The 66,106-nt window shown below is 45.8% G+C and overlaps 1 protein-coding gene across 1 annotated transcript; it reads right to left on the minus strand.

Annotated features, from left to right (window-relative positions):
- Positions 1-8,936: 8,936 nt before the first annotated feature.
- TAS1R1 (taste 1 receptor member 1) lies at positions 8,937-39,425 on the minus strand. Its single transcript, XM_063941793.1, has 6 exons — positions 39,140-39,425; positions 33,166-33,449; positions 27,956-28,696; positions 13,877-14,086; positions 10,172-10,292; positions 8,937-9,871 (listed from the first exon to the last, which is right to left on the minus strand). Exons 1-6 carry the CDS (start codon positions 39,423-39,425, stop codon positions 8,937-8,939), a joined length of 2,577 nt encoding a protein of 858 aa, XP_063797863.1.
- Positions 39,426-66,106: the final 26,681 nt, after the last annotated feature.

A 66,106-nucleotide genomic window follows, 5' to 3' on the forward strand; every position in this document is an offset into this window, starting at 1 on the left:
TTGTTGTATTGCCCTTTCAGTGTGTTTTAAGATCACACGGGGTCAAGCAAGCTGTATTCTATTCTGCTGGGGGAGCAAATCACTGTTCTTCCACAGAAATTCCTTGGTGGTCCCCTCGCTAATAGTGAAGAATCCCAAAAAATCAGGGGATTTGATTTATAATGCAGGGAAGCGGGAGACTAGAGCTTGAAACAGGAATCTCCTGCAGGATTTGGGAGCGTATTCACTTATGTAGTAGATGCATAACCTCATGCAGGGATGTTTACTTAGTAGATATTATAAAACTGTAACTCATAGTAGATGTATAATATAGAGTCATATGTTGTTGTTCCGATATCTGTTTATCATGGTGTTCCAAGACCCAAAGTTAGAGTGCATCTATACAAAAATGTACACTTGTCATCAGGATAACCTACCCAGCATAACCAGGGACATTGTCTCTCAGGCCCCCACCTTGGCCAAAGCGGCACACTGCTGCACTGTGTAGTGTTAGAGATGCACTCTGCACTACCTGTGTTACTGCACAGCAGCTACTGGGCACTAGGACTGCGACCTATGACATGTGCATCTGTGCATGCCCCACACCCTGACTCTTCTTTGCCTCCTCTTTGTCCGGCATATACGGCCCCTGAATAGTCCCACAAGTGTGGGAGCCCCATGAGAACCCAATATTCACGATGCCACCACCACATACTATATATATATACTTCCCACTGCACCTAAGCTGCATATAGCAGATCACAGTATAGGACACTGGTGCACTACCAGAGGCGGATTGGCCTTAGGGTTTACAGGGAAGTTTCCTGGTGAGCCGACGCACCCGTGGGGCCTGTTTTGTTTGAGGACATGTGGTCCTTTTTATAGACATAATGAATATGATGCAAAATAATTTGCATATATGAAAATGACTTTGCCACTTAGCCTGTGATTGCAGATGATCTAGTGCAGGCCTGGCCAACCTGTGGCTCCCCAGCTGTTGTAAAACTACAAGTCCCATCATGCTTTGCCACAGTTTTGCTATTAAGGAATGGTAAAACTGTGGCAGGGCATGCTGGGATGTGTAGTTTCACAACATCTGGAGAGCCACAGGTTGGCCAGGCCTGATCTAGTGTATGCTCTGTCTGCCTGCTTGGCTGACATATAAGATTGAGTGAATAGTGATTGGGATATGGTTGGTGTAATAAGCAAGAAAATATATCTTTCTAAAGAATTATATAGTTTCCTAAATTCTAAAGGTGTATCATATAATGTGCTCATAACATTTAATTTTATTTATTTTTAACTTCCCCCTTGATGCTGGACATGCCCACTATCTGGAAAGTCTTGGGGGGAGGGTGCTGCTGCCATGGCCCATGGCTAGACCTTACACCTCTGGTGCTGCCCATGTGGGGCCACTAGTACAAATTTTTCCAGGGCCGCTTTTTGTTCCCAATCCGTCCCTGTGCACTACAAAGCCCATGCTCCTGGCTTTAACTGTACCTGCTGCACCCTGTGTTATCCTGCTGCCTCTTTCTACTTGGTTAATAAACCAATTCTCGAGTTAAGTCATCTGCCATGTAGACTAGCCAGCTAGCCACCATTTGTACACTGCAGCCACCTACCATCGTAAAGTCTGACAATATGCAGCCTGTGCATTTTCTAAGGGACGGACGACAAGTGGGCGCGGGCTGGATGATACGTGGGGGCGAGGCTGTGAAATGTGGAAGGTTTGGAGGACTGGGTGCGGGCCTCCTTGTCTTAAGAGATCTGCCCCCCCCTTCCATAATCCCCCCACCAGTGGCGTAAGTTCGTCCCAGTTGCCCAGAGGTAAGATAAATATTGGTGCCCCCCCCCTAAATTTAGATATTATATTTTATAATATCTAATTTTAGATAATATCTATCTATCTATCTATCTATCTATCTATCTATCTGTATATATATACATATATATATATATATATATATATATATATGTATATATAGTATACGGGTTGTTCTGAAATAAAAATGTATATACTGTATATATATATATATATATATATATATATATATACAAATGGATGTGCGGCACTCCAGACGACTTGAAGTAACGAGACTCAGGCAGTAAATGAAAGCTTTTCAATGTTTAACACATCGTCTTCAGGCTTAACAAACACACATAAAAAGACACTCACCTAAATAGTGATCTCACCCCTGTGACTGGCGCCATTGATCCGGAGGCGGGATTGCAGCCCGCTCAGGTGCGCGAACGTAAGCGTCACTGACATCATCATAGTGCTCCCATCACCAAGGCAACATGACAACAAGCATAAGCTACATAGAAAAACATGTATCATAACATAAGCCTACTTACAATTAGCAATTACACAGGTACAGGCCTATCATAACTAATCATCGTACTGATGGCCCAAGTTTTAAATTCATGTGTTAAAACCTATCTAGGTGCATATAATACATATCTATAACTACATTATGCATAGTGTTAGATGGCAGACTCGTACTAGATACCCCAGGATCCTAAACCAAACAGCTCAAACCCAGATGTTCATTTAGTCCACGAGGTGCCATAGTATCTAGCCGCTGGATCCATTGGACCTCTAGTTGCAATAATTTTAACCCTCTATTCCCCCCTCGAAGAGAGGGCTGAACCTGATCGATCATCCTGTACTTCAAGGAGGTCAATGTATGTCGGGCTTTGGCAAAATGCCGAGCCACAGGCTGATCGCTTTTACCAGAAGTTATGGCAGCTTTAATGGCTGACCTGTGGGCTGTCATACGCTCCTTAAATGCCCTCTCCGTTTTGCCTATGTATGACAGGCCACAGGGGCACAAAAGTTGATAAACGACAAACCTGGAACTACATGTCAAACGGTGTCTGATCTGGTACGTCCTACCAGTATGCGGATGCTGGAAGGTACTACCAGAAATCAGATACTGGCAAGTGGTACAGGTACACTTGTAACACCCTTTTCTACCCGCTAATGCCATGGTTTGTTGTGCTGGATCATAAATATCCGATTTCACTAATATATCCCGTAGGTTTCTGGGTCGTTGGTAACATGGCATTAGTTTAATATGTGTAAGCGGCAAATCTGGATCCGATTGGATCAAGTGCCAATGTTTTTTAGCTGACCTCTTAATGGAATTGCTGGCTGAATGAAAACCATTAACCCAGGGTAGAATGCTGTCATTATCCTTATCTTTATGATGATTTAATAGCTGTTGGCGGTCTAATGCCATAACTTTAGTTTTAGCCTGATTTAATAACAGGGGGTCATACCTTCGCTCCAGAAATTTTTGGGACATATTGTCAATATGATGTATAGCTAATTCTGGATCAGAAGTGATCCGTTTAGCCCGCAAGAATTGGGAATAAGGTAGCCCCCGTTTCAGAGGCAATGGATGGCTACTTGAAAAGTGAAGGTAATTGTTGCGGTCAGTGGGCTTAGAGTACAATGATGTAGTGATTTTACCTTTATCTATAGTCAGTTGAACATCCAAAAATTGAATGGTATTAGAATCAATAGAATATGTAAATTTAATAGGATGCTCTTTGGAATTTTGGTCATCTATAATGGCAATCAAAGATTCTTTAGAACCCTGCCAGATGACCAACAGGTCATCTATATACCTGCAAAAAAATAGGATCTTATTGGATATTTCTGCATTAATAAAAAATATTTCATCCTCTATCCCAAACATATAGATATTGGAGTACGACGGGGCCACGCTGGACCCCATCGCACACCCACGACGCTGCAGGTAATATTTACCGTCATACAAAAAGTAATTTTTCAATAAGGTCATCTCCAATAGTCTAAGGCACAGGGAGATGTCTGGCCCCTCGTAATCTGATAGGGAATGCAAAAATGCATCAACTGCTGCTAAGCCCCCTTCATGAGGGATGACTGTATACAGGCTCTGCACGTCAATAGTGCAGAGCACTGTATCCATAGGTAACAATGGTAGAGCCTCAAGACGTCTCAATAGCGTACTCGTGTCCAGTAAATATCTGGGCATCTTTTGAATATATGGCTGGAAGATTTCATCTAAAAAAATAGACACCGGTTGAAATAACGACCCCCTAGCCGATATAATGGGTCGACCAGGGGGTTTATCCAACCGTTTGTGTATTTTGGGCGTGGTATACAATAATGGCACCACAGGGTGCTGAGGAATGAGGGCATCTTTTACATCAGAGGAAATCTGACCAGCTGTAACAGCAGAATTAAGACATTCAGTAAGATCCTTTGTGAATTGTCCCGTAGGGTCACCTATTAGGCGACAATAGGTCTCACTGTCACTAAGCTGAGATGAAATCTCTTCTTTGTAATCCTTAAGATTTTGGATAACTAAGGCACCCCCCTTGTCCGCAGGTCTAAATACAAGATCTTTATTTGCTGCCAACTTTGCCAATGCCTCTCTCTGGCCTCTAGTAAGATTGTCCCGAATAGGGAGGGGCTTGTTAACCAATGGATCACATTCCTGCTCCACCAACCGCATATACGTACGGATAGAGGCATTTGTTGATTGTGGGTCAAATGTAGATTTCGGTAACAGTTTTTTCAATTTATTTGGTATCCATGCTACCGGCTCTTGTGTAACAGGTGTAGGTACAGCGGATTGCTTAGCAAAAAACTCTTTCAACTTCAAAGTTCTATTCAACCTGTATTTTTCAACCTTCCACTGTAATGGTTGTGGTTTAGACACAGGGGCAAAGGACAAGCCTTTGTTCAGAACTTGTTTTTCTGTGTCATCAAGTTCATAGTCCGAAAGATTGATTATCGCGCTGTTTTCCCCTTCGGGGGTTTGTTGCCCCTGCCCCTGCCTCTGCCTTTGCCTCTTCCATTGTCTCCCGCATCTGGTGTACGCTCGCCATCTGGATCTCCGTTCTCTTTGGCCCTGGTAGTCACCCCTAAAGGGCCCCTTGCTTGGGATGACTGGGCTTGGGAGTCCGATTCACTGGCCGTAGACGTATACTCATTGGATGACTCCTGGAAATGTCGATTGTCTCGACGACGACGGAAAAAAGGTTTGCGGTTGACATTGGTACGCTGATTATCATTCCAACGGTAGACATTGTTGTTGTCATAGTCCAAGTCTACCTTAGCTTTCTTTTCGGCTTTAAATTTAATCAGATCTCTCTTATAGACCTGTAACTGGTTGTTTAATTTTTCGTACCAATTATTAGCAGTGTCTGTTTCCAAAGCTACCTTATGAATGGCCTCAAAAGCCGTGATTTTCTCTTTGATAAGATTCATCTCTTTAGTACTCTGTTCTATAATCAGAAGCATTAGATCCATGGAGCATCTATTCATGATTCCGACCCATTTTCTACAAAAGATTGGGTCATGCCTCCCTATAGTGGGAGAATTGGTCATCCTCAGGCCACGTGGAATCTTTTTGGATCTATAATACTCACTTAGCGACAGGCAATGATAGAGATAATCCGTCTCTTTCCGTTTGTATTTGAGTAAATTCCGGTACACACTCTCCATTGAGCATGCCTCCGCTTGATCTTCTAGTACTGCTTTGTACAGAATTTCCTCAGCCTCTGATTCAGAATACATATGCAGAACCCCCAATGGGCTCACTCGAGGCATAAAGCCACTGGTAGTCTCCTCGGTGATGTTAGCGGCTGTCATTTTAATAAGTGGCTGTTACTTAGTAGATCCAATTTGCATATGGTTGTTGCTTGGCAATGTAAATTCAAAAGTGCAAGTGCAAACATAAAATCACCTTCAGCTGTAAATCACGGCTTTTGGCTCCAAAAAGACACCTGGATGCGGTATCCACTAGATAATGAATGCCTGGAAAATTACTATAACAAAAGAGCTGGGGAGCCTTGTAAATTAGTCCCACCAGCTGCCACTGGTGAGACTGAGAGATAAAAACAGAAAGTACCGGCTCTCCCATCAGCTGTACACCCGCGCCGGGTGCCCGCAAGATAAAGTTCAATAGACACAAATGGATGTGCGGCACTCCAGACGACTTGAAGCTTTCATTTACTGCCTGAGTCTCGTTACTTCAAGTCGTCTGGAGTGCCGCATATCCATTTGTGTCTATTGAACTTTATCTTGCGGGCACCCGGCGCGGGTGTACAGCTGATGGGAGAGCCGGTACTTTCTGTTTTTATATATATATATATATATATATATATACATTTCATTGTCTTTTATTTTAAATCACACATATCTTAGCAGTCATACCCAGGATTAGAAGCCATGACCTGTTACACTAACAGCAGACACTTTACTGATGGAGTTATTTGCTCCTGTAGAGGAAGCATGAGAATTCTAACTATATGAAGTTACGTGTAATTGTCAGAGAAGTATCTTCATATAGTTAGAATTCTCATATTTCCTATACAGGAGCAAATATCTCCATAAGTAAGGTGCCTGCTTCCAGTGTAATAGGGCATGGGTTCTAATCCTGGGTATGACACTTGTAAAATGTGTATCCATAATAAAAAGGGTGTGACATGTAAGGTGCAGGGACCAGTGAGGAAGTTGGCCACTGAAGAGATAGCGGTGGCTATCAATTAACTTAATTGTATGGTGTCACAGAATAGGAGGAGAGGTGCCCCCCTTCAGAGCAGGAGCCCGGCGGCAGATGACTCCGTTGCTTCCCAGAGTTACGCCTCTGCCCCCCACCCCAAAGGCTTAATCCGTACCTCTGGGCTGGTGTTAAAAAAAAAAAAAAAAACACATTGAAACTGCTTCACAGTGCTTTTATTTATTTTAACCATCTGCCAACATTTTCTTCAGAACTTCGCCATCACAGAAGCAATTCAACAAAGATGGATTAATTACAGACAGATTTTGTTGGCCTACGTTGCATTTCCCAGACAGAACAAACAAACCTGTGCACACATAGACAATAATATGTGCCAGGTTTCTTCTGCTTAATCAGTTCCCTCTCCAGGAGGGATGGTGGGAGATAACTTCTGGGTTGCTATGAACAGCACAGTATGGAGATGATGTATATGTCTGAATAAGTAGGGCACCTATACAAGTACTAGATGATTATGAGTAGATGCAGAGACCGTGGCATGAGCTAATATGAGAACTAGATACAGATGTTTATTAAGTATGGCTAAAAACAATCACTTTATATTTGTTTTTTAAAGCAGCCAGACAGTGTACAGTTCGGTAAACCAACGTACAGAAATCAGGGACTAGGCCAGACATGCATTCATCTGTTTATTTGCTTTGTGAACACAGCAACCTGTAATATAAAGGGGGCTTCAGTCATCTGCAGAATATCCTGCTGATTACGACTTGTGGTTCTTTCATTTGATATAAGTATTGAGTCTGTTCCAAGTCAGTGGTTTACCAGTCTGCATAAAGGTAAATAATGCCACTGTTCCTTCCATAGCCATTAGACTGCGGCTACCTGCTCTGAAATGGCCATCAGAAACCAATGGTTGGCAACCATTGATGTTCCCAATTCAATGGAAATGCTTTTCCAATCTGATGTTGGAATTGTGATGGTTTCCACCAGTGGCCGATTTTACCTAGGTGATGCCACCCCCAGTGAGACAGTGAGTCTTCCCTGGTAGTGGCTTCCTATTAGGAGAGCTATTTGTTGAGCACAGCCAGACAGGCAGTCCCAGGGAAGGTGTATTCTCCACCTGGGACTGGCAGTCCAGACCGCAATTAGCCAAGAGAGTGCTTCCAATGAGAAGCCACTGCTCTGCCTTTCCATCAGCCTTACTCGGCTACTAGGGGCTGCAGCTGAAGCAGTCCCTAGAAGCCGCTGTTTGTGTTCATGTGCTGGTCACGGGCTCTGCCAGATGCATTATGCAGATTCAGGGCTGCTGATCGCAGCTCCCCTCACATAAAAGGGAAGAACCTGCCACTAGTTGCCACCATTGCATACTTGATTCCAATGGTTTCTCCAATGGGTAATTATGTCCTTTGAACTGCAGGCACCCTAGAGCAGTGCCTGCAGCGGTGCCCACAGCTCCATTGTGCGGAGTTCCAGGTTCCACTGCTCATGCACACTAAATAACCACCGATGGGTACAGAACCGTCTTAACAGCAGTGTAGGCCCCTGGGCACAGCAATGCTCTGGGGCCCCTACAAATCCTCCAGTAGTAAGGGTGGTGGGTGCTGGCAGCGGCAGCTTTGATGTCCCGCGGGCGGTAGGGGCCGTTCTATCTGTCGCTCAGCATGTAGGACCTGGAGAAATAATTTCTGCTAATTACTCCTTTACTGCACAGATGGGGCAGGAAGGAGAACACTAAACTGTAGAAGGGGACATTGGGCTGAATGAAAGGGCCCTGGTACATGACTTCCAGGGTAGTAGGGTATGTTTAATACGTAGGGGAGGGGTCGATAGTAAAGTGGGCTTAATATTCATAATTTTCTGGTGGGAGGGCAGCTTGCTTGACTGCAGATATCTCAAGTTCCTGAAAATAGATTTCTTAGCTTTGAATGGGATAAAAATCTAGAGAGTCCCACCTTTCAGTAGGTGCTGGGGACTTGGGGATCAGAGTTCAGGAGCCAGAGTAATCCACCAATGAAAATAATTTAAAACTGCATATTGGGCATGTGGAGCTGGAGCAGGGACCAGCTGCTGGAAGGCTGATATCTCTGGTTCTGGGCATAGTATAGACAAGCTGCCAGTGTGCAACGAAAGGGGAGAGTCCCAGCTTTTGGAATATACCCTCATAAAAACTCTAAGTCAGACAGAACCCGAGATATCTGGCTGGGAAGAACAATTATCAGGCTAGGATGGGGACCACTGCTTTGAAGTCGGATATCTCTGGTTCCCCAGGGCCGATTTTCAAAAATCTGGTACCCCTGAAAAGAGGGGACCCTCAGCTATCAGCCTATGGCCCTTTTACTCCTGGGGCCCTTGGGCAAGAGCCCATTGAGCCTATATGGAAAGACGGCCCTGGATGGGTAACCTTGTGATGCCCATCCCTACTCTGACATGACAATGGGTGTCCTACTCCTGAGAAGATTGCTTTTTGGTATAGTTCTGAATGGCTATCTGGAAATGCTCCGTAGTGTTTAGCTCTGGCCTAAAGAGAATAATGTAACATTTAGGGGTGAAATAGCCAACAAGAATGCCCATAACACTGATCAGCACAGTGCAGACATTGACGGCTGCTATGTATTTCCCCTGGTAGATAATGAAAGTTGTGAAGAATGCGATCCATGAGAAGAAGTATGCCAGGAAACTGAATGAAATACACTTGGCCTCATTGTAGTTATCTGGCAAATCTTTCCCCATATAGCAGAAGACGAAGCACAGCATGCTGAGGAAGCCAATGTAACTAATCTCAGCAATGGACCCTAGCGAGGCCGACTCCGAACATTTCAATATGATCTGATCGGAGAACGTGGAGTAGTCTGCCATTGGCTTAGGTGGCTTCACAACCAACCAGATGACAGAGATCAGGACCTGACCGGCCAAACTGATCACAATGAAGAGATCGGAGCCATTTTTCTTGACCCAGATCTCGTACAGTTTGGGCATGTGTGTGGCCATCTTGAAGATGCAGACAATCTGAAATGAATGGACCACAAGGCAGGAGAAGCAGATGGTGAAGCTCACAGCAAAGATGGGCTGCCTCACCATACACGTGGCAAGCCGTGGCTCCCCAAAATAACAATACAAGGTGCAGCAAGAACAGGCCAAAGACAATAACATCCCCAAACACATCTTTCCCCCGGCAGATTTAACTACTGGGGTATTTAAATGAACAATAAATATAACGGCAATTGCCACAGTCAGTAAAAGCAACACTGTAGCGACAGTAAGAAGAACGAGTGATAATGGATCAGTCCACATGAGATATTCTATGGTCCTGTTGTAACAGATCTCACTTCTGACCGGTGACCACTGATTAAGTCCGCACAGCTGGCAGGTGTAGAGATCTGCAAAACACAAGTATTACATACGTAACTTACTATGATTATATGGGTTAGATTTGTTTATAGGAATAATGTTTACTGTGTTTATAGGGATAGCTGAAACGTTGCTTAAGGCTGGTGATGTTTGCGGTCACATCGTCAGTAGCACTGGGACCCTTATGTTGGCAGTACAAAGGACTTTGATGGTGACAGCAATGGGCTTGTGGCTTACACTCGCCTGCTTGACCCTCTGTATATAATAAGCATTTATTTTTCATGCACATATGTAATTGCATATATTAAAGAAACGTAATGCCATCTTACCGCTACTGTTAAGGAAACTCATTTTTGGGCAAGAAATACAATCAAAACAGCACGAATGGGATCCCGTCAGAACCCGTCTCTCTCCTTTTCCACATTCTTTAGAACAAATTGATTCAGGAATCTGGATAGTAATAGGACACAATGGTCATCTGTGATTCAATGCAGAAGATTCTACAAAAAAGCTGCAAAGGGCAGAGGTATTAATTATTAATAGCCTCTGCTAAAGGGTAATGCCAATCAGTGCCACCATCAGGGAGGGGACTGCCAGGACTCCAATCCTGTGCCCAGACCGCGTGGGTGCTTGCATGGCAGCGGTGTGAATTGAAGCGCATTGCAGGCTGCCATAGAAGGGCAGCGCCAGTGGCATTTTGAATTTGGAGGCAATCAGGAAATACCGCTGGCGCTGTCCCTCTATGGTGTCCTGCTCCCTGTGCTGTTGGTGTAGTCCCGGCTTGCCGTAGTCGTACCTAGGTGCGCCACCTGATCTCCTGCGGCCTTTTCCTGGGACAAGCAATTGGTTGCCAGTACGGTAAGTTGTGGGGGCTGTGCCGCACAATCTGAAACCAGAACCAGATCCGATCTGGTAGGAACCCCCACAGCACTGCTGTTGATATATTAGGAAATATATTATCGGTGCCATATTGCCAAATAAATTGCTGGAAATTTGGCGCAGGTGTCTGTGAATACAGAATACAGAGAGGGGTTCCAGATAAAAAAAACTTGCACATGGACACCCTCATTTTTAAAATCCACCTGTGTGGAAGCTATCACCAGTTCGGGCCTATGAATCTTACTGCCAGTGGTAGTACTGTTATCATTGTCGGTGATACCTTCATGTATAGCAGGGCTGGCCAAACCGGTCCTCGAGATCTACCAACAGTTCATGTTTTCCAGGCCTGCTGGAGACCTGAAAGAATTGTCAGTTAGGAATGAATGCAGCACATCTTAATTAGTAATGACTACACCTGTGCACCAGCTAGGTGGTCTGGAAAATGTGAATTGTTGGTAGATCTCGAGGACTGGTTTGGCCAGCCCTGATGTATAGGGTGAAGCCCTATTCCTGTTGAAAAAACCCTGAGATAAGGTGGAATCACACTGTAATTTCAGCAGAAGTAAGGGGATTCGGACTATTGGTCGACATAAATCAGGTCAACAGTCAGGTTGACCCCATATGGTCGACAGACACAAGGTTGACATGGACAAAGGGTTGACATATGAACTGTCAACACTGGAAAAAATTGACAAATTCAAAAGGTTCACATGACAATGGTTGACATATTTTGGTGTTTGTTTTTTTTCATGTTTTTTACTTTTTCCTTCCTTGACTCTCCATTGTCACAAATCATAACCTTCAGTAACCCTGTAGTGAGCGAAGTGAGACACAGCACACAAAGCGAGCCCACGTGAGGATGCGTTTCAACAATTGGTGGTCCCAGATGCCTAAACTATCCACACTGACCCCAAAAATGCAAAAAAAATACAGTGTCAACCAGCGGCGTTTCTAGAGAGGAGGGAACCCGTGTGCAGACTCCGTGTGTGGGCCACCTCCTCTCCTGTAGCCGTCACCGCCGCTGCTAGCGCACTGAGTGCTAGAGACTCTGACACAGTGCCAGAGTCTACAGTGCATGCGCAGGACTCCTAAAAATGGCCGCCGCGCACTGAGTGCTAAAGACTCTGGCATAGTGCCAGAGTCTACAGCGCATGCGCAGGACTCCGAAAAATTGCTGCTGCGCCATTTTTCGGAGTCCTGCGCATGCTCTGTAGACCCTGGCACTGTGCCAGAGTCTCTAGCACTCAGTGTGCTATAGATACGCCAGTGGTGTCAACCATTTTTGTGTCGACCATTATCATGTCGACCTTTTGACCCTGTGAACCTTTTCCAAGGTTGACCTTTTGTCCACGTCGACCTTTTGTCCATTGATCATATGGGGTTGACCTAAATGCATGTAGATCTTCTATACCACACCTGCTTTAAAGCTGCAGTCCCATAGAAGACTATAGCTGCCTGCACTTAATGAAAAGGGCTACATCAACGCAATTAATTGTGAAACACATTCATTATAATACAATAATATAGGGACCTAAGGGGAAAGCTATCCATCAGTGACAAGGCATTACACACGGGGAGGTGGGAAACAAGGGGCCTGGGGCCTAATTCAGATCTGATTGCAAAAGCAAAATCTTTCTCTAATGGGCAAAACCATGTGCACTGCAGGTGGGGCAGATGTAACATGTGCAGAGAAAGTTAGATTTGGGTGGGTTATATTGTTTCTGTGTAGGGTAAATACTGGCTGCTTTATTTTTACACTGCAATTTAGATTTCAGTTTGAACACACCCCACCCAAATCTAACTCTCTCTGCACATGTTACATCGGCCCCACCTGCAGTGCACATGGTTTTGCCCATTAGAGAAAAATGTTGCTGTTGCGAGCAGGTCTGAATTAGGCCCCTTATTCAGTATGGACCGCGCATACTGAATTATTTATGCCCAGCGAGCACGCGCAGGAGCCATACTGCGTGTGTGCACACAGGGGCTAATTTAGGTTGGATGGCAAATAGCGTTCTTGGCATGCGCCCGCATTTACTGCGGGGGGCTGCAACACTCCATTTCCAAGACAAAGACAGAGAGTTGTGGGGGCGCCGCTTAAAAACGGCGGTGGCGGTGGTCTAACAGAGGGGCATGGCGTGGGTTTGATCGGGACGGCTGCATGACGTCACATGCAGCCACTGTGATCGCAAAAATGGTAGTTGGTCTCATGCGGGCGCCGGTAGGAGGCTACCTTATTTTTATCGACCATGCTGAAATTCGGTGCGACCGCAATTTCAGCATGCTCAAGGGGGGGAGGCAGTGGTCGGCATGCTGTGCGGTCTTGACCTGCGATGGGCGGCCCCCGCATGCGAACAAAAGGACTGCGAATTCTGCTACTTAGCAGAATTTGCAATCCTTACTGAATCAGGTCCACAGTGAGATGCGATCGCATCTCACTTATGCGAACACCTCTGCCTGATTTGACAGGCAGAAGTGTTCACGTGGCGGTAACGTGGCATTATGGGGGCATGCCATTAGAAACAGGGAGTCCGTGTGACTCCACACTCGGCCGCTGCGACTGGAAACATGGCGGCGGAAGGACTGCCTTCGCAGCCAGACTGCGGAGGCAGAAGGGCTACCCTAAATCAGCAATGTGATCGCAACTGTATTTGTAATCACAATGCCAGCGGCCATTAGCATGCTGGGCGGCCTTGCACTGTGCTGGGCGGCCCCCAGTATGCGATCACAAGCAGTTGCAGTTTTGCTATATTAACAAAACTGCAACTGAAGCTAAATAAGGTCCAGAGAGAACAATTTTTGTCTATTTTGAGCAAATCCACTGCTGGAGTCTGATCTTTGTACTTTTAATACAACACATTTTGGATCATCACGTCCACACTTGGAGAGAGATAAAGTGGAGAAGTTCTCCACAGTAACCAATCAGCTGCTGTCATTTCCAAGACTGTTCTAGATAAATTACAGAAGCTGATCGGTTTATTTGGACAACTTCTCCACTTTATCTGTCTCCAAGGCTTGATACATCTCCCCAGTGACACCTTCCATCAGCTTTCATCTACCATCTCCTTCAACAAATGCCATTCAATGAAAGAATTACTAGATGAGCCATGGACACGAGTACAGGGGTAGACACAGCGGCTATACTCAGGGTCACTCACTGCATTATCCTTGGTGTGCCATTTCAGCCCATCATTCAGCTTCAGGTTGCCCATACTTTTATTGTACGAGCCGATGACGTTAAAGGATGCGCTGTCCCCGTTCCACGCCCACATCACTAGGTCATAGCCAGTAGCTGGGTCTCCATTGCTGTCAAAATAAATGGGCTGATTGTAGAGAGTGAAGTTCACCTTCTTCACGTGTTCCAAGAGCTAGGAGGCAACGAGAGGAGTGACGCATTACATAGTGCAGGTCGGATTCCTCCTGAGAGGGTGGCAGCTGTATGCATAGGGGCACGCCAGGCAAGTGTGTACACCATGCATGTGTATGTTTGTGTGTAAAGCTATGGTGTGCAGCAATGTCGGTCACCTGTGAGCTAAACTGGGGTAGTCTTATACACAGAGCACATTGCTAACTTCTGGTGATTCTCTACTACAGCCATGTGCCTTCTCTTGTACTTTGGGGGTCATTCCGAGTTGATCGCTCACTAGTTTTTAGCAGACGTGCAAACGCATTGTCGCCGCCCACTGGGGAGTGTATTTTCGCTTTGCAGAAGTGCGAACGCCTGTGCAGCAGAGCGCCTGCAAAAACTTTTTGTGCAAAACAAGACCAGCCCTGTAGTTACTCTTCGTGTGCGTTGATTCTAACGATGGAGGGACGGCTTTTGACGTCATACACCTGCCCAGCGAACGCCCAGCCACGCCTGCATTTTTTCTGCCACGTCTGCGTTTTTCTAAGCACTCCCTGAAAACGGTCAGTTGACACCCAAAAATGCCCTCTTCATGTCAATCTTCCTGCGTTTGGCCGTGCGACAGGAAAGTTCGTTAGACTCTGTGCAAACCCACGATGCTCATTGTACCTGTACGACGCGCCTGCGCATTGCGGTGCATACGCATGCGCAGAAATGCCGATTTTTAGCCTGATCGCTGCGCTGCGAACAACGGCAGCTAGCGATCAACTCGGAATGACCCACTTTATTATATATGTTATGTTACATATGTGAAAGCCTGTACTTGCACATTCTTTTCCCCCTGCCACATCCATATAACCCTAGTGCCCCTTTACCCCAGAGCCGGCCCTAACCAATATTGATGCCCTAGGCAAGATTTTGGCTGGTGCCCCCTAGCACCACCGCTAGTTCCGCCTCTGACTCTGCACCCCTTTCCCAGCACCATCACCCCCCACCCATAGCAGTCCTTTTTGTTTGTTTCCCTACCCCCCTGTAATTTAAATAAGAACAGTGTGCACATTCGGCGCACAACCCAAAAAGGTACAGTATGTGTTTTTGCTGGCAAGGGGCATGGCCACACAATAGTACTCCCAATTCAAATTATGCCTCACAGTAGTGCAACTTTATTCACAATTTATCATGCGATAGTGTCCCTTATTATTTACATTACATCACACAGTAGAACCACTTTACCTTATATACGTTACTCCTCACAGTAGTGCCTCTCATTCACATAACATCACACTGAATTACTCCTTATTCACATTACACCACACCATATTGCTCTTTATTCTCATTACACCACACCATATTGCTCTATATTCTCATTACACCACACCATATTGCTCTTTATTCTCATTACACCACACCATATTGCTCCTTATTCACATTACACCACACCATATTGCTCTTTATTCACACAGTAGTGCCCTTTCTATACGTTACGCCACACAGTAGAGCACCTTATACACATAATGCCACACATTGGTAATGCATTTATACACATAATACCACACAGTAATGCCCCTTACACATATGACACACATTATTAATGTCCTTATAAACATAATTGTTATGCACACCAGTGCCTGCAGGAAAGTACTAGTGTCAGAACTGTTATGCACTCCAGTGTCTGCAGGAATGTACTGGTGTTTGAACTGTTATGCAAAACAAATGGACTCACAGACAAACTGGGGAATATGACATAACGTACACAGAAGGTGATAGGGTAACAAAATACACACACAGTGAACAGAGAAGCCCAGAGGCTAAGGAACTGGGTATCTCCCTTGTATTAGAACTGCTCAGATTTAAAAAGCAAGATGTTGTGTTTTAATACGTAGAGAACCCGAAATGCTGTTGCTAAGGGCAACAGCAAAACCCTAAAGGGTTACCAACGGGTGTGGCAGTAAACTCCTTGGTCAGAGATGGAATGATAGACACAAGGAGAGCCTCCACAATCCTGATTCTCACTTGCAGTGCACAGGTTTAAGCTTACTGCCACTAAACTGACCCCTGACACCTAGCACAGTGAGACAGGATTAGACAGGCAAGTGTTAGAATACAGCCGCAAACTTGCTAAGTTCACAGAGTAATAACAGAACCCCAGCAAGCTAAACGACTGACTCCAGTCTTACTGCTAGGTCTGGATTGGCAGAGTGTAATACCAAATCCCCAGGCCTATTTGCAGTAAGCAACAAACAAATACAAAGCTACACAGTACTGGCTAACTTTCATGAACTGACTAACCAACAGAGATTCAGCAGCATCTGCTTACCCTGAAAAGAGGCCTTATAAAGCAGGTGCTGTCCACGCCCCACTCAGACCTCACAGACTGTGAGCACAAAAACCAGCACCGGATCCCCTGCCGTGCACAGAGCCTATAACCACTGCACAGCAAAAGACCCGAACCGGAGTATCAGCTGCGCTCAGGTTACTCCACTAGCACTTGTCTCCCGGTTGCCATGACGACGTGGCAGCACAGGGCAGGAGACCCTAACAGTACCCCCCCTCTGACGAGGGGTCAAAGAACCCCTACCACCGGGTTTATCGGGGAACTGCGAGAAGAAAGAGCGTATCAGTCTGGGGGCATGAAGATCACAACTGCGCACCCACGACCGCTCCTCCGGGCCATACCCCTTCCAGTGCACCAAAAATGACAGCCGACCCCGAACCACCTTGGAGTCAAGAATCCTTTCAACAACAAACTCCCTCTGGCCACGTATCAGAAGAGGGGAAGGTCTTCCACTGGAAGAAGGATTACTAATCGCCCGTTTTAAAAGGGAACAATGAAATGTTTTATTGATACCCAAAGAACGGGGCAGATCTAACTGAAATGCCACCGGATTGATAACCCTGGTGATCTTATAAGGGCCGATGAACCGGGGCCCTAACTTATGAGATGGCTGTCTCAACTTCAAATTCTTGGTAGACAACCAGACGAAGTCTCCTAATTTGAAGCTGCAGGGTCTTTTCCGCTTATCAAAAACCCTTTTGGTCACTAATGACACAGATACAAGGGCTTTCTTCACTTTCCGCCAAATACCTCTAAGGACCGAAACCACAGAGGAACCACCAGGCGTGGAGTCCAGGGGGTCAAAAGAATTGGCCTTAGGATGATGCCCATACACACAAAGGAAGGGAGAGATCCCTGTAGCAGAGTGAGCCGCGTTGTTATAGGCAAACTCCGCCATGGACAGATGAGCAACCCAGTCAGTCTGACACTTGGAGACATAACACCTGAGGAACTGCTCCAAGGACTGGTTCACCCTTTCAGTCTGCCCATTAGACTGCGGATGGTAGCCTGACGACAAGCTGACAGAAATCTGGAGATCGGAACAAAATGCCCTCCAGAATTTGGCCACAAACTGGGATCCGCGGTCAGAGACCACATCAAGTGGCAACCCGTGGAGACGCACAACATGCAGCATAAATAATTCAGACAGGCGTCTGGCTGATGGCAGCCCAACCAGTGGAACGAAGTGCGCCATCTTCGAAAACCTGTCAACGACAACCCAGATGGCTGTCATCCCCGAGGATTTGGGCAAGTCCACCACAAAATCCATTGAAATGTGGGTCCATGGCTTAGATGGGATAGAGAGTGGATGTAATGGGCCAACAGGAACCCCTCTAGGAGTCTTATTTCGGGCACAGATGTCACATGCCCGAACCCACTGATCCACATCCTTAGCCACCGAGGGCCACCACACCGCCCTAGATAGCAACTCCCGAGTTCTGGCAATACCCGGGTGACCTGCCGACTTCTTGGCATGGAATTCCAGGAACACTCGCTGTCTTAACCTAGGAGGCACAAACAAAAGACCTACCGGAAGGTCTGGAGGAGCCTGCTCCTGTGCTCTAAGGACTAATGATAAGAGGTCCTGGGTAATGCCCACTTTAATACATGATGGGGAAACAATGGGCAACGGCTCCTCGGTGGTCTCCTGGATTGGAGCAAAACTCCGCGAGAGCGCATCAGCCTTGATGTTTTTTGACCCAGGGCGATATGTTATCAAAAAATTAAAGCGAGCAAAAAACAAAGCCCATCGTGCCTGCCTGGCATTGAGACGCTTCGCTGACTCTAAATATGCCAGATTCTTATGGTCAGTGAGAATTGAGACCACAAACTTAGCCCCCTCAAGCCAGTGTCTCCACTCCTCGAGTGCATCCTTAATAGCCAACAATTCCCGGTTACCCACGTCATAATTCATCTCGGCAGGCGAAAATTTACGGGAAAAGTAAGCACAGGGATGAAGGCGATTATCAGACACTCCCATCTGAGAAAGCACTGCCCCAATACCCATCTCAGAGGCATCCACCTCCACCACAAAAGGACGCTCTGGATCTGGGTGTCGCAGCACCTTGGCCGAAACAAATGCCCTTTTGAGACGGGCAAAAGCCGCTTTAGCCTCACAAGACCAGTGAGCAACATCCACCCCTTTCTTAGTGAGTGCCACCAAGGGCGCCACTATAGACGAAAATCCAGCGATAAATCGTCTATAAAAATTCGCAAAGCCCAGGAAACGCTGAAGCGCCTTCAAACTAGTGGGCTGCACCCAATCCAGGACTGCCTGTACCTTGGAACCCTCCATTTGGAAACCTTCTGGGGAGATAATATATCCTAGAAATGCGATTTGCTGAACTTCAAATTCGCACTTCTCCAGCTTCGCCCCAAGCCGGTGGTCTCTGAGTTTCTGGAGGACTAAGCGTACATGCTTCCGATGTTCCTCCAGGGAATGGGAGAAGATTAGGATGTCATCTAAGTATACAACTAAGAATCTATCCAAATATTCCCTGAGCACATCATTCATGAAATCCTGGAAGACTGCCGGGGCATTACAGAGCCCAAAAGGCATCACCAAATATTCATAATGCCCTGAGTGGGTATTAAAGGCAGTCTTCCATTCATCCCCCTCTCTTATTCGGATTAGATTGTACGCACCGCGTAGGTCAATCTTAGAAAAAATGGTGGCAGTACGAAGCTGGTCAAACAAGACCGAAATGAGAGGCAGTGGGTATGAGTTTTTAATCGTGATACGGTTCAATTCCCTGAAGTCGATGCAGGGTCGCAACGAACCGTCCTTTTTACCCACGAAGAAGAACCCCGACCCAACTGGAGACTGTGAAGGTCTGATAAATCCCTTAGCCAAGTTCTCCTGAATGTACTCTGCCATAGCCTGAGTCTCAGGACGTGACAGGGAGTACAACCTGCTCTTGGGAAGCTTAGCATTTGGCAACAAATCAATTGCACAGTCATAGGGGCGATGGGGAGGTAGTACCTCTGCAACTTTTTTGGAGAACACGTCCGCAAAATCTGCATAACACCCTGGCAATCCTGGCAAACTTAGCTGCGAGAGCCTGACTGGAAGGCTCAAGCAACTCCTGAAACAATCAGTACCCCAACTAAGAATCTCCCCAGAGACCCAGTCAAATTGAGGATTGTGGGCCCTTAACCAGGGTAACCCCAACACCAATGGGGCAAAAGTACAGACAGTCACATAAAAGGACAATTTTTCAGAGTGTGTGGCTCCAATAAACAAAGAAATCTGGCTAGTGCAAGAGGTAATTTTACCTTGGGATAATGGTTCCCCGTTTAACCCACAAATCTCAATTTCCGATGCCAAGGGTACTAAGGGAACAGAGTGTTTTAGGGCGAATTGGCGGTCCATAAAAACCCCGTCGGCCCCACTGTCCACAAAGGCCTCAGTCTAGACAGTTTGACCGAGGATCTTCAAGGTCACCGGAATGATAAAAGTCTTCTTGGGAAATTCTGACTTCTGGCCTGACAGGATATTTCCCATCACCCTCAGGCCCTGAAGTTTTCCGGCTTTTCTGGGCATGATACTACCACATGACCTTTATTCCCACAGTACAAACACAACCCCTGCTGTCTCCTCCGCGTCTTCTCACGCGAGGAGAGGCGGGTAGCCCCAATCTGCATAGGCTCCTCAGAAAATTCCTCAGAGTCTGAGGTTCCCTTGGGAAGGAAGGAAATCTCAGTCTCCCTTTCAAGCCTACGCTCTCTCAGCCGTCTATCCACCCGGATGGATAACTGCATGAGCTGATCCAAGCTATCAGGCAAGGGATATTGTACCAGTTGGTCCTTTATCTGGTTAGAAAGACCTCTTCGGTACTGGTGTCTCAGGGCTGGGTCATTCCACTGGGTATCATGGGCCAACCTCCGAAACTCCGTACAGTAAACCTCAACTGGCCTTCGCCCTTGCTTAAGGATCGAAATCTGAGCCTCGGCTGAGGCCGTCTTGTCAGGGTCATCATACAACATGCCCAGTGCCGTAAAAAAAGCATCAACACTTTTAAGCGACGGACAGTCAGGCTGCAACCCATATGCCCAGACCTGTGGGTCTCCTTGTAGCAAGGAAATCACTATGCCCACCCGCTGAATCTCCGACCCAGAAGACTGAGGCCTAAGCCGGAAGTATAGCTTGCAGCTCTCCCTGAAACAAAAGAACTGCGAGCGATCTCCAGAAAAACGATCCGGGAGATTTACTTTCGGCTCCTTAACCCCTGCAGGTGCTGCTGTTGCGGGAGCTCCGCCAGCAGCCTGGGAGGTGTGCATTTTAATGGACAAATCATTAAATTGCCGAGTCAGGACCTGCACCTGATCGACCACCTGTTGCAACGTATTTTGAGGGGTATGCTCCATATTCCCACAAAATTTCAACAGGAGTATTAGGCTGCTGAATATGTTATGCACACCAGTGCCTGCAGGAAAGTACTAGTGTCAGAACTGTTATGCACTCCAGTGTCTGCAGGAATGTACTGGTGTTTGAACTGTTATGCAAAACAAATGGACTCACAGACAAACTGGGGAATATGACATAACGTACACAGAAGGTGATAGGGTAACAAAATACACACACAGTGAACAGAGAAGCCCAGAGGCTAAGGAACTGGGTATCTCCCTTGTATTAGAACTGCTCAGATGTAAAAAGCAAGATGTTGTGTTTTAATACGTAGAGAACCCGAAATGCTGTTGCTAAGGGCAACAGCAAAACCCTAAAGGGTTACCAACGGGTGTGGCAGTAAACTCCTTGGTCAGAGATGGAATGATAGACACAAGGAGAGCCTCCACAATCCTGATTCTCACTTGCAGTGCACAGGTTTAAGCTTACTGCCACTAAACTGACCCCTGACACCTAGCACAGTGAGACAGGATTAGACAGGCAAGTGTTAGAATACAGCCGCAAACTTGCTAAGTTCACAGAGTAATAACAGAACCCCAGCAAGCTAAACGACTGACTCCAGTCTTACTGCTAGGTCTGGATTGGCAGAGTGTAATACCAAATCCCCAGGCCTATTTGCAGTAAGCAACAAACAAATACAAAGCTACACAGTACTGGCTAACTTTCATGAACTGACTAACCAACAGAGATTCAGCAGCATCTGCTTACCCTGAAAAGAGGCCTTATAAAGCAGGTGCTGTCCACGCCCCACTCAGACCTCACAGACTGTGAGCACAAAAACCAGCACCGGATCCCCTGCCGTGCACAGAGCCTATAACCACTGCACAGCAAAAGACCCGAACCGGAGTATCAGCTGCGCTCAGGTTACTCCACTAGCACTTGTCTCCCGGTTGCCATGACGACGTGGCAGCACAGGGCAGGAGACCCTAACAATAATGCGCCTTACACATTATGCCGCACATTGTTAATGCCCATAATGACACACATAATGTCACTTACTCATATGCCGCACATTATTAGTGCCCTTATACACTTAATGACACACATAGTGCCCCTTACACATATGTTACACATTATTAATGCCCTTATACACATAATGACACATATAGTTCATGGCGTGAGTCAATTGGCAGCTCTGCTAACATCGGGTGCCTATTTTTTTATGAAAATGCATCTTATATGCATTGCTATGTGGCTAGGATGCAGAAACAGCTTCTGCTGATTAAAATGATATGTAACATGCCTATATACTGTGTGCAACTGTGGCTGTATCTGCATACGAAATGCTACACACAGAATATAGGCATGCCACATATAATTTTAATCAGAAATAGTAGCAATTTCCCTTACTCCCTGAATAGTCCATCAATCTCGCTGATTGCACCTTACCCCCAGTATGTAGCTGTTACATTCTTAGGGGGGGGGGGGGGGGGAATCAGAGATAAATACATTCAAATGGGATCATCAGTGCCATTTCCCTGCATTGGTTATAAGGCACAACAGGCGCGACCAGGGCAGGTTTTCTCAGCAGCTGTATAGGAGATAGTCACACTCCTCAAAACAAATAATATAAACCATAAAGAACAGCGCTTAGATCAATTTATGGTTTTGAATGGACAAATGTATCAAATGGTGATCTAAAAAGCAATACATTTATTAATAAAATATACTTTAGCTGGGTGATAGCAGGTCTACTCAAGTAAAAAGTAAGTATATAAAAAACATCAGATACAAAGTAATCATTTTATGCAGCATTTACTTTGTATCTGATGTTTTTATATACTTACTTTTTGCTTGAGTAGACCTGCTGTCACCCAGCTAAAGTATATTTTATTAATAAATGTTTTGCCTTTTAGATCACCATGTGATACATTCAGAGCCGGCCCTAACCAATATGATGCCACAGGCAAAATTTTGGCTGGTGCCCCCTAGCACCACCACTAGTTCAGCCTATGACCCTGCACCCCTTTCCCAGCACCATCACCCCTCACCCATAGAAGTCCTTATTTTGGTGTTCCTACTACAGGTTGAGTATCCCTTATCCAAAACGCTTGGGACCAGAGGAATTTTGGATATCGGATTTTTCCGTATTTTGGAATAATTGCATACCATAATGAGATATCATGGTGATGGGACCTAAATCTAAGCACAGAATGCATTTATGTTACATATACACCTTATACACCCAGCCTGAAGGAAATTTTAGCCAATTTTTTTTATAACTTTGTGCATTAAACAAAGTGTGTGTACATTCACACAATTCATTTATGTTTCATATACACCTTATACACACAGCCTGAAGGTAATTTAATACAATATTTTTAATAACTTTGAGTATTAAACAAAGTTTGTGTACATTGAGCCCAGTGGCGGTTCTTGCCACGGGCAAGCAGGACTTTTGCCCGGGGCGCCGCCTTCCGGAGGGCGCTGGCGCCATCCGGAGGGCGCCGCACCGTGGCAAGATCCGCCACTGCTGCCCGCTGTGTCCCCCGTCCGCCTCCGCTGCCCGCTGCCGTCCCCGTCCTCGGCGCCTCCTGTGAAGGGAACTAGACGCTATGCGTCTAGTTTCCCTTCGTGGAGAGTAACTGCTGAGCGGTGCGCGATGACGTCATCGCGCACCGCACAGCAAAGGTCCTCTCCACGAAGGGAACTAGACGCATAGGGTCTAGTTTCTCTTCGTGGAGAGGACCTTTTGCTGTGCGGTGCGCGATGACGTCATCGCGCACCGCTCAGCATTCAAGCGGCGCTTTCAATGTACAGGGGGCGTGACTCACCACGCCCCCTGTATTAGGCCACGCCCCTTTCCTGCCCGGGGCGCTCTGCGCCCTTGAACCGGCCCTGATTGAGCCATCAAAAAACAAAGGTTTCACTATCTCAGTCTCACTCAAAAAAGGTCTGTATTTCAGAATATTTGGATAAGGGATACTCAACCTGTACCTAGATTTTAAATAGGAACACTGCGCCCAAACAGGGGTGTGTTTTTGCTTGCAAGGGGCATGGCCACGCAATAGTACCCCCAATTGAAATTACGCTACACAGTACTGCAACTTTATTATCACACTGAATTGCTCCTTATTTACATTACACCACACCATATTGCTCTTTATTCACATTAGACCACACAGTAGTGCCCTTTCTATACGTAACACCACACAGTAGAGCACTTTATACACATAATGCCACACATTAGTATGCCTTTATACACATAATATCACACAGTAATGCTCCTTACACATGTAACACACATTATTAATGTCCTTATAAACATAATGCACCTTACACATTATGCCAACCTTTATTAATGCCCTTATACACATAATGTCCCTTACACATATGCTGCAATTATTAGTGCCCTTATACATATAATGACACACATAATGCCCTTACACATATACTGCACATCATTAATGCCCTTATATACATAATCACACACATAGTGCCCCTTACACATATGCCACACATTATTAATGCCCTTATACACATGACACACATAGTACCCCTTACACATATGCCACACATTATTAATGCATTTATACACATGACATGCATAATGGCCCTCATTCCGAGTTGATCGCTCGCAAGGCGAATTTAGCAGAGTTGCTCACGCTAAGCCTACGCCTACTGGGAGTGTATCTTAGCTTCTTAAAATTGCGACCGATGTATTCGCAATATTGCGATTACAAACTACTTAGCAGTTTCAGAGTAGCTTCAGACTTACTCGGCATCTGCGTTCAGTTCAGTGCTTGTCGTTCCTGGTTTGACGTCACAAACACACCCAGCGTTCGCCCAGACACTCCCCCGTTTCCCCGGCCACTCCTGCGTTTTTTCCGGAAACGGTAGCGTTTTTTCCCACACGCCCATAAAACGGCCTGTTTCCGCCCAGTAACACCCATTTCCTGTCAATCACATTACGATCGCCGGAGCGATGAAAAAGCAGTGAGTAAAAATACTATCTCCATTGTAAAATTACTTGGCGCAGTCGCAGTGCGAATATTGCGCATGCGTACTAAGCGGAATTTCACTGCGATGCGATGAAAAATACCGAGCGAACGACTCGGAATGAGGGCCCATGCCCCTTACACATATGCCGGATACTACTGCACAACCAACCCACTCACACGGCCGTTTACACTGTGACTTCTGCCTCTGCTTGGATACAGATGTGTCCTCATAAATCTTGCCTCAATACACCATGCAGCAGGAAATGCCTTGCGTGGGTCAGCTGGCAGCTTGCTAACGTCGAGCGCCTTTTTTTGATGAAAATGCATCTTATTTGCATTGCTATGTGCCTAGGATACACAAGAAGCTTCTGCTGTTTAAAATGATATGCGGCTTGCCTATATTCTGTGTGCGACTGTGGCTGCATCTGCATACGAAATGCTACACACAGAATATAGGCATGCCCCTAGGAATAGCAAATGCCTAGGGCTGGCTCTGGATACATTTGTCCATTCAAAACCATAAATTGATCTAAGCGCTGTTCTTTCTGGTTTATATAAGTCTTACCCTAACCCTTACCCTAAGCCTTACACTAACCATAAACCTAAGCCTTACCCTAGGCCAGAGGTTCTCAAATTTGGTCCCTAAAGGCACCCCAACGGTCCAGGTTTTAAGTTTATCCATGCATGGCCACATGTGACTTAATTAGCACCTCAGTGAATTTAATTTAAACATCTGTGCTGAGCAATGGATATACCTAAACCTGGACCGTTGGGATGCCTTGAGGACCGTGTTTGAGATCTTCTGCCCTAAGCCATACACTAACAGTTATCCTAACCCTAGAACTTACCCTAACCCTAACACTAACCATAAACCTAAGCCTTACCCTAAGCCATACTGTAACACTTATCCTAACCCTAAAACTTACCCTAACCCAGTCTTACCCTAAACCTTAACCCTAACCCTAAACCTTACCCTAACACTTACCCTAACCTTAATACTTACCCTTACCCTAAACCTAACCCTTAGCCGAACTCTAAGCCTTACCCTAACTGTAAGCCTTACCCTAACACTTACCCTAACTGTAAGCCTTACCCTAAACCTAAGCCTTACCCTAACACTTACTCTAACCATAAGCCTTACCCTAACCCAGGGGTCTTCAACCCGTGGCCCGCGGGCCACAGGTGGCCCGCTGCTATGGTTTCCATGGCCCGCCGACGCGCCCGCCCGCAGCGCACATATGAACACAAAAAAAAAAAAAAAAATTTTTCCCTTTCCCGGAGTCATGTGACTCCCCCGCACTGTCACTGGTTGCCTGTGAAGAAGGGGAGTAGCTCCTCTTAGGCTGGTCAGTGGCCTGGTCACCCTTACTGTGTCTCCCTCCCTGTGTCTCCCTCCGCCTGCAGTGTTGAATAGGTGGGTGAGAGCGGCGGGGACCCGGCTGGGGGGGGGGGTGCGGCAAGTTACCATTGAGAGCAGGGGGCAGTGCGGGCGGGAGCGGAGGGGGTGCGGCAGCATGTATGCAGCCTGAGCATGGCTGTGTGCGGCGGGGACCCGGCGCGGGGTGGGGGGGGGGGCTGCGGCAGGAGAATAAAAGTGTATAAGTGTTGAGGGCAGGGGGCAGTGCAGGAACCCGGCGTGCGGGAGCGGCGGGGACGGGGGTGCGGCAGCCTGAGCATGGCAGTGAATAAATTAGTATTGAGGGCAGGGGGCGTGGCGGGGGACCCAGCAGGGGGTGTATTAAGTATTAAGAGCAGAGATGGCAGGGAGCATGCTTTGACAATGCTGCTGTCTGTCTGTGATGGGGAGGAGGGAGGGTATGATAGCACCTATGTCTTGACATAGGCGCTATCATACCCTCCCTCCCCCCATCACAGACAGACAGCAGCAATATTGTGAAAGCATGCCCACATTATACCCACCAGTCCAGTGATATTGCCGTATGAGTCCAGTTCAGTGCTTACAGACCAACATCTTGAGAATACTCTGCGCATAGCGACTTCTAACATTGATGCCAACATCGACAAGCTGGCCAAGCAAAAACAATGCCAAGTTTCCCACTGATATGAACTTATTATAATAACAAAGGTAAAGTAGACCATGTTTCATTCATTAAATTACAATAATTATCTTTTGAAGTCTTTTTTATGGTCTTATGAGTCTAGAAAAGGTCTCATTACAATCATAAATTAAAATTTAGATTCTAAATACCGCAGTATAGCTTAGTGGCCCTCGGCTTCGTTTCATTTTTTTATGTGGCCCACACTGTCTTAAAGGTTGAAGACCCCTGCCCTAACCCTTATCCTAACTCTTATCCTAACCCAAAACCTTACCCTAACACTAAATCTAAGCCTTACTCTAACCATAAGCCTTACCCTAACCCTAACCGTTACCCTAGCACTTACGCTAACCCTAAACCTTACACTAACAGTGAGCTTTACCCTAAACCTTAATCGAACTCTACACCAAAGCCTTACAGTAAACAATACAGTAACCCTCTCCCTAACCATAAACTTAAGCCTTACCTTAACTCTAAGCCTATGCCTTACCCTAACCCTAATGCTGACATTCAGTGTTAGGGTGAGATTTCTGAGCTACATTACTCAGTCCAAGCTCATACAATACATAGTGATCAACACACTCCATCTAACTTTAATATACAACATCAGTCATTACTGCGCTGTATATAAATTACTATATGGGTCTGATTTCGAGGTGGACGCTGCAGTATCCGCTCTTCCGCCTGTTGCCAGAGTCGTAGCTGCGATAATATGCAAATGCTAGTTCCAGCCTCCTCCTGGTGTAGATGCCAGCGCCTGAGATACCCGCTTTCAGTGTCTCTGCATGCTGTAACACCGTCAGTGATTCTTGACATGCCATCATCGCATGCACCACCAACACTTGCACCAACCTTATGGCATCACCCGGAAACGCGGCCACTTGCACTCACATGCCCGCTGTGACCCTCCTATAACACGCTCATGAGATAAACTTTATTGCATTCACTTCAGGCAACCTCACCGTCACCATCCAGGCATGCCCATCACTTTGCCACTGTACTTCTGTTCCGATCACAACAGCACCTTTTGTGCGCACGCTCTGTGCAGCAGTTTTTTGAATTTCACTACTGAAGATCGGCATGGCATTGTGGTTTGCGTGCACCTCTGAACCAGACTCTATATGTGTTTATTACCAATACGATGACTTACCTGCCATGGATAGAAGGTATCGTTGCTGCATTTTCCCGATTTACAGTTCAATAATTCATTCAAGCTATGAGCTATAGCATAGATGGCAGAATAAACATTAAACGAGGTTGACATAGCAAACTGGCTGGGGATGGACATGTTCTGCAGGGTGAATGACTGACAGTATGCGCACACCTGATTGCAGTCATAGCTATTCCTGGATTGTGCTTTAATAGAACTGACGTAGGCAGTCTCAAAATCTAAAAGCTTTGGGAAATAGATCTGACCCACTGCCACCCCCAGTATTGAGCCAATTGTCTTGATATTTGGAATCCCAGCGATTTGTGAGTCAACTGACCAGCTCTCACTGCCAATCCAGACAAAATCCGTAATATTGGCATTAACAACTTCCTCGAAAAATATCCTGGCATTGAAGTAGGCAGAGAAGACCACGGTCACCCTGACTCTGGTCTTCACTATGTTATTCACCATGTCCTTGACGTATGTCCTGTCTGTGCTGTATGGTATGAGTCCTTGGTACGCCACACAGATGCCATTACTGGTCGCCAAGGTGGATAAGTCTTGCAAGCCCTTTGTGCCATAGACATCATCACTGCCAACAATGGCAATCCAAGTCCAGCTGAACTTCTGCAGCAAGTTCAGGATGACTTCAACTTGCAGTTTGTCACTTGGGATGGTGCGAAGGAAGGAAGGGTACATCTGTTTACTGCTAAGCAACTCATTGGAAGCAGAGTAACTTATCTGAAAAGTAAAAAATAAGCACGACATTCTGTGACTTATGCACTATGTAAAGCCTATGTGTCTTACTGTAAACATGCAGCGAAAGTGCCACCATCTCTGAGTGTAGCCCCATTTTCAGACAATGTAACTGCCAAGTTAAAGAAAGGAACTCAAAAGTTCTGAGCAGTCCACTCCAGACAGCCGCAGTGGAACAAAGCCAAAGTATTTTTTGCCATGCACAACCTGTGCATACTGTAAATGAGGTGACCTAGGGGACTATTCATGAAGCAGTGAAACGTGTGGAGAAGTGAGCCAGTGGAGAAGTTGCCCATGACAACCAATCAGCACTGAAGTAACATTTATAATTTACATACTAATACAATTGTACGGAGCAGCTGATTGGTTGCTATGGGCAACTCCTCCACAGGCTCACTTTTCCACTCTATTCACTGCTTCATGAATAGACCCCTTAGTAAACTACCACACAATGTCGCCTTTTCTGCTCAGGGTGATGGGTTTTGCCAGGCATCAACTACGTACATATTTGCCCAGTATTCCCCACAACATGGCAACTTTTCCTGCAAACCTCTATAGGGACTATTCTAGAAGTTATTCTATGGCATAAAGTATGATTATTGTCGAGTTATACCACAAATATATTTTTTAAAGTACTAAAAAGCATTCTTAGCCAAGGGTAGCAACCTGCTATTTGTGCTTACCAGATCTGTCAGCCTGCTGACACTAATGGTGGGTACACACTTTGTAAACAATATTGCTCCTTTATACCCTCCATAGTCATACTGCTACCAGTGATGGACGGTGTGCGATCCAGGGGGGTCATTAACAACACCCACTGTCGGCTGTACATGCAGCTCAATCTGACTATATCGTCAGATGCTGCATATTCAGCCCGGGTGCGGCATGATGTCATGTAGGCACTATGTCGATGGCCCGGGAGGGGATGACAAACACTATGCGATATCACTCATGGAGCGTATCACATAGTGTGTACCCACCATAAGTATCAGGAAAAGTAATGAAGAGCCTAAGGGGGTATTCATCAAAGTGGTATCCAGATGATAGGTCGACACCAAATGGTTGACATGCATATGGTCAACATGGTCAAAAGGTCACCAGGATCAAATGGTTGACATGATAATGGATGACACAACATATGGTCGACATGAGTTTTTTGGAATTATTTAAATTTTTTCATATTGTGCTATCCATGTGGACCACAGTTGGGAACGGTAACCTGTGCCGAGAACAGAAACGCACCTTGCCCGAAACATGGGGTTCAGTGTGCTGGAAGCTCAAATTTGACAAAAAAAGCATAAAAAAAATAAACCATGTTGACCATTTCTGTGTCAACAATTTCAATTGTGTCGACTTTTTCACATGTCGACCTTGTTCATGTCAACTATTTGGTGTCGACCTTTTCACTGTTGACCTATTATATCATAACCCATACAGTGGAGAGAGATTAAGTACCAGCCAATCAGCTCCTAACTGCCATGTTACAGGCTGTGTTTAAAAAATGACAGGAGCTGATTGGTTGGTGCTTTATCTCTCTCCACTTTATGTATATCACTCCATACTTTGATAAATACCCCCCTAAGGGCTCCAGTTAATAATGGACATCCGTTACTCCACACTCAACCTATCATTTTGCAATCAGTCTACCAGTAATGCGGCCTAGCATACTTTACCATACCAATGATTTTGGCAGCTAAATGGGTTTGGCATAACAGAAAATGTGCAGGACCTTTGCAGTAACTAGTTTGGACACAATGGACTGGATATAATACAGGTTGAGTATCCCTTATCCAAAATTCAAAATCCCAAATTTGTGGGTCCCCTACTGAGATAATAACATAAATATTATATATATTATTTATAAATATATATATTTATATGTAAAAGAACAAATGAGGAGCGCGGAGTATAAGTAAACAGTTGTAAGCATTTAATCAAAAGAAGTATATGCATACATACATCTCAGAAAGAGACAAGCAGCTCGATGTATCACACACGGGCGCCTCCGGATAGCACCAGTGGAGCGGCCGCTAATCACAGCTAATCAACTGATCCCTGGCTTGGGACCACACAGGATCAAGTCAGCAATGACGTAGTCACGTCAAGTGTCCAGTTACCACGCCAACGCGTTTCGTCACGGGGACTTCGTCACACCCCTCCACTGGTGCTATCCGGATTAAAATCATGATGCGATTGAAACAGACTGGAACGTGTTCAAAGAAACCTGAACTATGGTTAAATCTTTCAAACCTAGAGGGGTATGAAAGAGTACCAGCAGCTCTCTGCACAGGTCCAGTAAATGACAGTCTGACCATAAAAAAAATATTTTTATTTACTAGGAGCTAATAGGCAAACGCAGAGTTGCCCGGAAACCCCCATCTCTTAGCCAGTGGCTCAAATGATGACAAGAATAGCAATAATATATAATAGGATTACTAGAGCTGCCACCACAGCATGCAGTTTAACCACTTCCATGGCATTGGTCGCATCAGATGTGACCACACCAGGCAGTGCGTTATCTGATCTGACCAGTCAAATACAGTGTGGGCGGCTGCAGGAAGAGAATCTTCCCGCAGCTGCTGCTCTCAGAGGGATCTCCCAGTCCCTCTGCTTCCCTCCTCCAGTGTCTGCCAGTCTGCCAATCACTGATGATCGGTCAGCACAACAGGACCCCCCCCCCACCCCCCACCCAGTGTGGTGCAGTGGCGTACCATCAGCCCCCGCAGACCCCATGGTGGCGAGGGGTGCTGGTGTTGATGCTCCCACCAGTGATTATGCAGATTCCATGCGGTCTAGCCATCCGCATGGCATCTGCTTAAAATGTACCTCCAAAAATGTCCACCGCCTAGGGAGTCTGATGCTAGGGGTCCTGCTTAACTTCTGTCAGGGAAGCACAGCAGTATAGTGTTACCTGGAAGTGCCAGGAACGCTGGCGCCACCGGCAGAAGATGCAGAAAGCTGAATCTTCTACTGTAAAACTCCTGACAACGAGCATAAAACCCCTGGCAATGAGCATGAAACCCTGGCAACGAGCATGAAACCCCTGGAAACAAGCATGGAACAACTGGCAATAAGCATGGAACCCCCCGCAATGAGCTTGGAACCCAGAGCATGAAACCCCTGACAATGAGCAGGTAATTTAAAAGTAATTAGAAGCCTTACTGTGGAGCATAATTTGTAAGGAGCATTATTGTGTGTGGGGCATAAAATGGTGTCAGGGGCATAACTGTGTGTGGCATAATGTGTAATGGGCATTACAGTGTGTGGTACAATGTGTAATGGGCATTATGGTATGTGGTACAATGTGTAATGGGCATTATGGTATGTGGAATAATGTGTAATGGGAATTATTGTATGTGGAATAATGTGTAATGGGCATTATGGTGTGTGCCATATTGTGTAATGGGCACTACGGTGTGTGGCATATTGTGTAATGAGCATTACAGTGTGTGGCATAATGTGTCATGGACATTACAGTGTGTGGTATATTGTGTAATAGGCATTAAGGTGTGTGGAATAATGTATAATGGGTATTATGGTGTGTGGCATACAGTATTGTGTAATGGGCATTATGGTGTATGGCATATTGTGTAATGTGCATTACGGTGTGTGGCATATTGTATAATGGGCATTATGGTGTGTGGCATAATGTGTAATAGACATTACGGTGTTTGGCATATTTTTTAAAGTGCATTACGGTGTGTGGTATGATGTGTAATGGCCACTATGGTGTGGTGTGTGGAATTATGTGTAATTGGCATTACGGTGTGCGGCATAATGTGTAATTGCAGCAAGGCCACACACCCTTGCAGTGAGGCCACACCCCTTTTATTTTTCAAATGTCTATGGGGGTGGGGACACATTTTTTACTGTTCACACTGGGAGCCAAATTGCCTAGAAAAGGCCCTGTTTGTTTTACAAAAAATCCCATGATCAGACATCTGAGTTACACTCCGGTCACTTGGGATGGCAGTGATTTCGCGCAGCCGTGGGCAAGTGAAGCTACATCTAAGGATAAAGCCACTAGCCTCAGCATGCCCGTTAAATGGGGTCTACACATCCCCTGTTTTCCAGAACCCTGGCCATCACCACCAGCAAACATCCGCATCCTGTAAAACAAGCTTCAGCGTTTGGGGCACTGCGACCGTCACTGCAGCCAGATCTGCATGTGTCCAGATCTGAAGGCATCAGAGATGTATGCAGACCATTGGGTTTGCGTATATATATCTCTGAATTATGCTCCAAAGTCTTTATTTGTAAACATTTCTTTATGTCTGTATCTACACTATTTTTTGTCTTGTCGGTTGCATTCAGAAAGGGATGTGGGGCAAGGCTGCAGACAAAGCAAATGCATGGGTCAGCCTGCAGGAGTGTTTGCTCTTACATCAGATTATTAAATGACCTTATGCTGTATCTTATCTATAGCATTGATAACATTCACAGATGACTCTTACCTGAGGCACAAGGAACTTGCCTAAAATACTTGCTGTAACAAAGGCAAAACTGCTGCTGGACGGTCCGACTAAAGCGATGGCTTTCATCTTGTAGTCAGTAAAGTTGTTCTGCATCTTTACATAGGGTTTGGTGCACTGGGAGAGGATCTTCAGAGTCCCATATATATTGGCTGAATCAGAGCAGGTGTCAAACAGCTCGTAGCCGAGGGTTACATTGGGCAGCAGTGTGCTGGAGTTATTGATTTCCTCAATGCCGAATCTCATTGCTTGGAGCAGGTGATAGCCTTGAGAGTTGAAGGAGGTTCTGTAAGAGCGATTATAGTAATTACTGTACTCACATACATCTGTGGTTGAGTATGCAAGGTGACAACCCTCATTTCGATAAAGAGCAACACTCCGGGACCTCCAGTGATATCACTGTCATCTATTCAAGGGTAGTCCGGCAACTCTTGTCCCACATGTACTGTCCCATGTACACTCGCTTCCTACGTATATATTTCGCTATGGTATCTCCTGTCTCTGTCATGTGCAGTGAACCCAAGGCGCGCCCCTCCCCTTCCCTGTGTGTGTGTGTGTGTGTGTGTGTGTGTGTGTGTGTGTGTGTGTGTGTGTGTGTGTGTGTGGGTGTGTGGTGGTGGTGGGGTGATAGACCTGTCGGTCCAGCAAATGCAATGTCTATTATACTAGTTTACAATAATCATGGAAAGGCCTAGATTAAGAGTCCCAGCGATTCTTTAGCTACAATCCCCAGCTCTATGCCTCTGCTCTGACTTTTTCTCTGCTTTATGTGATAGGACCAGCCAGCTTCCGAATAATGTGACCTCCCGAGGACAGCCAAAAATTTGGCAGTCTTCTGGACATTCCGGTAGAACAGGTGAAAATGACATAGGAGGTTATTCCAAGTTGATCGCTAGCTGCCGTTGTTCGCAGCGCAGCGATCAGGCAAAAAAATCTGCATTTCTGCGCATGCGTATGCACCGCAATGCGCAGGCGCGCCATACAGGTACAATGAGCATCCTGGGTTTGCACCGAGTCTAATGAACATTCCAGTCGCCGAACGCAGGAACATTGACATGCAGTGGGTGCTTCTGGGTGGCAACTGACCGTTTTCAGGGAGTGTTTGGTAAAACGCAGGCGTGGCTGAAAAAACGCAGGCGTGGCTGGGTGTGTGCTGGGTGGATGTGTGACATCAAAAGCCGTCCTTCCGTCGTTAGAATCAACGCACACGAAGAGTAACTACAGGGCTGGTCTTGTTTTGCACAAAAAGATTTTGCAGGCGCTCTGCTGCAAAGGCGTTCGCACTTCTGCAAAGCGAAAATACACTCCCCAGTGGGCGGCGACTATGCGTTTGCACGGCTGCTAAAAACTGCTAGCAAGTGATCAACTCGGAATGACCCTGATAATGTTGATTATCTTACAGGAATTAAAGCTATACCTTATACACACTTAGAATACACTTTACCATGGAGCCGCTGCAGCCGCTAAACCTAGTACACACGCTACGTACTTTATACACTGTTTGCGTACGGAGTCCCGTATCACTGTACGGACTTAGCGTACAAACGCCGCGCTGGGGGTACGAAGTACAAACAGCGCGCGCACACCCAAAGATACACTTTAAACCTTTACAGTAATGCAATGCAATGATAATCCGCTTTAAACCTTAGCAGGGCAATGAAGACACAACACCAATTGTGATTTAACCGCTGGGTTCCGACACCACAGTGGATTATTGCTGAAAGGGGGTTACAATACAAATAATACAATACAAAATAACAGAGTAAATGGCTACATTCAATGGTACATACTTGAGTAGATTCGCTTGCGCTTCCCGGCCCGGTCCTCGGTCATCAAATAGATAACTTTGTGAGTCTTGTGTGTCACCAGGCCAGAAGCAGGCTCTCTTTATACACTTCTTCCAAAAGCAATACAATAGATACTGTAATCCCTTTGTCCATTGGACACAGGAATGCACTTTTACAGTACAGGAGAGGTCATAGGTCGGTTTGAATAGGTAGGCGATGTCTTTCCCAACTGCTCTTGTGGGTGGTCTCCTCTGGATTCCCGCCGCATACATAATGTACAGTAAATACAGTTTATATCTATATTCTGCTTCTGCACATAACTATCCGCAGGAACATGCGATCTTCCTCAAATCAACACCGGAATGTTACCCTTAAAATACCCTACAGCTGGATACCAAACACCACCTTATGACCTTGTTCTGTCCCCTCCTATTCTGTAAAGGTGAATCCCTTTGTTCTGAAATCATTTAAACTGTTGTTTATTTCATATGAGGTGCAGGGGGACTATGTGTACATTGTACACTATTTGGATTAAATATGTAATGTGTTTTGATAGCTCTCCATGCGTTCACAAACTCTACCATAAATACCCATACCACGCGCTGATGCGCACGACTGCGGGAGCGACCATATGCAAATTGCGGATATGTGCAAGCACGGCAGAACAAGTACACGCGCAGAGGCCATCTGTGTGTGGTTTGTACGTGATGTGTGTACTGCAATATTTTTCGACTTTGACAGTCCACCCTTTGGCAGTCACCAATAACTGCCACTATCTAATCACTAAACAGAAAAATATCTACACAATATCTACAGAAGTTTGGATAGTCAGGAGAGAGGGGTAGGTAGGAAATGTATGACCTAGTGGGATAGTAGAAAGCATGTATGTATGAATCCGTGTCTGAGGTGCATATATCATCGTGCCGTATATGTTCTAAATAAGCTTCGAGGTATTGCGAAGTATACATTAAATCCTTCTCATCCCGTACTAAGGGTCTGTAAATGGGCCAACAAACACTACCGAGCTCTTGTCGGATTGTTCCAACAAATGGGGTGCACATTTAGTTGATGATACACGGAGGGGAGACATATGTGAGTGCTACTATATGTGGATATCACCTGTCGACTATGTGTGCTATTAACTGGAGGTTGCAGAGATGAAGATAAGACACATATCTAAAATACATTCACATAAACATTTTGGGTAGGGCAGATGTCTTTTCTGGATGGATGTATCTGGGCAGAGGGGGAAACACAAGAGAAACGGGTGAAAGAAACAGGCCATGAAATTCCTTTGCAATCCTAATCATAACACTGTCTCTATGGATGGGTCATAAATTAAATCTGCTGCTATAACAGCACTCTTGCTCCATAGACTCATCAATTTTGTGCCGTGCTTGCGCCGCGTCAGAATTCGAACACACCTAAATATCAAACCAATAATTATGATGACTCCCAGGATATAAAGGAGAAACTTCCCTACATTCATAATAACATTTTGAGCCCACTCTCCTAAACCTGAGAACCAGTTTCGTGGGTTCAACCATTAGACCCAGCCGGTCAGTTCATTACTCACAGTCGCCAAGGTAAGATTGTGTTTCCTCCTGAACTCCCACTTCAACTGTAAGATATCGTCCATCTTTTGATCGATAATCTCCGTTGGGTCATCAGTGCTGTTTGTAATATACGTACAGCACTTCACCCCATATTGAGTTGCCAGAGTAACACAGTACCCACCTGTCACGGCTGTGATATAATTCAGGACCATCCTGTGCTGAATCAGTTCCTTCTTGTATGCTTGTAACTCCCTTCCCGTATACCTGAAGGTGTCGTCATACATCTCAGTGATATTATCTATCAAGTTCGCTAGCACATGGATATACCTATAATTTATAATTCCTCTGGCAGTACGGGTGATGTCTAATGCGAGAAGGAATTGAATCCCGGTGGATTCGTGGATCAAATCAGAGGATGCATGCTCTATCCTATCTATGAGGTGTCTCTTGACGATGTGTTCATAGTGAGTATGAGTATAAGGAGCCTGAGCACTGCGGTGAACGTCTTTTATCTTATCATGGGTTACGGTCATGACCTCTGGCAGTACTCTCCCAATGAAACACAATCCCTCTGAGCTCGGGGCAAGCCACTTGTACTCCTTCCTCCTACATATGAAATAGGCATCATCTGGGAGAACATAGGGGACAAAATATAACATCACCATATTACAAACTTTCCAAGTAAAGAAACCCATCCCTAGTTCTCCCATCTGCTCAGTACAAGTATCGGGCTGGATGATATGTGCACAATACCCTGGCGATACTTTTCCAACCCACATGGTCTTGCTCCCACGAGTATACCTATACCGAAAATACCTCCCACTGTTGGCTATTTGGCGTACAAGTTCAGAGTCTATGGGTATCCTATCAGCTCTGTGTGAAAAGGTCATTGTCTGGTTATTCCACGTCACTTCCCAATTTCCCGGTTTTCGGTAATTGGAAATATTAAAACATAATAAGGATCTATCTACATGATACTGGTGGAGCTTCAAACTAGGGGGCCTAGAAATATTGAATTTCTTGTCCACCGGTCTCCCACCCCGTATTTCGAGTACCTCATCTATTGCTAAAGGGTATGGTACTAATCCTGACTTGCTCTGACCTTGAGGTACCTGTGAGCACACCCAGCATTCTGTCTGGTTTAAGACCTTACCCACTAGTGAGTGGTAATCACTCAACGGATGCCGGTCCATGTCGATATTAAGGTTGGACTGACATCTCTGGATGCACCCATCCTCAACTATATTCTCACAATTCCTACAAATACAATATTCATCAGACAATAACCCCTCACAGTGCCTCCGAGCTCCTTGACTACCAGAGCGCTTACTGATGCCAGCCTTTACCAAAATGATGTGCTGATCCTGAGATCCTACAAATTCGTACTTGCCATCAGAACCCATTCCAGATCCCTGCTCGGCATCTCTGGGACCCTCACCAAAACAAACTGTCCTTATCAAAACCAGAATTACTAACAGAACCCGAAACGCAGTCTCTTGTGATCGATCCATTTCGTTAGGGGAAAGGAGGAAAATAAGAAGGAGAAAAGAAAGGAAAAATGCAGGGGGAGGTGAAAAAAGAAAGTGGTACGACAACCGTTCTAGCTCTTGTTACTCTCTGTGCTCAGATGCCTTTCAGCAGTCCTGCCTCTCAACTTTCCCGGAACAGACACTCCAGTGATACGAGATTCTCTACACTCTGCTCTTTGTCACGAGTTCTCTCCGGGTCAGCGACCTTCTTGCAGTTGGACGAGTGGATCCACGTCTCTCTTTCGGCGACTTTCAATGCTGTTGTGCTGGTTAACAAGACTTGATATGGTCCTTCCCACCTGTCTATGAGGCAACCTGAGCGTAAGAAATTTCGAATCATCACATAATCCCCAGGTTCAATGTCATGACAATTACTGTTCGGCAGGTCAGGAATCACCAGCTTTAAATGTCTTTGTTGATTTCTCAGCTGCTGGCTCATCCCAACCAAATATTTCACAGTCACTTCATTATTACATTTCAAATCATCCTGGGGGTCTATCATTACATGAGGTTGTTGACCAAAAAAGGATTTCAAAGGGTGATAGGTTAAGGGGAGACCTGGGAGTGGTTCTGATGCTGTACAACACTAGTGACAAAGCTTCTGGCCACGACAATCCAGTTTCAACCATTAATTTGCTCAGCTTGTTCTTAATAGTGTTATTCACTCTCTCCACCTTTGCACTCGCCTGTGGACGGTATGGAGTATGCAGCTTGCTATTAATTCCCATCAGTTTGCACATGACCTGAAAGACTTCACCTGTAAAATGGGTACCCCTATCACTTTCTTTTTTTTTTTGAACATTAAGGTTTTTATTGAAGAGTTTTCACATAGAAATGGGGAACAGAATAAAGAAATAGGGAAACACAGGAGGAGTCCGGAATGGTTACCATAAGCAAACTTAAACAACGCACAATCTAAGGGGTATACAATTGGTTACATTGAACGTACAGACACCAGAAAAGGAGAAAGCGCTAAGAGGAGGCATGAAGAGGACATATCTAACATCACGGCATTCTCGTAGATAACTCTAGGAAAGGTCGCGGACGGACATGTCAATTGGAGAGCTATACACTGTTAGCCTACCTTCTCTACTTCTATAGTCAGACCATCCCAACCATTTCATGTGGATAGAGTTAGCCGATGAGGAGTATTTAGCCTCCGCGGTTTCAAAAATGAAATGTTTGTGGATCTTATTTTGGATGGACTCTAAGGTGGGAACACTCTCAGATTTCCATAACTGTGCTATAGCCGCTTTAGCGGCTATCAAAATGCGCCCCAAGACATAACGGTCACCTGCGGAGATGCGATCTACGTACATGTGGAAAAGCGCCAGGGCTGGGTCCATTGGGATGCTAAGCCCTAACACCATGCCGGCCATATTTAAAACTTCTCTCCAAAGAGGTTGTATTCGAGGACATGCCCAGAAGACATGAAAGATATCCCCCGTGGAGCCACATTTCCTCCAACACAATTTAGATTGGGAGGGCCAGATTCTGTGCTGCTTGGCAGGGGTGAAGTAGGCCCTCTGTACAAGTTTGTAAAACATTTCTGAGTGGTTAACACATTTGGAGACTTTAAAACAGGACCTAAATATACCGTCCCACTCTGCCTCAGTAAAGGACCTATTCAAATCTCTTTCCCATAAAGTCTGAGTTTTCAATTTTATCTGGGGGCCGTTAGACAGTTGAAATTGATACCACCACGTAATCCCATATTTATGCGAGGGTGTCTCCAGTCGGCTCACAATGTAAGCCGGAAGAGACAGTTTGTGGAGATGTGAGGGAGTAACATAGTAACATAGTAACATAGTATCTGAGGTTGAAAAAAGACAATTGTCCATCGAGTTCAACCTATTTGTGGTCTCCTATGCATGATGATTTGACTAAAATTTCTGATTGATGCTGCTGTCAGCCGTTGCATTTTAGCCCTATTTATAGTAACAATAATGCATGACTATGCACCATACCCCTGGATATCCTTATCCATTAGGAATTTATCTAACCCATACTTAAAGGTGTTGACAGATTCCGCCATTACAACTCCCTCAGGCAGGGAATTCCAAACACATATTGTCCTTACCGTGAAAAAGCCTTTACGCCGTATTGTGCGGAATCTCCTCTCATCTAACCTGAGCGAGTGTCCACGAGTCCTCTGTGTTGATCTAACCAAAAACAGGTCCCGCGCAAGCTCTGTGTATTGTCCCCTTATATATTTGTAGATGTTGATCATATCCCCTCTTAGTCTCCGCTTTTCCAATGTAAACATGCCTAGTCTTTCAAGCCTTTCCTTGTATTCCATCGTCTCCATGCCCTTAATTAGTTTGGTCACCCTCCTCTGAACCTTTTCTAGCTCCAGGATATCCTTTTTGTAGTACGGTGCCCAGAATTGTACACAGTATTCAAGGTGTGGCCTCACTAGTGATTTATATAACGGGAGTATAATACTCTCGTCCCTAGCATCAATACCCCGTTTTATACATGCTAATATCTTATTAGCCTTCTTTGCTGCAGTCCTACTTTGAGTACTACTGCTTAGTTTGCTATCTATGAGGACACCTAAGTCCTTTTCCAGTACAGAATACCCTAATTTTACCCCATTTAGTAGGTAGGTGTAATTTTTGTTCTTGTTACCACAGTGCATTACCTTACACTTGTCTGTGTTGAAGCGCATTCTCCATTTGGCTGCCCATGCTTCTAATTTAACTAAGTCGTTCTGAAGAGACTCGGCATCCTCCTCTGTATTTATAGCCTTACACAATTTGGTATCATCTGCAAAAATTGACACCATGCTCTCTAGACCTTCTGTTAGGTCGTTGATGAAAATATTGAACAATAGCGGCCCTAATACTGAGCCTTGCGGCACACCACTTAGCACTTCAGTCCAAGTTGAAAAAGATCCATTAACCACAACGCGCTGCTCCCTATTATCTAACCAGTTTTTGACCCAAGTGCATATTGTGCTTCCTAGCCCTGATTCATGTAGCTTGTAGATAAGTCTCATGTGTGGTACAGTATCGAACGCTTTGGCAAAGTCTAAAAAGATTACATCCACGTCTTTACCCTGATCTAGGTTTGCGCTTACTGTTTCATAAAAGCCAAGTAAGTTGGTTTGACAGGATCTGTCCTTCATAAACCCATGTTGATTCCTTTTAATGACCTTATTGACTTCAAGGAACTTCTGAATACTATCTCTTAGAATACCTTCCAATACTTTCCCCACTATAGATGTAAGACTAACTGGTCTATAATTACCTGGTTCAGCTTTACTTCCCTTTTTGAATATAGGCACTACTTCCGCTATACGCCAGTCTTTGGGAACCATACCTAATATAACTAAATCCTTAAAGATCAAAGATAGCGGTTTTGCCAGTTCAGAGTGAAGCTCCATTAGAACCCTTGGGTGAATACCATCGGGCCCTGGTGATTTATTAATCTTTAAATGTTTTAATCGGTCACAGACGACTTCCTCGCTTAAATAAGTACCTATCAGTGGGATATTCTCATTATTGAGATTGTGTGTCAGTCCCTGAATTGGGTCCTCTCTAGTGAATACTGTTGAAAAAAGTACATGAGTGCAGCCAACTTCTCACCTGCAGGTATTTAAAGAAATCCTGAGTCCGAATCCCAAATCTCTCTTGTAATTGAGAGAAGGACATCAAGGTGTCCCCTTCATATAAATCGCCCACGGTAGTGAGCCCCTGCCGAGTCCACTCCACTAGGGAAACATTGGGGATCAATGACATAAGAGCAGTTAACGACAGGCAGGGGGCGGGTAAATTAAGCTCTTCTGAAGAGAGTACCAATTTATGCCAGGAATCTATGGTCGTTTTAATAGACTTACAGGACTCGGCCCTACTCCTAGCAGCGGGCAGTGGCAACCAAAACATATCAGGGAGAGAAACAGCGTCCAAGCATGAGGCTTCCAGAGTAACCCAAGGCTTCAGACTCGTGGTGTCAAACCAGTCCCTAGATTGACTTATCAGACATGCCGCATGGTACTTTTCTATATCTGGGAAAGCTACCCCCCAGACAGTTTAGGCCGAACAAGTGTCTTCTTAGCAATTTCGGTCTAGATCCTCCCCACACATATCTGGTCAAGACCTGGTTAAATTTATTATAGAGGAGTCTGGGGAGGGGCCTCGGTATGGCGCGAAACAAGTACATTAATTTCGCCAATAAAACCATCTTAGCAGCAGCAATCCTACCCAACCAAGACACCTCCTGCAGCATCCACTCCCCAGTCAGCTCAGTAAACGCTTTTAATAACAGGGCATAGTTACACTCAATCAAATTGTCTTCTCTGGTTAAGTTTATACCCAGGTATCTCAGAGAGCAGGACTTCCAAGCATATTTATACCTATCCTTCAACTTAGAGACCACAGTCGGAGGTATATGGAGTGGGAGGGCTTCCGTTTTATTTGTGTTTAACTTATAAAAAGAAACATCTGAGTCGTTTTGAAGGACCTCATGCAAAACTGGCAAGGAAGCTTCGGGGTCAGTTAGACATAGCAGAATATCGTCCGCAAACAAACTAATTTTGTGAGAAATGCCCCCGATAACAGGACCACCAATCGCATCCCGAGATCTAATGCAAGCAGCCAAGGTTTCTATTGCCAGAGCAAAAATAAGAGGGGATAGCGGGCATCCTTGACGCGTGCCATTAGAGATATTAAAGGGTGAGGAAAGGCATCCGTTAACAAAGACCCGTGCACTAGGGGAGGAATAAAGAGCCATGATAGAGTCCAAGATCCTTCCAGAAAAGCCAAATTTGTCCAGAGTTAATCTCATAAAGTCCCAATTCAATCTATCAAAAGCCTTTTCGGCGTCGAGAGACAAGACTAGAAGGGGTTCTCTTCTACCGGCTGCGTGCTCAATCACATTAATCACCCTGCGAGTATTATCCGGGGCCTGTCTGTTCAGTACAAAACCCACTTGATCTGGGTTAATAAGAGAGGGGAGCAGAGGGCTGATACGGTTGGCTATTAATTTGGCATAAATTTTTAAATCCGTATTTAGTAGCGCGATCGGTCTAAAATTTTGGACGGAGGTGGGGTTTTTCCCCGGTTTGGGGATGGTAATGATTTGAGCTTCCAGCATCTCTTTAGGGAGGTGGCCTGCCTCTGAGGCTTCATTGAACACCGACAGGAGCACCGGGGCCAAGCTCTCCCTAAAGGATTTATAGAAACTAGCAGGGTAACCGTCGGGACCCGGGGCTTTATCTGCGGGGAGGGAGTCAATAGCCTTTTCGACTTCAGCTAAAGTCCAAGGCGCACTTAGAGAGCTACAAGACTCTGGCGACAGCGAGGGGAGAGGAAAGTTGCTCAGAAAATTCTGAACATCTACGCCTGTAGGTTGAAAGGTAGAAGAGTCCCCCTTCAGGTTGTATAGTTTGGAGTAATAGGATGCAAAGACATCTGCAATTCTGTCTGGATCGTAGACTCTGTTACCCCTATCCGAATGGACAATGTGAATTTTTTCTTTAGCCTTCTTACCCCTCAGCTTCCTCGCCAGCAGTCTACCAGCCCTATTACCATAAATGTAAAATTTTTGGTTCAGTCTATGTAGGTTGCGTTGCACCTCTGCTAGATAGAAGACATTCACCGCCTCCCTAGCTTCTTTCAAAGACTTAAGAAGGGCTTTATCGTGCGGATGTGCCTTGTGAGAACTCTCCAGGGAGGCGACTGTAAGCTCAGCCTGTTCAAATTTTTTGCGATATGCCCGTTTAAGTTTAGCCGCTGTTTGAATTGCCGTCCCTCGTGTCACTGCTTTGAGGGCACACCAGAATGTGAAGATAGACGTCTCCTGGGGAGAGTTCTCAGAAAGAAAATAATCTAAGGTGGATTGGATCGCCTGCGTGGTCTCCAGCTGAAGGAGACTGAGTTTACCCAAACGCCAGGGGGCCTGGGTAACCTTTCTATTATTTATGTCCCATTTGATGAATAGTGGGGAGTGATCCGACCAGGACATGGGGAGGATGGTGATTGTACGGACGGACTGTAGGGTCCACTTATCCGCCAATGCTAAATCTATTCTAGAGTAGGATGCGTGCACCGAGGAATAAAATTAGTAATCTCTATCCATTGGATGCTTAACGCGCCAGAGGTCTAAAAGATCATATTCCGCCAGTAGCTGGCTAAAGCCCTTTGCATTCCTATGGAGCTGACTGGAGAGTGAGGGTCGCTTGCCTGAATTATCGACGACGGGGTCTAAAGTCAAATTAAAATCCCCCATTAAGAGTAAAGCACCCTTAGCCAATTGTTGCACCTTAGCGCAGAGTTTCCTGCAAAATTCTAGTTGCTTGGTGTTAGGGGCACAGCAGGAAACCAATGTCACCTCTTTGTTTTCAAGAGTACCTACTAGAATAAGGATTCTCCCCTCAGGGTCGCATTATTGTGAAGCGAGGGAGAACGCGCAGTGCTGAGATATCAAGATTGCCACTCCCGCCTTCTTAGCCGGCCCGTTAGCCAAATAGCAATGGGGGTATCTCCCATTAGTAAACCATGGAGGGGCAGAGTGCTATAATTTGAGTTTTAAGTTTATGAAAATAATTAAGCGCTAATCTCCTCTTGTGTGGGGAATTAAGCCCTTTTGCATTTATAGAGACAATGTTAACCATAACGTAAAACTGTCGGGGAATGCGTTTCTAACCACAATCAACTGGCATGTAAAAAAATGTGTGTAACATATCCGGACAAACAAGAGAGGGAAGAGGAAAGAAAAGGCAAAGAGAAGAGGAATACAGAAAGAAAAAACAGAACATTAACCCCACACGGGGGTACATTTGGACGCCTAACCATGGCGACTCCAAGTTCAACAGTGGGGGGTAGTGGCTATCCACCCGCACCCGAACCTATATCAAACTAAATGTAGGCACTCGACATCCCATCTCTGGACCCCCGACCGCCACCGGCAGTAAATGAAACTTAAGTAGAATTCCCAGCCAACAAGGAATTGTGGGTGGCAGTCGGGGCAGCAGAGACAGACAGTAAACAATGAAACACCGGTGAGGAGGCCACACTGAAAAACATTCTAGAAACATAAACAACCTCCTCAGATAATCGCCAAGGAGTTGATGCAACGTAGGAATATACAACATAACAAACTAATTAAGAAACATGAAAACAAAGCAAGTGTAGCAGATCAAACAATACTCAAAGTTCTGCAGCCGATGAGGCCCAGTCCCGCTGCAGGCCCCATTCGGGAGAGGTGTGTGTAGGAGAACTTGCAGAGTTCCATGATGCTAGGACCCTTTTACCTTCCTCGACGTTCGATATAACAATTGTGGACCCCTCTCGAGAGATGAGCAACTTTGTAGGAAATCCCCATCTATATAGAATGTTCTCTTTCCATAGCACTGATGTGATGGGGTAAAGAGAGTGCCGTTTCGCCAAAGTAGCAGGGGACAGGTCACCGAAAATTTGAAGTGAGACCAAAGCTCTGACGCGGCATCCGAGGGTCTGGCAGCTTTCAAGATTGCCTACTTCACATGGTAATAGTGTAACCTCATAAGGACATCCCGGGGGACAGCATCGGGGGCATTCCTGGCCTTTGGAAGCCTGTGGATACGGTCAATTAAGAAGTCCGCGGGACGGTTTGAAGGAAGGAGTTTGCTAAAGAGGTCAACTGCAAAGTCGTTTAAAGCGCTATTAGAGACAGTTTCCGGAACACCTCGTAGCTTTAAGTTGTTACACCTCGATCTGTCTTCCATATCCGAGAGTTTATCTCTGAGCGCAGTGACCTCAGTTTGGAGCAAGTCGTGTGAGGAGATTAGGTCATTGTGAGATGCCACCACTTCACCCATTTTCGTTTCGAGGTGGTCGGTGCGGTCTCCGATCTCGTCAATAGATCGCTGGCATTCCTTCATAGTTGCTCTAAATTCTGCCGCGACTTCATCTTTAAATTGCGTTAAGAGCTGCTTCATAGCACCCACCGTGAGCGCTTCGCTGTCGGCAATGGCGCTGGTGTGAGCAGTGACCGGGTCGGGCGCATCTCTAAGCGGTGAGGACACAAGAGCAGCAGGTTTAGAGGTGCTACCCCGTGTGTCCTTTGCTTTAGCAGCCTGGGGAGAAGGTTTAAAGAACGCCACCTGGGAGACAGTTTTAGCAGCCTTATATTTCTTGGGAGGCATAGCAGCGCTGAGTGTCAAAGGTAGAGGAACCGGAGACGAGGCGTCTGGAGCGTCAATTTAGGAGGGATCCACAGAATTGTCGAGCTGTCATATCATGTCATAAAAGCATTCGGGCGCAGGCGGAGCCTTCTCAGAGCGATCAGGACATAATATTATTCATCCATGTAACCATCGCGGACGATCGTCTCGGCAGGAACCGGGAAATCTGCGGTCTGGTGAAGTCTGCAGTGCACTATGTATTATAAATCCGGCACACTGAGAGAGAAATGTGGGCTATTGCATCCAGAGACCACCAGATGGGGCCAGTGTATTAGTAAGCCTGTTTCCCAGCTTAAGAAAATAAATGCTCCAATCCTACCACAGGGGCCCCAGGGCAAGAGCAGGGAGGGAACAGTGCCAGAGGGCAACCAACCTGAATAGGCCCCTATCCAGAGACCCCCACAGCCGCACACTCCCTATGCTACCTTAAATCCAGCACCACCTGAGGGATTGAAGATGGCCGCCGCGTCTCACTGGCCGTCCGTTCCGCCTCCGCTGCCTGGCCTCTCTCCGACCCTCCGTCTCGGGGGGTGTCCGCTCCGGAGGTCCGGGGGAGGCTCCCGAGTGCTCCGGAGCTGGTACGGGGGGTCCGCGCCGCTCCCCGGCACCGCGCTCCCGCCGTGTAGCTCAAGACGCGGGCGCCGGAAGTACGCGAGTCCCAGGCTTCCGCCTGCGTGTAAGGCCGCAACCTGCAAGAGCAGTTAAAACCGCTCCCCAGCTCGGCAGCCGACACCACAGGGCCGAGGGGACCCACAGGGAGGGACAAGGAGCCCCGGAAAGGAGAGCCAGGGGGTGAGCACCCCGGATTAGATCAAATATTGAACGCTGGAGAGAGGAGAGCAGCAAAGGCACATCTGCTCTCTTCTCCAGCCAAGCCACGCCCCCTCCCCTATCACTTTCAATTATTCTAGGGATACCATATCTACACACAAATTCCTGCACAATTTTCTTTGCAGTGAACGTAGCGGTATTTGTGGCAGCAGGGAACGCTTCTACCCAATTTGAAAATACGTCAATACAAACTAACACATATTTTAAATTCCTACAGGGTGGTAACTGTATGAAATCGATTTGTATTACCTGAAAAGGACCGTCTGTCGGAGGGATATGGGATGGCTCTGTTGGTATTGACTTTCCAATATTTTTCCTCAAGCAAGTAAAACATGTCATTGCTCTCTTACCTGCATGAGAAGAGAATCCTGGCACACACCAGTAGGCTCTCACCATCTTACACATACCCTCTTTACCCAGATGAGTCAGACCGTGTGCCGCCTCAGCTAAGCTTGGAAGATATGCTCTGGGGGCTACTGGCTTACCTTGTCCACCTGTCCACAGTCCCGAGGGTTCCTGGCCATATCCCTTTGACCTCCAGACTGCCCTTTCCTGTGAAGAACACAAATCTTGCATTTCAATTAATTGTTGTGTATTGATCGTGTTAAATGTCATCAGTGATGTGATGTTCGTTTGTATGGGGGTGCTGGCTGCTGATTTAGCAGCTTCGTCTGCCCGGCTGTTACCAAGTGAAATTGGGTCTTGGTTGTAAGTATGTGCTTTACACTTGATAACAGCCACTCTGTCTGGTTCCTGTATCGCTGTTAGGAGCCTTTTTATGTGGGATGCATGCGCTACAGGTGTGCCAGCTGCCGTCATGAAATTTCTGAGGGGCCATAGGGCCCTGAAATCATGTACCACTCCAAAGGCATACCTAGAATCTGTGTATATATTAGCTGACTTACCCTTGGCCAGTTCACACGCTCTGGTTAGGGCGACCATCTCAGCAACTTGTGCTGAGTGCGGTGGGCCCAGGGGTTCAGCTTCTATGATACCTCTGTCGTCTACAACTGCGTATCCAGTGCACAAGTCTCCCGAGTCCGTCTGTCTGTGGCAACTACCGTCAGTGTAAAAGGTAAAATCTACGCCTTCCAGTGGGTTGTCACTAATGTCAGGTCTCGCAGTGAAAGTCTGATTCAGATATTCCATACAATCATGCGTATCAGTGTCTGCACTAAATCCTCCTTCACCATCATTCTCATCCTCCACCCTTTGTGCCTGTCCAGGCACACTCGGCAAGTAAGTTGCAGGATTTAGTGTGCTGCATCTCTTAATGTTGATGTTTACAGGGGCCATCAGTTATAATTCCCACCTTGTAAACCGCGCGGATGAGACATGTCTGGTTTGGGCGGAGTTCAGTAAGGCTGATACAGCATGAGGTGTATGGATGGTCAGGTTGTGTCCTTACACTACGTCTTCGCTTTTACTTACTAGCAAAGCTATCGCTGCAACACTTCGCAAGCATGTGGGGAGAGACCGTGCTACGGTGTCCAGTTGTGCACTGTAGTATGCTACTGGTCTGCTGGCATCACCATGTTTCTGTGTTAAGACACCTGCCGCACACCCAGCACTTTCTGTACCGTACAATTCGAAGGGTTTCCCATAATCTGGAATACCTAATGCAGGTGCCTGTGATAGGCACTGTTTGAGTCTCTCAAATGCCAGCTCGGACTCATCTGTGTGCGAGATCCGATCTGGTTTGTCCGAAGGTAAAGCCAGTATGGAGAACCCTGGGATCCAGTTTCGGCAGTACCCACACATTCCAAGGAAAGTGCGGATCTGTTGCTGCGTTTGTGGCAGAGTCATGTCGCGAATCGCCTGTATTCTATCAGCGGTGAGGTGTCTAAGTCCTTGAGTCAAGCAATGTCCCAAATATTTTACCCTGGTCCGGCACAACTGCAACTTATCCTTTGAAACCTTGTGTCCCATTTGGGAAAGATGAAACAGAAGCTGTTTCGTGTCTTTCAAGGACGATTCGAGTGAATCAGAACACAACAATAAGTCATTGACATACTGTATTAGCACTGATCCACTCTCAGGTTGAAAGGATTGTAAACAGTCATGCAAAGCCTGGGAGAAAATACTTGGGCTGTCAATGAAACCTTGGGGAAGACGAGTCCAGGTGTACTGTACTCCCCTGTATGTAAATGCAATGAGGTATTGGCTGTCAGGGTGCAGAGGGACAGAAAAGAAAGCAGAACAGAGGTCAATAACAGTGAAAAATTTTGCAGTAGGGGGAATTTGCATGAGGATGACAGCTGGATTGGGCACTACGGGGAATTGGCTCTCAACTATCTTGTTTATCCCCCTTAAATCCTGCACTAGCCTGTAACCCCTCCCCCCAATCTTTTTCACAGGGAAGATGGGACTATTGGCAGTGCTGGACGTCCTGACTAGGATGCCCTGTTGTAGCAACCGCTCTATGACGGGGTACACTCCTAATTCTACCTCTGGCTTCAGAGGATACTTTGGGATTTTTAGAGCTATCCTACCATCTTTTACTTGCACTACTACTGGAGCTACATTCGCCATCAATCCAGTGTCTTGTCCATCTTTGGTCCAAAGAGAACCCGGTATTTGTGAGATCATTTCCTCTGCCTTTGATGGACACCTGTCTATAACAGCAGAGTGCGACATTAGCCTATGAGGGGTGTCTAATATATCTTGCACTTCTTGAACGTGATTCTCGGGTATATCCAAGAAGACACCCTCAGGAGTACAATATATGACACACCGCATTTTACACAATAAATCTCTGCCGAGCAGATTAGTCGGAGCCGATGCAGCCAGCAGAAAAGAGTGTTTGGTCTGCAGGGGCCCTATCGTAATCTCTGCCGGTCTACTCAAAGGGTAGTGTTGCACCGTTCCTGTTACTCCCATTGCCGAAATTGTTTTACCCGTGGTTTTTATTCCTACAGTCGAATTTAGCACTGACCTGGCCGCCCCTGTATCTACAAGAAAAGGTAAGCTACACCAGCTACATAAACCGTTACCTCAGGTTCATTACCAAGGCTAGCAATCAACTTCACTGGCTGCAGACTACAGGTGTGGTCCAACCCCTATTGTGTGGTGAGACCCTCCCGCAGCGCATTGGCAGCTACGATATGTGGGGGAGGTAGCTGAGAATTTTCGGAGGTCTGCCCATCTCTTCTTGGTGGGTACCTCCTTATTTCCCCTGCATGTGGCTCGTAACTTCTCCTATGTGGTCCCTGATCCCAATTATGTGAGTAGTAGTGTGGTTCGTATTTTCTGTCTAGAGGTCTATCTTGGTTATGCGCTCTACTACTCTTACAGTCTTTGGCAAAATGCCCTTCCTTCCTACAAGTGTAACATGTTCTAGGTCTGTCCAAAACAACAGGGGTCCGGGTTTTCGGCTGATGGGGTTTTGCTGTAAGGGCCTGTATTCTTGCCGTCATCACTTTTTCCCCCTGTGACTCCCTGTGTTTAATGATGTTCCTATCATGCTCGATAGCGGACTCTCTCAATGCAGCCACCGAGATACCTCTCCAGTTTGGCAGAGAAGTCTGTACCCTTGTTCTGAGTGCCTCCTTCAACCCGTCCATTAATACTGAAACAGCTACCTCCCTGTGATGTACATTGTCTCTAATGTCCTCGATCCCAGTGTATCTAGCCATTTCCTGCAGTGCTCGATGGAAATATTCAGATGCCGTTTCACCTTCCTTTTGTCTTATGGAAAAGATTTTATTCCATTTGACAACAGTAGGGAAATATACTCCTAATTGCAGATTGATTTGTCGTACATTCTCCTGAGTGTACTCATCAGTGAGAGGTACTTCTGCGTCTAAGTTGCAATCAGTTATAAATTTCGCGGGGTCAATATTTGAGGGTAAACATACCCGTAGCACTGTTCGCCAATCTTTGTTTGTGGGTTTGGTGGCATTACCTAACTCTTTAATGAACCTCTGGCATGCGACTAGATCTTTCCTGGGATCGGGAAATTCTGACATAATTGATCTTAATTCTGTCCGGGACCAGGGACAATGCATGGCAATGTTCCTGACGGGAGTTACTCCCTGAGCGTCAGTCTTCCCATTGGGGACTGCAATCACCCTGACAGGATTTAATTCAATTACATCATTTTGATTTGACTCTACAATGTGAGGTGCTATGGTTTCTGCATAATGTACGGTACCGTACTTACCTGTGGACATGACCTCACTTATCCCTCCACTAGGGGGCCTGACTACTGCTCTTGCTGGTTGGGACGTGCCCACCTGAGTGTCTTGTATGGTGGCTGCTAGAGAGAGTGCCGATATCGTGCTGGACTCATCCTCTTGTTCACAGTCCTGGGGAAAATTTAAAACAGGGTACAACTGGCAAGGGTTAGCGTTAGTACATTTTGCAATTACACTTCTTTTCTGTACCAATGTATCATTGCCTGTAGCCATTTTCTCCCCAACAATATATGGTGGTGGTGGTGCGGTCACCATTGTTTTCCCGCTAGGTTTGGAACCTGCTGTGCGAGCTAATTCCCTTTGCATATCCCCCTCCTGTTGCCACAAATTTAAACAATCTGTATGTTTAATCCTTCGTTTCTTGGATTTTATCAGATAAATCCTTAACCTTAAGTTCTGTAATACCTCTGGTTCAAAGCTGCCCACCCTAGGGAATGGTTCCCTATCATTGTTAGTCATACATATCCACTCATTGCATAAAACTTCTGTGTGTGAACCATATTTTTCACACATGATAAACCTTGCTGAGCCTTTTGGCCACAATTCTGCCTGAACCCTGTCTGAACGTCTCTTACTTGAGCAACTGGCTCCCATATTTGTGGGTCTCTTCTAATATCTTTAAAAAATTCCCACAAACACCAAAATACTCAATATAAGTAGACGGTGGAAGTATACCTGAGCGCCTTCCACTCGCTCTCACCCACGCTGGCCAATACAACGATACACTGTTGATAGCGGATCGCAATGTACCCAACTTAGGGCTCCTATCAGACCTTACACCGTAATTTCTTTTGGTGGAAGTTCTGTTTGGAATATTTTCCTGAGAGAGGCAGTGAAAATTTCCTTTTCGGTATCTTTCAACTGGCATTGTTTGTAGGGTGAAAAACAGAGAAATTAGATAACTATCTTTCACCCTTTCCAGTGTAGCCCACCGGGCAGATTTCCCGAAGTTATCAAAGAAAAACCCCTTTGTCTATACAATCACGTCTGCGTATGCTCTTCCACAGCGCATATGACACGATAATATCACGTTGCTCTGTGCTGAACAAACGGACATGTGATGCAATAGCACAGCCTATAGATACTTGTTATCTATATGCCCTACGATTGCTGTAGACCACCTAGACCACTAAGAGTTGTATGGGATACCACTTAGTCCACTAAGACCACCTAGTTAATAACGCAGGGTTGCGAACCCTACGCCACCGGGTCTCTACTAACCCAGTGTGTCCACTTAGACCACTTAGTTCTTGGGTTCAGTATCCACTGACTCCTGCATTCGCTCACTCAAATACACGTTATTTTTCTGTACAGAAAATTAGGATTCATTCAAGTTGGCAGCTTTACCCCCAGAGGCAGTTTAAAAAAAAAAAAATTGATACTAAATTTTGTTTTTATACTAAATTTCTTTAGAAACCGGGTAGTTTGGTGCTATTGTAGCGTGGCTACTGTCCCGCCTTTAAACTAAATGAACTATTGTGTAATTTGTACTTAGCGACCGTATTTCTTACGCAATTTGCGTAAACACGTGATCGTGCGTGTCTTCTTACGCTGCGTATGCAGTCCCGTACTTTGTCCGAGACACATGTACAAAACTGTACGTCCGCAATAGCACAAATTCCACAACTTCTATAAATGTGAGCAATACCAACTATAATTGCTCACTTAACACAACACACAGTTTCTTTCTGTATAAACCTTTATAACTAGGCCAGGCTGCGTGTGCGTCTTACACTTACTTCCTTAACATTTATTTTAGTTTTAACTATATAGCAACAAATATCTCCGGTTTCACACAAGTTTAAATGAATCTAGCAATCTGAATGTTATGGCAACACTGTGAGAGAGTATGGGTAATGTGTACGCTTTTGGCGCCAAAAGAAATTTCACAGATTTTAAATAGCTTTTTTCCTGTTTACCTTACGAGTTCTACCAGCATCTCTACAAACCATACAGAGCAGATGCCATCTAATCAGTAATTAAGTAGGGTTTTCAGTGCATTCATCGACCAAGAAAAGGATACGTAGGATAACTTCCCACCCTTTGCTGATAGATTACGTCTGCTGTGACCTGTTAGGTAGTGAGTATGTGAAAAACCGGAGAGCCCCCAATTGATAATGTCGATTATCTTACAGGAATGAAAGCTATACCTTATACACACTTAGAATACACTTTGCCATGGAGCCGCTGCTGCCGCTAAACCTAGTACACACGCTACGTACTTTATACACTGTTTGCGTACGGAGTCCCGTATCACTGTACGGACTCAGCGTACAAATGCCGCGCTGGGGGTACGAAGTACACACAGCGCGCGCACACCCAAAGATACACTTTAAACCTTTACAGTAATGCAATGCAATGATAATACACTTTAAACCTTAGCAGGGCAATGAAGACACGACACCAATTGTGATTTAACCGCTGGGTTCCGACACCACAGTGGATTATTGCTGAAAGGGGGTTACAATACAAATAATACAATACAAAATAACAGAGTAAATGGCTACATTCAATGGTGCATACTTGAGTAGATTCGCTTTCGCTTCCCGGCCCGGTCCTCGGTCATCAAATAGATAACTTTGTGAGTCTTGTGTGTCACCAGGCCAGAAGCAGGCTCTCTTTATACACTTCTTCCAAAAGCAATACAATAGATACTGTAATCCCTTTGACCATTGGACACAGGAATGCCCTTTTACAGTACAGGAGAGGTCATAGGTCGGTTTGAATAGGTAGGCGATGTCTTTCCCAACTGCTCTTGTGGGTGGTCTCCTCTGGATTCCCGCCGCATACATAATGTACAGTAAATACAGTTTATATCTATATTCTGCTTCTGCACATAACTATCCGCAGGAACATGCAATCTTCCTCAAACCAACACCGGAATGTTACCCTTAAAATACCCTACAGCTGGATACCAAACACCACCTTATGACCTTGTTCTGTCCCCTCCTATTCTGTAAAGGTGAATCCCTTTGTTCTAAAACCATTTAAACTGCTGTTTATTTCATATGTGGTGTAGGGGGACTATGTGTACATTGTGCACTATTTGGATTAAATATGTAATGTGTTTTTATAGCTCTCCATGCATTCACAAACTCTACCGTAAATACCCATACCACGCGCTGATGCGCACGACCGCGGGAGCGACCATACGCAAATTCCAGATATGTGCACGCACGGCAGAACAAGTACACGCGCAGAGGCCATCTGTGTGTGGTTTGTACGTGATGTGTGTACTGCAATATTTTTCGACTTTGACAACCCCCATAATACTTTTCCCTTATTGTGACTGTAGAACCACTTGGACATCCTACTAATGCATTTATTAAGCTCTACAAGAACCATTCTTGTAATAAAAGATTTAATTCCAAAAATATCATATAAATTATCAATTTAACAAGGAAGTCCAAATCCCCCCACACCACTACCACCAGCAGCACACACACACACACACACACACACACACACACACACACACACACACACACACACACACACACACACACACACCCTGCACTACCATTGTAACTAAATGCAACAAAACCTACAAGTAATGTCAATATATGTATAAACAAATGTAAATAAAATGATGTATGTATAATAAGTGAGAACTGTCAAGTATACAAACACGGAGGTGTAGTATGTTATGCGGGCTGTCGGGATCCTGGCACCCAGCATACTGGCGCCGGGATATCGGCCGTCGGCATTCAGGCAGCGGGATGCGCACAAAAAAGCCCCTTGCGGGCACGGTGGCGCGCCACACTATTTCTTCTCCCTCCAGGGGGGTCATGGACCCCCTAAGAGGGAGAATAGTTGTCGGTATGCCGGCTGTCGGGATTCCGGTGCCGGTATACTGAGCGCCGGGATCCCGACAGCCGGCATATCAAATGCCTCCCCACACACGGTGGGGACATTTGCAATACACTCATAATTTACCTTATCCTACAGTATATGTATATAACAAAAGTAATCTCAGCAGGATTTTGAGCATAAGCATTAAAAATGTACCATTCTCCTATACAAAACGTAGTCCTATACTGGCAGTGGCGTAAGTTTATCCCAGTTGCCCGGAGGCAAGAAAAATATTGGTCCCCTCCCCTCTTATATATCATCCGTGAGCCAATAAGATGCCGTTTTGAGATCCGAGTAACACAGAGTAAAACCGAACCCGCTCATCTCTACTTCTAACTATATGAAGCTACTACAAAACCCGTTGCAACTAGGCAGATCTATGTAGGGGTCCAACCACACACTACATAGATCTGCTCAGTCACTCACAATGCTGATTATTTCTCTGACAAGTAATTTGCAAGTGTTATATCCAGGATTAGAACCCACAACCTATTACACTGGAAGCATGCACCTTACTGATGAAGATATCTGTTATTGCATAGGAAGTATGAGAATTCTAACTATATGAAGTTACTTGTAATTGTCAGAGAAATAACTGCACATAGGGGGTAATTCCAAGTTGATCGCAGCAGGATTTTTGATAGCAATTGGGCAAAACCATGTGCACTGCAGGGGAGGCAGATATAACGTGTAGAGAGAGTAAGATTTGGGTGGGTTATTTTGTTTCTGTGCAGGGTAAATACTGGCTGCTTTATTTTTACACTGCAAATTAGATTGCAGATTAAACACACCCCACCCAAATCTAACTCTCTCTGCACATGTTATATCTGCCTCCCCTGCAGTGCACATGGTTTTGCCCAATTGCTATAAAAAATCCTGCTGCGATCAACTTGGAATTACCCCCATAGTTAGAATTCTCATGCTTCCTTTATATGAGCAAATAGCTTCATCAGTAAGGTGTCTGCTTCCAGTATATCTATAATAAAGAGGGTGTGATTTGTAAGGTGCAGTGACTAGTGGGGAAGTCGGCTGCGGAAGAGATACCGGCTGCTGTCAATTAACTTAATTGATTAATGTCGCTGAACACATGGAACAGGAGGAGAGGTGCCCCCCTTCAAAGCAGGAGCCCGGCGGCAGCTGACTCCGTTGCCTCCCAGAGTTCTGCCTCTGTATACTGGACTATTCAGTAGCAAATACTGTACTATCTTAATAAATTATTTTGTCCCACTCATAGCAGCTTCTCTCTCTCTCTCTCTCTCTCTCTCTCTCTCTCTCTCTCTCTCTCTCTCTCTCTCTGTTAATAGACATCATCATTTAAGAATGGGAATACTGACAGATTTGGAAATTGGAGGTTTTTGTGGAATCTGAGCAGCCTTACCTGTCACAGTAATCAACCTGTGGCGTGGAAACTACAGACACATCCGCCTTATGAATCATGAACAAGCCTCCTATGATGTAATCTCCGGGGGTGCTAAATTCAGTTTTATAGTTGACTTCTTGACAGCCCAATGCGAGATAGAGATGAAGAATGGAAGTGAAGTAGGAATTCAGGCTCGGTAATATAATCATAATGTCCCCAAGCTTACAGGTGGGTGACAGCGCAAGTGAAGGACAATACAGGAAACCTCGTCTGCTGTAAATAACTGACCGACCAACTATTAATAGAAGTATTTGTTCTACGGCGGGGATGACCCAAAGTCTGATTTGTGCGTGTGTACACCTCCACCTGCTGTAGCAACCAGGGGATTATGGGAGAGGAAAAACTAAGTATATAGATGAGTGTATGCAAACCCAAGAGGACTAAATGGTTGTTTAAGCTCCACATGGATCAAAGCAAAGACCTGTGGCAGTGGAGGAGATGAATATATATTCAAATCTCCATTCTTGCTGTACTAAACATTTGTTTTCAACATTACATTATCTTCAGGACTATTTAATGTCAACAAGATATGTTTTGGGTGTGAATACACAGCATATATCCTATTTAGAAAGGGGTGGCACAGCAGTGATTACCTGTATACATTTACATAAGACAAATACAAAGGGAAAATAAGAAGTGTAATATTAAGGGGCATATTTACCCATATTTTGAATTTTTGTCCCATGAAATATATCATTCCTTATCACTATATATCAATGCAATAACAAATGATTAAAATATTGAATTTACCAATTGTTTCTTGGCAGTATGATGGGTTTGGGATGCCGGTGGTCACATGACTGACATGGCATTCCGACAGTGAAGATCCCGACATAGGAGGGAGTAAGTATTATTACCCTACCCCCCTCCCCTACCCCTCCAAGGGGTGGCGGCTAGGGCTAACCCCCTCAGTGCGTAACCCTAACCTGACCTAGTGCCTAACACCCCCCCAACCCTAACTAGAACCCCCCGATACTCACCTTCAGGATATTGGCTGTCGGTGTGCAGATGGCAGTCTCCTGAGTGGTGTCGGGATTCTGGGGTTGGTCACATGACCACCGGCATCCCGACTGCCGGGATGCTAAATGCATCGTGCATCCCAGTATCAAGAGGCATTTTGTAATAACCCAATTGTGCAATAACCAGCATTAGGCTGAGCCAGCCGGGCCTGTGACACTATAGCAGGGAGACACACAGCACAGGTTGCCCCTGCCATAGCGGCAGTCAGCCCGGGGCTGGAGTTCCTAGAATAGGAACCCCCTACAAACAAAAGGGGATTCCTTCCTAAGAACCACAGGCTCTGGGCATGCACTAATCTCCGGGAAAATGTAGCCGGTGCCAGTGATTTTTGCAGTGCTTTGAACAGAGATAAGTACAGCCTGTGGAAGCACGATGTGCTGTGTCCCTCCACCTTCCCGCCCATGCACCGCACACATCTTCCACTTCCTCTCTCACCTCACACTTTCATATGTAGTATTTTGAGAGACACTCACACTATATAAATATTGGTGGTCATTCCGAGTTGTTCGCTCGTTGACGATTTTCACTATGCTGCGATTTGCTGCTAGATCCGCATGCGCATGGTACGCAGTGCGCATGCGCTTAGTTATTTATTTCATAACTTAGTAGTTTTACTGATGCTCGGGCAACGTTTTTCAGTCGCTCGAGTGTTCGTTGTTTGATTGACAGGAAGTGGGTGATTCTAGGCGGCAACTCAGCGTTTTCATGGCATTTGCTAAAAAACGCAGGCGTGCCAGGGAAAAATGCAGGAGTGGCTGGAGAAACGGGGGAGTGGCTGGCCAAACGCAGGGCGTGTTTGTGACGTCAAATCAGGAACTAAACGGACTGAGGTGATCGCAGTCTAGGAGTAGGTCTGGAGCTACTCAGAAACTGCAAAGAATTATTTAATAGCAATTCTGCTAATCTTTCGTTCGCAATTCTGCTAAGCTAAGATACACTCCCAGAGGGCGGCGGCCTAGCGTGTGCAATGCTGCTAAAAGCAGCTAGCGAGCGATCAACTCTGAATGACCCCCCATTGTTTTGTAAAAAAATATACACTTTAAATATTATGTCTTGCACACTATCTTTTTTTTTTTTTTTTAATATGTTTATTAGATTTTTCCACATAAAGAATAGAGAGAAAGAAAAGCAGAAAAAACAATGCAGTACAAATGCATGTAAAATGCTTATGGGTTACAAAATAGGCAACAAAAGGTATGGCATAACATCGCACACCACCACTACCATTGGCACTGTGTGTAGAAGCGAGCAGTGCAAAGGACAATACCAAAGCAGCAGCAGTAATGTATATAAACAGCGAGCTAGGCCTATAATACATTTTGAAAGAAAAACTGAACACAGTCATTTACATATATACCAAAACCAAAATCAACAGGACAATCATAGAGAAAAAGAAAGAGGAAAGAAAAGCAACAAAGACATGGATAAGAAGTATGAGGGAGGAAGAGGGGGGGGGGGGGGGGGGGTGAGGAGGAGGGGGGGGAGGGTACAGATGCCTAAGGGAAATTCATCATACATGATAAGGCACAGTTATATAGGGAACGTAGGGATCAAATCGCTCAGCATCAAGGTATGGGAGCGAGCATCATCCCGGTTCTAAAGGTGAATCATCACCAATGGAAATATAGAGTTTGCGGTAAGAATCCCAACTAAGGGAATCAAACAATTTCAGTACATGAGATCGTTGTGGGGGTGGAAGGGAGTCAATATATATTCCCCATCTCCTATAAAAACGCAGTGCGTTACGGTCAAGATCTAGGAGAGTGGATTGGCGTTCAAAGTACAGTGTATTAGTTAGTAGAGACTTGAGGTTACCCAAGGAGGGAGAGGTTCGGTATATCCAATGATTCAAAATTAACTTCTTCCCCAAGGTCAGTAATACGTACAAAAACGGAATGCAGTAGGCCTGAGATGGAGGTAAACGCCAGGTTGAAGTATTAAGGCCGAGGAGTGCCACTGGGTCCACAGGGAGAGAGATCCGGAAAGTGGATTTTATATACCACACTACTTTATTCCAGAAACGTTTAATCTTCGGGCAGTGCCAGAAATTATGCATAAAGAGAGCATTTGGTGCTTTACATTTGGGGCAACGACCTGAGTCTGTAGAAACCATATATTTGCGTTGTCCCGGGGCAATATATGCCCGATGTAAAAATTTAAAGTGGATTTCCTGAAGCTGAGCAGAATGTAGGGCTTTCAGGATAGCGGGAAGGGGTGAGAGGAAACACTCCACCGATGGGTCCCAGGACCACTCAGTCGACCATTTTGACAACATGGGGGGCCAAAAATCCTCCGGCCTGCCAGGTAGTAAGTCCCGGTATAGCCAGCATATCTTGTATGAGAAGTTTGGTAATGTGACTAACAGGGCGGACAGGGGATCCTTTCTCCGCTCGTGCACAGGAGGGATGGGGAGAGATTGTACATAATGGCGGACCTGGAGGAACATAAAGAAATCAGATAAAGGTACACCGTGTCTCTCGGTTAAGTCTGCAAATGACAGTACATGTCCACCCGGGTCAAAAACATCTCGAATGAGGGCAATGCCCCTAGATTTCCATGTGAGGAATTTGGTATTATCGAGGGGAGGAGTGAAGCAGGGGTTTCCGCATAAGGGGATAAAAGGAGAGTATTCCGGGTTGCGATGCAGGGCCTTGTTAATGGCCCACCAGGAGCGATAGGCGTCCCAGAAAAGAATATTAGGGCGTACCATAGGTGGGAGTAGGGCTTTTGGGGTATGCAGCAAAGCCTTGAGGTCATAAGGATGTACAAGGCTCTGTTCCATGTCGTAATTAACATATGAGGAGGTACCCCTTAACCAATCCGAAATGTATCTAAAGTTCGCAGCCTGGAAGAAAGCCAAGAGGTCTGGGACAGCCAATCCACCCTGGGCACGGGGGAGTTTAAGTTTAGGAAGAGAGATCCGAGACCTCTTGCGATTCCACAGGAATTTAGAGAACATTCTATCACACGCCTTTAAGTCTTTGGCAGGGGGCTGGATAGGTATCATCTGGAGGAGGTAGGAGATCTTGGGGAATATAATACTCTTCAAAATAGCTACTCTTCCTAGTAGGGAAACAGGAAGAGAAGACCAAGTGGATAGCAGTTGGGACACTTTGTTAAAAACAGCGGTATAGTTGACCGAGTATAGGTCTAAAATATTCACAGGGATATATATACCCAAATACTTGAGGCCTAAAGTGTTCCTCTTAAATTGAGTAAGGGTGGGGACCGAGGGGCGCTGACAGGCAGTCGGATTGAGTGGGAAGAGCTCAGACTTAGAGGCATTAACACGATATCCCGCAAAAGCGCCAAACTCAGAAATAGCCTGCATTATCGGCGGGACAGAGGTCTCAGGCCGTGAAATAAAGAGGAGCATGTCATCTGCAAACAAACTCACACGAAGCTCATGTTCGTGAACCATTACTCCGGAGTAGTCTGGGAGATGACGCAGTTTAATAGCCAGGGGCTCTATGGCGATAGCAAATAAAAGTGGGGAAAGGGGGCAGCCCTGCCTTGTGCCTCGGTGAAGAAGAATGGGGGCAGACAAATAGCCATTACACATAATGCGAGACGAGGAGGGGGAATACAGATTACGTATCATGTTGATCAGGTCCAGCGGAAACCCAAACCTATCCAGTGTCGTATATAAGTGATCCCAACTAACAAGATCAAACGCTTTCTCCGCGTCTAGGGAGAGGACGTATTGGGGGTCAGGGTCTCCGCTGGAGTGCAACCAGGTGGCCGCGGCAAGAACTTTACGGATATTGTTAGTGGAATGTCGGCCTGAGATGAAACCAGTTTGGTCAGGATGAATAATTGAAGGGAGCAGTCCCTTTAATCTATCTGCAATGATTTTCGTAAACAGTTTATAATCAACGTTGAGCAGGGAGATGGGTCGGTATGAGCCGGGGAGATGGGGGACCCTCCCAGGTTTAGGAAGGAGACGTATCAGGGCTTCGTTAAAGTACAGAGGGAGGGAGTGGGAAGATAAAATTTTATTAAATACTAGGGTCAGAGGATCCAACAATTTAGGTAGGAGCATTTTGTAGAATTCTCCAGAGAACCCATCGGGTCCAGGGGCTTTCAAAGGCTTAAGATGTTTGATCGCCGCCTCCACCTCCTGGGTAGTAATCGGCAAGCAAAGATCCCCCGCCACTGATGTTGATATTTGAGGCAAGGAAACTGAGTTCCAGAAAGAAGTCTTAGCTGATAAATCAAGAGGGGGGGGGGAGTAAATGTCAGTGTAAAATTCTGAGAGGAGCTGCGCCATGTCCACAGACTTGGTAGCTAACGAGCCATCGTCTCGCTTGAGTGTCTGGATCACTGAGGAAGGCACTGAACCCAGCAGAAGATTTGAAAGAAGACGGCCTGTTTTATTGCCGTACCTATATAAGCGGTGATTTTTGTTGAAGGTATGGCGGTCGCCCATTAATGCCAATACAGCACCAAACCGAGACTTACACTCCAAATATACCTTCTTTGAGGCAGGAGACGGGCACTGTTTGAATTGTTGGTATGCATCAGTTAGGCAACGTTGGGAGGTTTTAAACTCGGAGAGAAATTGTTTCTTTCTCGTGGAAACATATTCCACAAGTCTACCGCGTATAACCGCCTTCGAGGCCTGCCAGAACAGTAGAGGGTCAGTATCAGTAATACTTGCATTATCCAGCCTGAACTCCTCCCAAAACGCCTCCAACCTGTTTCGAAGTTGTAGGGAAGAGGTAAAGGAAGTGGGGAAACGCCAGTATTTAAAGGAGCCATAGTCTAATGAAGTGGTAAGGGAAACCCAAATCAGAGCGTGGTCAGAAAGGGAAATTGTTTCCATCTGCGCTTCAGTATTTTGAGGAATCAGGGAATCCGATAGCAATAAAAAATCTATTCTGGACAGAGTGCCATGGGCATCCGAGAGACACGAGTACTCCCTGTCAGTGGGATGGAGAAATCTCCAAGCATCAGTCAGATGCAGTTGTTGTGCAAAAAAGGGGATACCCAAGGTAGGGGGGGAGCGTGCACGAGCGGAGGAGTTCGAATCCATATAAGCGGAGACCACAATATTGAAGTCTCCACCCACAATCATTGGGCAGGACATAAACGGGCACAGTGTAGTTATAAGACTCTTGAAAAAAACCTTTGAATATGAGTTTGGGGCATATACAGAACATAAAACATATTTAGTATTATGGAGTAAAATTTCAAGTACTAGGAATCTACCAGCAGGGTCGCACAGGGTTGTAAGGACCTCAATATGTAGACTACGTTTAGCAAGGATCAACACACCCCTAGCCTTAGAAGAATAGGGAGCGTCGGAGAGCACCTGCCAGCCCAAGACACCCAATTTTTGGGCCTCCGGGGTGAGAAGGTGCGTCTCCTGTATAAACACTATATCCATATGTAATCTATTTAAATAAAGCAGGATCTTCTTCCTCTTGATAGGGGAATGGATACCCCCAACATTCCATGTACCCACTTTAATAGCAGACATAAGGCATTAAGTAATCATACAGAAGGACATCTTACAATCCCATAAGCAATGGAGGGTGGGAAGAGACACAAGAGGAGGGAAGGGAGGGAGAGGACAAAAGGATAGTAGAGACATAGAGATGAGAAGAAAATATAGGACCCACCGGGGGGTCCCACAGCAATATTCGTACAACAACTTCACGGTATTATAAGTAATGTGATAACCGAAGGCAGTAAGGAGGACTTTGCTCCTAGCCAGCAACCACTATAATGAGCAGCATAGGGAATGGGGGGGGGGGGGGGGAGGAGTGAGGTAGGGGGAGGGGGTGTAAGGGAGGGGGGGAGATGGGAAGTAGTAGGGAGGGGAGGGGATAAGGGATATGGGTGAGCGGCCAAAATGGCAGCAGCCCACCTCTAAATGGACGGGTGAGACATAGAAAAACAGGCAGTTAGGCATATGGAATTATATGAAACCGGAAACAGGCATTTAAGATTACATTGCTAAGAGGAAACTTATGTTGTTTTAAGATCATATATACATCACCCAGGAGACCAATGTGGGAATAGCGAGAAGGTCCAAATAAGAACTGCCAGGGGGTTTCATAGTCCACGGGGTGGGGGTGAGAGAAAAAAAAAATATATAAATAAAAAAGTATGATGAAGGTGACCAAACCAGGGCAACAATGATGCGGGATAGTTGTTAGGGTCTCCTGCCCTGTGCTGCCACGTCGTCATGGCAACCGGGAGACAAGTGCTAGCGGAGTAACCTGAGCGCAGCTGATACTCCGGTTCGGGTCTTTTGTTGTGCAGTGGTTATAGGCTCTGTGCATGGCAGGGGATCCGGTGCTGGTTTTGGTGCTCACAGTCTGTGAGGTCTGAGTGGGGCGTGGACAGCACCTGCTTTATAAGGCCTCTTTTCAGGGTAAGCAGATGCTGCTGAATCTTTGTTGGTTAGTCAGTTTCTGAAAGTTAGCCAGTACTGTGTAGCTTTGTATTTGTTTGTTGCTTACTGCATATAGGCCTGGGGATTTGGTATTACACTCTGCCAATCCAGACCTAGCAGTAAGACTGGAGTCAGTCGTTTTGCTTGCTGGGGTTCTGTTACTACTCTGTGAACTTAGCAAGTTTGCGGCTGTATTCTAAGACTTGCCTGTCTAATCCTGTCTCACTGTGCTAGGTGTCAGGGGTCAGTTTAGTGGCAGTAAACCGAACCTGTGCACTGCAAGTGAGAATTAGGATTGTGGAGAATCTCCTTGTGTCTATCATTCCATCTCTGACCAAGGAGTTTACTGCCACACCCGTTGGTAACCCTTTAGGGTTTTGCTGTTGCCCTTAGCAACAGCATTTCGGGTTTTCTATGTATTAAAACACAACATCTTGCTTTTCACATCTGAGCAGTTCTAATACAAGGGAGATACCCAGTTCCTTAGCCTCTGGGCTTCTCTGTTCACGTTGTGTGTATTTTGTTACCCTACCACCTTCTGTGTACGTTATGTCATATTCCCTAGTCTGTCTGTGAGTCCATTTGTTTTGCATAACAGTTCAAACACCAGTACATTCCTGCAGGCACTGGAGTGCATAACAGTCCTGACACCAGTACTTTCCTGCAGGCACTGGTGTGCATAACATATTCAGCAGCCCAATACTCCTGTTGAAATTTTGTGGGAATATGGAGCATACCCCTCAAAATACGTTGCAACAGGTGGTTGATCAGGTGCAGGTCCTGACTCAAAAATTTAATGATTTGTCCATTAAAATGCACACCTCCCAGGCTGCTGGCGGAGCTCCCGCAGCAGCAGCACCTGCAGGGGTTAAGGAGCCGAAAGTAAATCTCCCAGATCGTTTTTCTGGAGATCGCTCGCAGTTCTTTTGTTTCAAGGAGAGCTGCAAGCTATACTTCCGGCTTAGGCCTCAGTCTTCTGGGTCGGAGATTCAGCGGGTGGGCATAGTGATTTCCTTGCTACAAGGAGACCCACAGGTCTGGGCATATGGGTTGCAGCCTGACTGTCCGTCGCTTAAAAGTGTTGATGCTTTTTTTACGGCACTGGGCATGTTGTATGATGACCCTGACAAGACGGCCTCAGCCGAGGCTCAGATTTCGATCCTTAAGCAAGGGCGAAGGCCAGTTGAGGTTTACTGTACGGAGTTTCGGAGGTTGGCCCATGATACCCAGTGGAATGACCCAGCCCTGAGACACCAGTACCGAAGAGGTCTTTCTAACCAGATAAAGGACCAACTGGTACAACATCCCTTGCCTGATAGCTTGGATCAGCTCATGCAGTTATCCATCCGGGTGGATAGACGGCTGAGAGAGCGTAGGCTTGAAAGGGAGACTGAGATTTCCTTCCTTCCCAAGGGAACCTCAGACTCTGAGGAATTTTCCGAGGAGCCTATGCAGATTGGGGCTACCCGCCTCTCCTCGCGTGAGAAGATGCGGAGGAGACAGCAGGGGTTGTGTTTGTACTGTGGGAATAAAGGTCATGTGGTAGTATCATGCCCAGAAAAGCCGGAAAACTTCAGGGCCTGAGGGTGATGGGAAATATCCTGTCAGGCCAGAAGTCAGAATTTCCCAAGAAGACTTTTATCATTCCGGTGACCTTGAAGATCCTCGGTCAAACTGTCAAGACGGAGGCCTTTGTGGACAGTGGGGCCGACGGGGTTTTTATGGACCGCCAATTCGCCCTGAAACACTCTGTTCCCTTAGTACCCTTGGCATCGGAAATTGAGATTTGTGGGTTAAACGGGGAACCATTATCCCAAGGTAAAATTACCTCTTGCACTAGCCAGATTTCTTTGTTTATTGGAGCCACACACTCTGAAAAATTGTCCTTTTATGTGACTGTCTGTACTTTTGCCCCATTGGTGTTGGGGTTACCCTGGTTAAGGGCCCACAATCCTCAATTTGACTGGGTCTCTGGGGAGATTCTTAGTTGGAGTACTGATTGTTTCAGGAGTTGCTTGAGCCTTCCAGTCAGGTTCTCGCAGCTAAGTTTGCCAGGATTGCCAGGGTGTTATGCAGATTTTGCGGACGTGTTCTCCAAAAAAGTTGCAGAGGTACTACCTCCCCATCGCTCCTATGACTGTGCCATTGATTTGTTGCCAAAT

The sequence above is a fragment of the Pseudophryne corroboree genome, chromosome 10 (assembly GCF_028390025.1).
Source record: "Pseudophryne corroboree isolate aPseCor3 chromosome 10, aPseCor3.hap2, whole genome shotgun sequence".
NCBI classification, from domain to species: Eukaryota; Metazoa; Chordata; class Amphibia; order Anura; family Myobatrachidae; genus Pseudophryne; species Pseudophryne corroboree.

What these genes read in the sequence shown, in the direction of transcription:
- TAS1R1 (XM_063941793.1), bottom strand. Translation starts at nt 39,425, where the DNA reads ATGGTGTTAGGGCTTAGCATCCCAATGGACCCAGCCCTGGCGCTTTTC. An exon ending in GCAAGTTCCTTGTGCCTCAG is followed by an intron (nt 28,697 to 33,165) that starts GTAAGAGTCATC and finishes TTTACTTTTCAG; the next exon opens with ATAAGTTACTCTGCTTCCAA. An exon ending in GAGTTTCCTTAACAGTAGCG is followed by an intron (nt 9,872 to 10,171) that starts GTAAGATGGCAT and finishes TGTGTTTTGCAG; the next exon opens with ATCTCTACACCTGCCAGCTG.